Genomic DNA, 65,631 nt, shown 5'->3' on the forward strand with positions numbered 1-65,631 from the left:
CTTGATATTAAAAGTATTCAACTGTCGGGACTCCCATCTTGAGACTATAAAAATAAAAATAATTCTCTAAAACATTCAGGAGAAAACAAAGGTACCTAAAATCATACATTGATACTAGACAAAATGAGCCAAAATCCAGGTAAGGCATGGGTGAACACAGCACTCTGACGCATCCTGAGACAGTGGCTCCCTACATTACCCAGGGTCAAGGGCTTAAGCGATGCTCCTGTCTCAGCTTCCTACAGGGACATAGCACCAGACATACCTGGATGGATATGCAGACTACAGTAACTCCTATGTGTGCATAAACTAGAACACTGCTGGTGTAATAAGTCAAACTGTAACCCACAGGTCCTTCACCACCAAAAGCCAACAGATGGCATGGGACCCACTCCATTTCAGACTCTTCCAGGTCGGAGTTTGGTTTTGTTACCTTCCAGGCAGTGGTCTAAGTGTTCATTAATCTGTGAATCTGTGACTCCAAAACTACACTCTGACAGACTGGACAGCTGACCAGCCCTCGCTGAGTGCATGAGCTGCTTGAATTCCCAACTGTGCTGGCGGCTGTGGGCCGCGGGCTATTCTGAGGATCACCACCACCACTCTGTGTCTGCTCCTTGATGATCTTATTCAAAGCAGTCCTGTCCTCCAACCGGGATCGCTTGTTTGGGAACTGGTCTTCAGACCCACTCTCCTCTTGGGGTATGGTTGCGGACTTCACAGCTGCACACACCACAGTTGCTGATGCTGAGGTCAAGGCTTTGGAGGCCTTTCTCAGGGATGCCCTGGAAGGTGGAACCTTTCTCTGAGAATGGGATGAGGCTGAATGCTTGGTGCAGCCCCCAGTGGTCCCACTCTTAACTGGGGATCCATTCACATTTCTGAAAGCCTTTTGGTTGGCAACAGAGACTCTGGGGGAGTAGCTGCTCAGGACACTCTTGTGACTGGCAGTGGGGACAGGGGAGACCAGATGAGGGTTTTTACTTGGGAAACCATTCTGCTCTCATTTCAGCTCAGCGTTGGAACTGAATCTCAGGCCACTTGCTGAATGGTCTTAACTTGAGAGACCTTTGGCTTCATTAACCACATATGAAGTGCTCAACTTCCCAGGTGAAGGGCAAGTGCTTGTCTCTCCAAGAACATACCCTATGCCACTGAGTGGGATGAGCCCTGGGCCTCCCCTCTGCACAGCTCGTCTTTGTTCTCCACTGCTAATGCTGGCTGCTTGCCTGCTTTGGTCTTTCCTCTGCCTTTCTTTGAACTGTTCTCTGGCTACTTGATTTTTCTATAAGTGCCTCCACAAGTTTTCTGGTGGTCAGCCCCCCAGTAGTCATGGGCAGAGGGTGCCCTGTTGGTGGCACGCTTCACATAGCCATAGTAGGGCTGTTTGTGCAGCAGGGTCCATGGCAGCGCCACCAGTGACCACGATACTCACCCACCTCGTCATGGAAAGTGTGGTAGACCGTTATGTTGGCGCCTGTCAGGTGGTTGATTCGATGCATATATTTACAGAACTCCTGGCCATGTCCTTCCCCCGTCTATATCATTATTAGTGACAAATAAGTTGGCGTGTATCATTTTGTGCAAAAGAGTCTCCACAAGGTCCTTTCTGAGTCTCAGTTTTAGAAGGGGTTCACTGAGTCGGATGGAGCCCATTTCTCCTCTTCCTTCATAGGTGCAAATCCCAGCACACAGTGTCATGCGCACACTTCACTTCCACGGCCTCCAGATGCCTCCAGAAAAAGCGATCCTTAAACTGCAAGAAGAGCGCCTGCAGGTCCGGGGTGGGGTTCACCAGCTCCCAGGACGCATCTACCAACAACACAGGTTCCCACGCCGCCACGCGCCACGTGTCCCACGCCTGCTGCAGCCGCACAACAGGTCCTTGTCCATCGCGCACGACTCCCGCAAAGGCCACTCCGGAGCCGGAGCCGCCGGTCGTGCTCGCGTGGCGCACGGGTCTCGCGAGAGCTCCGGGGCCAGCAGTTGGGCGCACGCGGGCTCGCCTGGAATGCCTTGGTGAAAGTGGCTACGCATCTCGTCCCGAGAGCACAGGACTAAGAACGCAGGGCTCCGGCTAGGGACAGCAGCCAGCGGGAAGCCAGCCGGCTGCCTCCAGAAGGCCCCCGAACTCCAGCGCCTCACGTCAGGTCAGCTGTGTGCCCGAGCCGCCTCTGACTTCCGCACTTTCGGAACCTGGATCCTATTCTCTTTGGAAGGATACCTTGCTCAGCCTAGACGTAGTAGGGAAGGCCTTGGACCTCCACAAAGCAAAGTGCCTTACCCTCTCTTAGGATTAGAGGTAGGTGGGGTGGGAGGGTATGTGGAGGGAATGGGAGGAAGGGAGGGAATGAGAATTTGGATTGGTATTTTTTTTAAAAAAAAATCTAATAAATTAAAAAAAGAAATATAGGACAAAATGACAACTATTAATCTCAGATATTTTGCATTGACAAGAAACTTGGCATATTGATATACATGTAAATTTATTTTGTTATACTGTATTTGTGTTTCTACTCTTATTTGGGCTATGGTGCTTATGCTGCTCATTTCAAAATGCAATGTATAATTAAGAAATGAGGTTAGTAGTTAATCTATAATAATCAAACTTGTAGTCACATTAGGTAGGTATGTGTTCAAGGTTAGACGGGTATATTTTAGTGAGGTGGATAGTTTCAGACACTTCAAAGACCCTTAGAAGATGGCACTTAAAATGTTTTCTTAATATAGGGCTTTCCATGACAGTAAGACATGTCTTCTCCTGGCAGCACCAATCTACTTCATAAAATGATAATGGTCATCAAAGAAACTCCGTAAGGAGTTTGATGTCAATGTGGCAACGCTAACCATTTGGACAAGAACAGCTCTTGCCTTGACTGTTGACAGTGTGCGGTACAGACTAGACAAGTGGGACATGGGAAAAAAACTGCTCAACTTTCAAGACAAGGCAGGACAGTCCCCCAACATCCCGGCTTCACAGAAGACTCTGCCAGATGTTCTTCTGGACACAAGGGAAAGCAACTGACAGAGTTTGCCAATACAAGGCAGGACAGTCCTTCAACTTTCCAACTTCACCAGGAGGCAGGAGAGAAGCAGAAAGCAGAACTGAAAGAGGAACAGGAACAGGAAGAGAGGGAGAACATGGGAGGACAGATGGGAGGAAAGGTAAAGAGAGGCAGACAAAGAGAGTGAGCATAGACAGAACAGCAGGGTCATAAGGACAATGAGTAGCTGTGGGGAAGGAAGTCTCTGGGCTGGGGGAGTTCAGGGTAGGGGAGGAGGTGAGAAGGGCTAGGATGCTAGCATTGACTTTGAAATGTGTAACAGGTACTCGTGATACTGAGGGAGTCTGGAGGCCAGCAAGGGTTTTAATATGCTACTAGGCAACACAGGTAGCCATTTGTCCATTCTTACTTTTGGAAATTTGGGAAAATGGAATTTTCTTTGAACCTGACACCAAGATTCCCAAACTATATGGTTTTGGAAAGCCCTGACATATTCTTGGAGTCTAGAAGACTATGCACCATTTAAAGTTGTGTGCCAGAGAGGACTAGAAACACACCGAGAAGAGTATGAACTTGCCCTAAGGTACTGCATCTGGAGGATATTGGAGGCTCTTCCCAAGGAGGAGAGGCCTGAGACAAAGTTCTCAGCTGTTTGGCTCAGTGTTGCAGGCATAGCCCACGGGTACCCAGAGTTCCTCAGCAAAGACTGGAAGATTTTGTTGTTGTTCTTGTTCCCAGAAATTTAAAGAAATCTTTGCCTAATTATTAACTGTATCTGGGTAAATCAGTGTCTATACACAAAAAAGGACACAAATGTTAGAGAATCAGTTGGGGAAAGTCACACAAGTTACGAGACTGTGACAAGCAGCAACAGCAGTCTTGGGAGACAGGAGACTAGCTTTCAAAAACACCATTTAAAGTATCTAATTTTGTCTTGTATCTGCCTATTCCCTCGGAGGTCCCAGGTTCACTCATGCCCAGACTGGCAGAGGTCCTGGCTCAGGCCTAGTTTCTGGGAGGTCTTAGACTCATGCCCAGAACCACCAGGGTCCTGGCTGAGGTCTACTCCCTCAAAGGTCACATTGAGACCCTCAGCAGTCTCTGGTCCTGGCTCACTTGCTCAGTGGTTACTCTCCTGTACCTGTTCTTGTGGAGATAGCTGACTCTGCGTCAGGTCGCTGGCTCAATCCTGTGTCCAGGGACTCAAAAGAGCATTCTTGTTGGACACGTTTCAGTGCTTTGATCCTCAGGTCCCAGCCTCCAGAACTGTGAGAAAGAAAAGTTTCATGTAAGAAAAGTGTTGTCTTCTGGCTACCAACATTATAAAGATGTATTTTCACAATCATTTCTGAGAAGGTACCAGTAGACATATTCTTTGGGTCCAGGTGAATATTATTTTCCCCAACAAGTTTTGCTGAATGGTGTTAACATCCTTAAAATTTTCCTAGGCATTCTTAGTTCAGTTAATATTTGTTGAATGTTTGTGTTACCTCTCTGTTTAGAAGCACAGTACAAAGACTCTGCTATTAAGCTAAATTAAGTGTATTGATTAGTCCTGTAGAAGACCTGATTCCGTTCCCAATGCCCCCATGTCAGCTCAGAAACATATGTAGCTTAAGTTTCAGGTGATTTGGCACCCTCTCGTGACATTTATGGGCACTAGACACTCATGTGGTGCACAAACATACATCCATGTAAAATATGCATGCAACATAAAAACTTATTTAAAAAGAAATTTGTAGTAAAATATGGAATGTCGAGAATGAGAATAAAATGAAGATCATATTGTATAAGCCATTAAGGTCTATTTGAGTCCACACTAAAGATTACTTATTCTTATTTTCTGCCTAAAAGCATTTGTAGAAGACAGTTTTTCTTTGAGACATGTCCCCCAACCCTTGCCTCCTGCCAATCATGTGACTCATCTTGCTTCAGAAAAGGAAGGAAGGAGGGCGACCACCTAGAAATCAAAGTTGGTGCTTTCATCGTTGCTTTCATCGTTGCATCATTGCATAGCTCAGTCGTCACTGTTAGCATCAGAATTTCCAAACCTCTTATGAACAAGGAAAAATCTTTACCGACTCTGCAGAAACTAAAAGGACTTAAGGTCACGTAGTGAGCACAGTTGTGCAAGCAGTTTATACAAATAAATGAGAATAGTAGTAAGATAAAAAATAATGAAAGCAACCCAAGAATAATTACCATAAAAGAATTTAAAATATGAATGCTTATATAAGAAGTGAAGGATGAGAGCAATAGTCACAAGAGAAACTCAGGCCCAGAGTGCTTCACAGGTGAATTAATTTTGATATTTAAGAATAAATAAACCAATCATTTGCAAATTGAATTTTTAAAAGAGAGTATATGGCATTTCCATATTATTCTATGGCTTTAGTATTCTGATATCAAAGGCAGAAACATTAGGTGAAATGATAGATATGGAAGAATTCACTTCTAGTACTTACATCCATTCTGTCGGTCCCATTCTTTTCACATTGTCAATCACAACTTAGGCACAGATCACACCATGCGGGACCTCCTCTCTGCCTTCCCACAGCCAGCTCACACTAGCATGGGCCGCATTCCCGTGGCATCTGTAGGCTTTGGGCGTCACAGTCTATTTTTTTTTTTTTTTTTTTTTTTGGTTTTTTGAGACAGGGTTTCTCTGTAGCTTTTGGAGCCTTTCCTGGAACTAGCTCTTGTAGACCAGGCTGGCCTCGAACTCACAAAGATTCACCTGCCTCTGCCTCCCAAGTGCTGGGATTAAAGGCGTGCGCCACCACCGCCCAGCTCAGTCTACGTTTTTAAAGAAGTACTTCTTTTATAGCGCTGCCAATAATTTCTTAAGTTAGTGTTGGGTTTAACTAACTTTTCTCATTTATAAATAGTCTCAGATTTAAGCCAAGCTGTAAAAATTTTTATATAAATTAAAATTTAAACATTTTCCTTCAAGTATTGGGCTATGCCTTTTCTGTAAAATTAAATTTTACTCTGCTGTCATATTGTCTATACTTGTGTTCTAATTTATGTATTTAAAGAGTTACACATTAGTAAATACCTGTATATCTAGCTATATATATCCATGAAATATCTACTTGTTATCTGGGGTTTTCTTTCAAAACTATGTGACTTCAACTCAAGTATACAAATGAATGCAATACTAGAAATCTGAGAAAAATAACATATAAAAATCCCTCCAGTACAAGAAAAAAACAGTAGCTTCTGAGAAACCGCCACACTGATTTCCAAAGTGGTTGCACAAGTTTGCATTCCCACCAGCAGTGGATGAGTGTTTCCCTTACTCCACATCCTCTCCAGCAAAGGTTATCATTGGTGTTTTGGATTTTAGCCAATCTGACAGGTGTAAGATGATATCTCAAAGTTGTTTTGATTTGCATTTCCCTGATCGCTAAAGAGGTTGAGCATGACCTTAAGTGTCTTTTGGCCATTTGAACTTCTTCTGTTGAGAATTCTCTGTTCAGTTCAGTGCCCCATTTTTTAATTGGGTTAAATAGCATTTTAAAGTCTAGTTTCTTGAGTTCTTTGTATATTTTGGAGGTCAGACCTTTGTTTGTTGCAGGGTTGGTGAAGATTGTCTCCCAGTCAGTAGGTAGCCCTTTTGTCTTAGTGACAGTGTCCTTTGCTTTACAGAAGCTGCTCAGCTTCAGGAGGTCCCATTTATTCAATGTTGCCCAAATGCCTGTGCTGCTGGGGCTATACATAGGAAGCGGTCTCTGTGCCCATGTGTTGTAGAGTACTTCCCACTTTCTCCTCTAACAGGTTCAGTGTGTTCAGATTGATATTGAGGTCTTTAATCCATTTGGACTTGAGTTTTGTGCATGGTGATAGATATGGCTCTATTTTCATTCTTCTACAGGTTGACATCCAGTTATGCCAGCACCATTTGTTGAAGATGCTTTCTTTCTTCCATTGTATACTTTTAGCTCCTTTGTCAAAAATCAGATGTTCATAGGTTTGTGGGTTAATATCCAGGTCTTCTATTTGATTCCATAGGTCGACTTCTCTGTTTTTATGCCAATACCAAGCTGTTCTCAATACTGTAGCTCTGTAATAGAGTTTGAAGTCAGGGATGGTAATGCCTCCAGAAGTTCCTTTATTGTATAAGATTGTTTTGGCTATCCTGGATTTTTTGTTTTTCCATATAAAGATGATTATTGTTCTCTCAAGGTCTGTGAAGAATTTTGATGGAATTTTAATGGGGATTGCATTGAATCTATAGATTGCTTTTAGCAGCATTATTTGTAATAGCCAGAACCTGGAAACAACCTAGATGCCGTTCAATGGAAGAATGGTTAAAGAGTGTGGAATATATACACATGAGAGTACTACTCAGCGGTAAAAAACAATGACATCTTGAACTTTGCATGCAAATGGATGGAAATAGAAAACACTATTCTGAGTGAGGTAACCCAGACCCAAAGAGATGAATTTGGTATGTACTCACTCATAAATGGATTCTAGACATAAATAAAGGTCAGTGAGCCTATAATTCCTGATCTTAGAGAAGCTAAATAAGAAGGTGAACCCAAAGAAAAACATATAGTTATCCTCCTGGATATTGGAAGTAGACTAGATTGCCAAGCAAAATTGGGATCTTGGGGGTGGGGGTGGGGTGGCGGTAAGAGGTGATGGGGAGATGTGGAGAGAAAAGTTAAGAGGAGAGGATGGGGAGACCCTGGGAGAATGGGATGGTTGGGATGGAGGAAGGGTGGCTAGGGATGCAGGGAAGAAGATATCTTAATTAAGGGAGCCATTTTAGGGTTAGCAAGATACTTCACTCTAGAGGGGTTCCCAGGTATCCATGGAGATGTCCCCAGCTAGTTCCTTGGGCAGCTGAGGAGAGGGAGCCTGAAATGGGCCTTTCCTATAGCCATACTGATGAATATCTTGCATATCACCATTGAAGTATCATCTGGCCATGGATGGAGATAGAGACAGAGACCCACATTGGAGCACAGGACTGAGCTCCCAAGGCCCAAATGAGGAGCTGAAGGAGAAAGAACATGAGCAAGGAAGTCAGGACGGCGAGGAGTGCGCCCACCCATTGAGACAGTGGGGCCAGTCTAATGGGAGCTCACCAAGGCCAGCTCGACTGGGACTGAAAAAGCATGGGATCAAACTGGACTCTCTGAACGTGGCAGACAATGAGGGCTGACTGAGAAGCCAGGAACAATGGCACTGGGTTTTGATCCTACCACATGTACTGGCTTTGGGGGAGCCTAGTCTGTTTAGATGCGCACCTTCCTGGACCTGGATGGAGGGGGGAGGATCTTGGACTTCCCGCAGGGCAGGGAACCCAGACTGCTTGCTCCTTAGATTGGAAAGGGAAGGAGAGGGGAATGGAGGGAGGGGGAGGGAAATGGGAGGTGGGGAAGAGGCGGAAATTTTTAATAATAATAATAATAATAAATAAAAGAAAGAATATGGGTTTGAATTAGCACAGAGACAGTGGAGCTGAAATTAAAAGAAATATTGTGAATTTGAAAAAAATAGTAGCTTCTTTTTTCTTTTTCTTTTTTAAAATGTCTCTTAGAAATGTGTAGAATATTTTTCTATTTTTGGAGGAGAGAACATATATAACTAAAGTGTTTGACTACATTTTGTAGGTGTGTGTGTGTCTCTGTGTGTGTGTGTGTTTGCACACGTGCATGTGTGTGTGTGTGTTTACACAGACCTGTATATGTTCTAAGATGTACTCCACCACAGGACAGGGTGTGTCCACGGGATACTATGGATGTTAAATGAGTTCTTAGGATAGATGTGATGCGATGTGGTGTGGTGTGCTTTTTGTGTGTGTGTGTGTGTGTGTGTGTGTGTGTGTGTGTGTGTGTGTGTGCGTGTGTGCATGCACACATGGACCCCATTTGAAATTGTACCAAGGTCCTAGAAAATGACTGAACAAATCAAGCTTGACAAGTACTTGAATGTATGAGGGGTGCATTCACTGGAAGTCTCCAACACCTCACTTACTAAGCTGTTATTTCAGATGACACTAAGAATGCAGTAAAATTAATGCAAACCTTAATATAGAGTGACACCTAGTGTCAAAAGGGCAGAAGCAGCCATATCTAAGAAAACACAAAGTGCAAAGAGAAATAGGTTCTGGGACAGTTAATATGCTTTAGAGACTGAACAGTGAAGTTATACTGCTGGGTTTGCCATCTGAAAACAAATTGGTTCTGATGGACCTCACAGATAGGTATGGAGAAAAAAAACACTTACCTCATCAGTTGCTACATGCACTACCGGGAGATAAATAATCTGAAAAAAATACAAAAGAAATCACATTGTACTGCAGCAGCAGCAGCAGCAGCAGCAATTTTACCCACCTCCCCCATGGAATGAGACGTAACTGTCATCTCTAAGGTCTGTCTGTCCTCTGCACAGATCAAACAGGAAAGACAAACAGATGTGGCTGAAACCATCACCCCACATCTTTCACATTATTGGTGTGCTCTCTCCGTAACTATTCCAAGGATATGATTACTGACATCAACTCATGATTTTCCCAAGGAGACACACATATAATAGCTTCTACAGGACTTCTAACTACAGTATACCTCACTCCATAGGTCAAGGAATCAATGTGGAGATTCTATGGACTCCTCAGTCTATTTATTCCAATTTTGCATAGCAACCGAGAAAATAACCACCTGGTCCATTCACAGACACACTCACGAGTCTGTTTATAAACCTACGAACAAAGCCAGGTGGTAAGGGTGGACCTGTGGATAATCAGCATTGTCTTGCTTGGATCTCCTTCAGGAACATTTACTGTTGTTACTTCTGCAAACAATGGTTGTTTAATTCTTTAGCACAGGGGTAGAGGGCACAGTAGGACTCCAGTCAGGCTGGGAATGCATCTGCCACTAACAGTGAAAAGGCCGTTCCTCAGGCAGAGTAGATCCATCATAATCTGGGAGCTCAGGGTCCTAAGTGAGTCTCATCAGGACCCTCTCACGAATTTCTGCACCTATTTACAGGATAGCACACTTTCTCAGTCAGCTCCTTCACTATGATTGCAGACACCCTTCAAGACTGAGACACAGCCAACCATATAATAAGGGCTTGTTAGGTCACTATAGGGCAAATCAATGATGTGGAGAACCAAAATTACCTGCAACCAGGATTCAGTCAGGAAGTGCTGTGGGATAATGCTTTTGGGTGCTATAAGGATTTGTCACTCATTTTGCTTTAGTAGAATGCTGATTGACCAGAAGCCAGGCAGGAAGTATGGGCAGGGCAATCAGACTAAGAGAATTCTGGGAAGAAAAAGGTAGAGAAACAGTCACCAGTCAGATACAGAGGAAGCAAGATGAGAATGCCTCACTGAAAAATCGAATCCAAGAACACATCAGAACCATCAACGACCATGATCAAGTCGGCTTCATCCCAGAGATGCAGGGATGGTTCAACATAAAAAATCTGTCAACGTAACCCATCATATAAACAAGCTGAAAAATAAAACCACATGATCATCTCATTAGATGCCAAAAAAGCTTTTGACAAAATACAATATCCCTTCATGATAAAGGTCTTGGAGAGATCAGGGATACAAGGAACATACCTAAACATAATAAAGGCAATCTATAGCAAGCCAACAGCCAACATTAAACTAAATGGAGAGAAACTCCCAGCAATTCCACTGAAATCAGGAACAAGACAAGGTTGTCCTCTCTCTCCATATCTATTCAGTATAGTTCTTGAGGTCTTAGCTAGATCAATAAGACACCAAAAGGAGATCAAGGGGATACAAATTGGAAAAGAAGTCAAACTCTCACTGTTTGCTGATGATACGGTATTTTACATAAGTGATCCCAAAAATTCTACCAAGGATCTTCTACAACTCATAAACATTTTCAGTAATGTAGCAGGAAACAATATTAACTCAAAAAATCAGAAGCCCTCCTGTACACGGATGATACAAGGGCTGGGGAAGAAATCAGAGAATCAGCACCCTTCACACTAGCCACAAATAGCATAAAATATCTCAGAGTAACTCTAACCAAACAAATGGAAGGCATGCATGACAAGAAGTTTAAATCTTTGAAGAAAGAAATTGAAGAAGACACCAGAAAGTGGAAATATCTCCCATATTCTTGGGTAGGCAGAATTAACATAGTAAAAATGGCAATCTTACCAAAAGCAATCTACAGATTCAATGCAATTCCCATCAAAATCCCAGCAAAATACTTCACAGACCTGGAAAGAGCTGTACTTAACTTCATATGAAAAAGCAAAAAACCCAGGATAGCCAAAACAATCCTGTACAATAAAAGAATTTGTGGAGGCATCACAATCCCTGACTTTAAACTTTACTACAGAGCTATAGTACTGAAACAGCCTGGCATTGGCATAAGAACAGACAGGAAGACCAATGGAATGGAATAGAAGACCCGGATATCAATCCACCCATCTTCGAACACCTGATTTTCATATGTTGAACCAGCCCTGCATCTCTGGCATGAAGCCTACTTGATCATAATGAATATTTTTGGATGTGTTCTTGGATTCAGTTTGCCAGTATTTTATTGAGAATTTTTGTGTCAATGTTCATGAGTGAGATTGGTCTGTAATTCTCTTTCTTGGTTGAGTTTTTGTGTGGTTTTGGTATCAGGGTAACTACATAAAAGGAGTTTCGACAATGACTCTTCTGTTTCTATTTTGTGAAACACATTAGGGAGTATAGGTATTAGCTCTTCTTGGAAGTTCTGGTAGAATTCTGCATTGAAACCATCTGTTCCTGGGCTTTGCTTTTTTTTTTTTTTTTTTTTTTGGCAGGGAGGTTTTTGATGACAGCTTCTAATTCCTTGCGACTTACAGGTTTATTTAAATTGTTCACCTGGTCTTGATTTAATTTTGGTATATGGTACTTATCTAAAAAAATGTCCATTTCTTTCACATTTTCCAATTTTGTGGCATACAGGCTTTTGTAGTAAGATCTAATGATTCTCTGAATTTCCTCTGTGTCTGTGGTTATGTCCCCCTTTTCATTTCTGATCTTCTTAATTTGCGTATTCTCTCTCTGCTGTTTGATTAGTTTGGATAGGGGTTTGTCAATCTTGTATATTTTCTCCAAGAACCAACTTTTTGCTTCATTGATTCTTTGGATTGTTTTCTGTGTTTCTATTTTATTTATTTCAGCCCTCAGTTTGATTATTTTCAGTCTTCTACTCCTCCTGGGTGAGTCTCCTTTTTTTTCTAGAGCTTTCAGATATGCTTCTGTAATGCAAAGGACATTGTCCTTAAGACAAAAAGGCAACCTGCTGACTGGGAGAAGATCTTCACCAACCCCACATCAGACAAAGGTCTGATATCCAAAATATATTTAAAAAACTCAAGAAACTAGACATTAAAAGTCTAATTAACCCAATTAAAAATGGGGTATTGAACTGAACAGCGAATTCTCAACAGAAAAAGTTCAAATGGCCAAAAGACACTTAAAGTCATGTTCAACCTCCTTAGTGATCAGGGAAATGCAAATCAAAACAACTTTGAGATACCATCTTACACCTGTTAGAATGGCTAAATAAAAAACACCAATGATAGCCTATGCTGGAGAGGACATGGAGTAAGGGGAACACTCATCCATTGTTGGTGGGAATGCAAACTTGTGCAACCACTTTGGAAATCAGTATGGCGGTTGCTGGGAGTCAACCTACCTCAGGATCCAGCAATACCACTCTTGGGAATATACCCAAGCGATGCCCAATCATACTACAAAAGCATTTGTTCAACTATGTTCATAGCAGCACTATTTGTAATAGCTAGAACCTGGAAACAACCTAGGTGCCCTTCAATAGAAGAATGGATAAAGAAGGTGTGGCACATATACACTTTAGAATTCTACTCAGCGGTAAAAAAACAATGACATCTTGAACTTTGCATGCAAATGGATGGAAATAGAAAACCCTTTACTGAGTGAGATAACCTAGACCCAAAAAGATGAATATGGTATGTACTCACTCATAAGTGGATTTTAGCCATAAACAAAGGACATTGAGCCTGTAATTCATGATCCTAGAGAAGCTAAATAAGATGAACCCAAAGAAAAACATATATTTATCCTCCTGGATATTGGTAGTAGACAAGATCTCCAGGCAAAAGTTGAGAGCACGGGGGTGGGGGAGATGGGGAGAGAGAAGGGAGAAGGGGGGATTGGGGAGGGCTTTGGGGAATGGGATGGTTGAGTTGGAGGAAGGGTGGATATGGGAGCAGGGAAGAAGATATCTTAATTAAGGGAGCCATTTTAGGGTTGGCAAGAAACTTGGCTCTAGAGGGGTTCTCAGGTGTCCAAGGAGATGTCCCCAGCTAGGTCCTTGAGCAGCAGAGGAGAGGGTGCCTGAACTGGCCTTATCCCATAGCCACACTGATGAATATCTTGCATATCACCATAGAACCTTCATCCGGCGATGGATGGAGATAGAGACAGAGACCCACGTTGGAGCACTAGACTGAGCTCCCAAGGTCCATATGAAGAACAGGAGAGAGAACATGAGCAAGGAAGTCAGGACCATGAGGGGTGTGTCCACCCACAGAGACGGTGGGACTGATCTAATGAGAGTTTACCAAGGCCAGCCAGACTGGGACTGAACAAGCATGTGATCAAACTGGACTCTCTGAATGTGGCTGACAATGAGGGCTGACTGAGAAGCTAAGGACAATGGCACTGTGTTTTGATTCTACTGCATGTACTGGCTTTTTGGGAGCCTCGTCTGTTTGGATGCACACCTTCCAAGACCTGGATGGAGGGGGGAGGGCCTTGGACTTCCCACAGGGCAAGGCACCCTAACTTCTCTTAGGACTGGAGAGGGAGGGGGAGAGGGAGTGGGAGGAGTGGGAGGGAAATGGGAGGAGGTGGAAATTTTTAATAAATAAATAAATTTAAAAAAGAAATTAAGGAAGGAAAACACAAATACTTGTACAACCACATTCTTAACAATATTACAGAAACACTCATGTCAATTATAATCCAGCTTATAGAGAGATCCTGTCTCAAAACCAAACAAACCAAAACAAAAATGTGTTAGTTAGGTAGTTGGTTTTTACTTCACTGGGATAGATGTACAATGGCAGATTTTAAAATATAATACCAAATTTGTGCGTAAAGTACGTCCATTGAGTGTGGGATATATTCGTGCATGTGTGTTTGCAATGGGACTGTATAACAGAAGCACAGACAGCTACTTGCTATAGTTCAGAAATTACACATGTCATGTTACATGCTGTGTAATATTTATTATGGTGGATAAGCACCAGTGTGAGTTCCATATGTATTGATTGTTCACACTCTGGGAGGGCTCTGTCTAGGACTGGGCTTAGAGTGCTGAAAGGAACAGATAAGCCCTCTGCCGCTATGATTTTACATCCAAATGGAAAGACAAACACTTCTGAAAGAAACCATGAACTCAGTGGAAATTTTCAGGTAGTGCTAAGTTGGCATGTGCTGTGAAGTCAGAGCAATCAACACCTGTAAGACTAGATCAAGGCTGAAGAAGACCGCAGGCGGGATGCTGGGCACAGTTCTCTCGTCACCCAGGTTAATGAAAATGTGGGCAGTTTGGGACATTGGTGAGATGAGTCCTCCTACTAGGCGCCTGTAGAATGTCATTATCTCCCCTATCAGGGTCTTCCTGAGCATTTTCCTCTGTGAGTCTCTGATGGAAACTGAATACCACCCAAAGCAGGGCTTGAGTTTAAGGGTCAGGGACATCAAAGAAATATTCAAGGTAAAGGGAAAGGAGGTCAGAGAGGCTGGAGGAGAGGCTTCCAAATGAAGGCCACCAAAATAGACAATGAGACCAGAATCTGATAGACCAGGATAGTCAAGGGGATTGGGGGTTGGAGGGGTAGATTCAAGGGACTCTTAAAGGAGATGAGAGGAGGTTGGAGGGAGGAGCTGGCAGAACTGACTGATTGGGGAGACTAACACTGCCTTTGTCCCCTCAGGCTAGAAGACATTTATGGGTGTCCTTATGACTTTGTCGAAGTGTTTGATGGAAAGCAAGTTGCCTCACTGTCCATGGGCAAAGTCTGTGCTGGGGCAGAACTCACTTTCCTTTCCTCTTCCAATTCCATGACAGTGGTGTTTAAAAGTGACGCCATGATCACCAACACAGGGTTCTATGCTCTGTACACCACTGTTCACCAAGACGAAGGGCAGAACGGTGGGTATCCTGACTAGCACCTTGCAAGATGCCCATCTGGCTGTGTCTTTTCCCATTTGGAGAGAAGACACTTTTAAAATGTGGCCTGAATTCTATCACACCTGATGTGTCCACCTCAGCTACTGAGTGGCACGCACACTGCCAGTCATAGCCCTTAGCCCTGCTCTGCCCCCCCATAGTCCCTGCCTTCTACCTAAAGCATCTAGAAACATAAGGCTGAGAACACCTGTCTTGTACTGTCTGTGGTCCTGATAGGGAATCCCACTGAGATCTTCCCTTCCCAAAGTTAGGAAAACAATAATATGAAAGATTACTCTGGAACTGTCACAAAGTCAGCCGACTTTCTTCTGACTGGATTCAGCACACACCCTCCAGAACTCTCGTGGGCCTCTCAGGTCCCACAGCAGGAAGCAGGAACATTGTAGAGCTCTCTATGCTTAATGTAAGTTTTCCTCCAACTGGGATCTTTGGGAGCTTATGAGACTCTAAAATAGTGGACTGGGAGATGGCTCGGTGGGTAGAGAACCTGAGTTCGGATCCTCAGAACCCACAAAGCTGGGTGCAATAGCACATATCTGTAATCCGTGTGAAATGAGAGGGAGAGGCAGTTGGATTCTCAGAACCTCGCAAACCTGCTACACTGGTGTAAATTGGATTCAGTCAGAGATGAAGAAGAAGCCTGTCTCAAGCTAGGCAAAGGTCAACAACCAAAGGTGTCCTCTGACCTCCACCTATGTGCCTACACTCACACATGGTGGGGGGAGAAAGGGATTTAAAAAATTAACAGACATCAATAGCTTTTCAGTACTCATAAAGGTCACAGGGCCACTCCTAGGGTCTAACAGAGAGAACATGTTTTTCAACCTACAGGTGACCCTATCATATGAGGACAATAAGTACAATATCACATCTCAGAAACACCTATTTTTCCATTGTGGTGTGGCCATGACAGCCCCAGCTGAGAGATACTTTGAAAGAGGCATGGGCCATATCATGCTGGATGATATGCAGTGCTTGGGGGAAAGAAGCCAAGGTGTAACAATGCACACATCACAGATGGTTCTCCCACAAACTGTGGGCACCATGAGGATGCCAGCGTGGTTTGCTCAGGTGAGTTTCATGGCTTGCATCACATCTCAGAGACAGAGCTTTACCAACCCCAGCCATTGGGAAGGGAGGTGTCAATATCAGCAGGCAAGCTGTCAGCACTGAGCTCTGGGATTTGAGCCCATTTTAAAGTCAATTTGCTTAAGAATTAGTTTATGATCATAGATTCCAGCATCTGTAAATTGTTCAAAATCTCACCTGGAAAATAGCAATTATATGAATGGTCAGTATTAGCAGACATCTATACCTGGCCTGGCAGGCCTGCGTGCTGGTAGCAATCTAGTGTCCACCAAGGGTTCTGTGAATACCAAACTGTCCTACAACCAGTGCATCTGAATTTTCAGTTCACATCCACGGCCAATGGAGAGACGAGCGCATCCGTACTTAGCTGATCAGGCCCTCAAAGGCATATCCAACCCCACATGCAGGACCACATTCTCTAAGTATTGCCTGGCTGGGGTCCTTGGTTAAAGACAGAGCTCATCTCTGTGACAGAGGCTCTGTTAGCCCAGTAACTGGTCAAAATCAAACACCACGCTGTACCTGAACCACAGGGGCATTGTGTGCTCCCTCACTTCAGCTCTTGATTCCCTCACCAGCCTGGATGAGTCTTAATTCTAGTTTTCCAGAGGCCCAGAGCAGAACATGTCTGACCCTAAAGAAAATGCCTGATTTGGGGGGGAGTTATGTGACCACCTTATTTAGTCTGTCTCTCACTGTGACATTTGTCTTTGAGTAGGTATTGATGCCACACCAAGCAGAGGACCAGCAGGTACTGTCTGTCAATATATATATACTCAGTTGCCAGGGCCCTCATGGGTGAAAATCTCAGCCACCATTCAAGTTCTGAAGCTAGAGGGGAGGGCCCAATTAGATACTCTGTTTCTAATCAACAAAGGCACTAACAACTATGACAGTTGACAATATGGTGGGGCTGAACTGCTGCAGATGGTGGGAAGATGAGAGGGGGGGAGAAGGGGAAGGGGGAGGGGGGGGGGGGGGAGGGGGAGGGAGAGGGAGAGGGAGAGAGAGAGAGAGAGAGAGAGAGAGAGAGAGAGAGAGAGAGAGAGAGAGAGAGAGAGAGAGAGAGAGAGAGAGAGAGAAGGGCTCAGATCCACCAGAGATGAAATACCTTGGGTACTGGTTCAGTAGAGAGAGGATCAACCAGCTGCTGGTATTGGTGATCATGTCATGAGATTCTAGATGGAGCAAGGAACCAGCAGTTCCTAATTGTCTGCAATGACCCCTGTCCATATATTTGAGGTTCAAATTGCAAGCTCCTAAGAGTCAGGACCAGCTCTGCTCACTGGGCACATAGTCTTCTGTGTTTTAAGAAAAATAATTAAATATGAATACAAATTCTTGATCACGACATTTTTTTCTATACGTTTTTATAGACTCCTCCGGTGATATCATGACAGGTACTGCAGCTCTTCTTGTATGGGCTTTTCTTCCACTGGAACTCATCCTGTCTCTGGTTGCTGCCCTTTCATATTCTAATACATAAGAAGCTGCTACATAGGAGTCTACAGCTAATCACACCAAATCCGAGAGTATGACACTAGCTGCAGAATTCACCTTGGTCTCGATTTCTGCTCCAATTTGTATATAATTATCAAAAGATAAGCTTTGGTGCGTTGGAACTTGAAAGAGTTTGTGCTGAGCAAATAACTATTTTAATATGAGAAGTTGCAAGCTGGGATTATTTGGGGCTTCACCAAGAGGCCAGGCTTTGATAGGGCAAGGTTGGAGGCAAGGCCGTTGTTTGCATGGTGAATGTGTGCCAATGTCTTCCTTTGGATCACTAGAGTGGGAAGTTCCTAGTTAGAGGTGAGTTGGCAATTTCTAATTAGTTACAACAACCTATAGTGAGTGCCTTTGGTTTGCTTATGTAGGAACTGAGATGCCAGAGCAGTTTAATAGCCTCCCAATTATTTCTTTTCATCAAATCAATTCGTGATCCTCAACCTTCCTAATCCTGTGACCCTTTAATATAGCTCCTCATGTTGTGGCAATTCACAGCCCTAAAACTATTTTGTTTCTACCTCAAAACTGGAATTTTGCTGCTGTTATGAATTATAATGTGAATATAGGGGTCACAATCCACAGGATGAGAATCACGGAACTAATGTGAGTTGTGTGTTCTACAGGATAGCACAGTGGGTTTGCACATATAAACCTGTCTGGGGACCTGGGTGCATAAGGCCTGTTCAATTCTAGATGCTTTCATTTTCCCGGCACAAAGGGAATGGTCTTCATCTGTCAGAAGGTTGATGCTGAGGCTGGGGATGTAGCTCAGTTGGGAAAGAGCCTGTCTAGCACACAGGAAGCCCTGGGTTCAGTCCCTAGCATTGTACAAAACAAGCCAAGATGGTATGTGCCTATTCCAGCACTCAAGAGTGGAGGCTGGATGATCTCGGGAGTTCAGGTTCACCCTCCTAGCTATATAGTCAGCCTCAACCACTTTAGGCCTGTCTCAAAAAAAAAAAAAAAAGAGTATTTTCTGGCTGGAGGCACGGCTCATCATTTAAGAGTACTTGCTGCTCTTGCCAAGGTCCTCAGTTCTGTTCTCAACACCTACATCAGGCAGCTTAGAAATTCTTGTAACCCCAGTTCCAAGGGATCCAGTGCCTTCTGTTCTCCACAGACATGTACACACACACCCGCGTATGTGTGCATGCACACGCATGCGCACATGCACCCCCCCACACACACCTCAAAAAAAAAAAAAAGACACCAACACAACAAGGGAAGTCAGTCCTAGCCTCAGGCTCCCTTGCGTCTCTTCGTTGGTACAGCTGGTTTTCTTCAGACTCCACTGCTCACACCCACTTTACATTGAGATCCAGTCTCAGTGCTGGGCTATAGGTGTGCACCCCCTACACTCGGCTTGTTTTCTTTACTTCTGCTTTCTTGTGTCTCCTCTTCACCTCACTGAAAACAAAACAAAAAGCACCATGTTTCTTCGTGGGATTTTCTCACTTTTTTACAGATGAAAATTTCCAATGTGGTGGTTTGCTCACCAATAGTTCAGGCTCCTTCTCCAGTCCTTGGTATCCTAAAAAATATCCCACCAATGTGCTATGTTCCTGGGACATACAAGTGGATAGCAGCGCTCACATCAGACTCACCTTTGAAGTGGTCAAGTGAGTGAATATTTTTCTGCCTATACAGTTATCATTACCTGGCTTTGTAGACATCAGTTTTACTGCCTCTTTGCCAGACACAACAATGCAGTTGCACACATGAACTCCTAACAGATGAAACTTCATGTGCAAGACCAATAATGTCAAGTCAGCCACAGTCCCAACATGCATGAGTGAGGGACTCACAATGTCCTGCCTCTTTCTGAGAAGCTGTTGGCAATTAGTGGTTACTGGGAGAGTAAGAGCCATTTTATTTGGTGATACAGGCACTGAGAGATTACCCAAGCTCCTGTAGAAGATCCTATACCCATGCACACACAGAAAGCACAAAATGGATTATTCAGTGGGTAGCAAATTTAAAATAAAAATGGATGTGGTGGCATATGCCTTTTATCCTGGCATTTAAGAGGCAAAAGCAGGCAGATCTCTGTGAGTTTAAGACCAGCCATGGCTACATTGGGAGACCTGTCTCAAAACAAAAAAAGAGGTAAAAATAAATAAAATGTAAAGGAAGAGAGCCTGTGATAGAGCCTGTGATGTTGGGAGAACAGTGGGGAGGGAGCTAGTGGAGGAACTGAAGGGAAGGAACTAGACCAGTCTGGATGCACACTGTACATGCATGTATAAATATTATATAAAACATAAAAAAGCTCCGGGTGGTGGTGGTGCACGCCTTTAATCCCAGCACTTGGGAGGCAGAGGTGGGCAGATCTCTGTGAGTTCGAGGCCAGCCTGGTCTACAAGAGCTAGTTCTAGGACAGGCTCCAAAGCTACAGAGAAACCCTGTCTCGAAAAACAAACAAACAAAAAAAAATACATAAAAAAGCCATAATTCTCCCAAATGAGCTGTACCGTGAAGTGCCTAGAAATGTTGGTCAAAAGTCTGAGTACAGAAACCCCAGGAATTTAAGTCCTGTGAGTACAAGAGAGTGTGCAGCTTTCACACAGAGGCAGTAGATTGGGATTAATCTACTTGCCCATCAGCAGATCTGCTAAACAGATTTTTGGTACAGCCACATGTCACTGTCACAGACTAAGTGACTATTGCTACCAAATGAGATGCAAAAAAACAGTGGACAATTGTCAAATCTGCCACACTTCTTGTGTAAGCTTCCCGTGGAAGGAAAAAGAACCACTTCTGGGAAGCGGGATAGAGTGGAGGGATCAGTGGGGATGGGAGATTTTCCTTCTTCCCGTCATTATCACTTAAGTTTGATTCCATGAGTTTATAGCACACATGGAAAAGATATTATTGAATTAAAATGTGAACAAATCAAAAGAAAATGAATTTTTATAAAATGGTAAAAATGGTATTTTTATAAATTTTTGTCTCAAATTGCTTTATTTAGACTTTTTTGGCTTATTGGTCTTTTGCTTGTATATATTGAGTTACATTTGTGTGTGTGTGTGTGTGTGTGTGTGTGTGGTGTGTGTTTTGTTTTGTTCACTGGATTGTTTTTCTTTGAAAAGAGAGAAGGAAAAAGCGTGGGAGCTTGATGAGTGGAGAAGAACTCGGGGTGAGAGTGGGGAATGTGAGCAGAACAACTTGTGTGAATACATTTTTTCTTCAATACGAAATTAAAAGTATATATTTAGAAGTATACAGATACATTTACCCACATCAGTAGAGCCAGGCACTCTTCCAAACTGTGGGAGGAGGTATGGGTTTGCAGTAGCTTTGCCTGACCCTTGCTACAGCCTTCTGGGAAGTCAGTTCTGGAGAAAAAGGCCAGAGAAGGAGCTTGAATGATGCCATTTCATCAGCAGGATAGAAAACTTCTGAGGATGCCCTTATGACTTCATTGAGTTTCTTGATGGCCCACAAAGCGAATCACTTTCCTGGGGAGATTCTGCTCAGAAACCATCCCAGTATTTACCTCTTCTTCGAGCCACATGAGTGTGGTGTTCCACAGTGATGACATTGTCACCAACATGGGATTCTATGCATCTTATGAGTCTCTGTTGCAAGATGAGAAAGACCCAGGTAGGTCTTTTCATCTCTAACAGCAGGTGCCTCAGCTTTGAGTGGATCATCTTCTTCAGGTCCATGGTCTCTTTGTGCCTTGTCTTCAAATTTAACTTCCCATGGTGGGAGTGAAGATGGAAGTGGTATCCTCGACCATGTGGCAAGGACCGAGAGGAGTTGGCTGGCGGTCCAGTCTGGAACAGCAGAAGGCATGCAGCTGTCCCTCTGCTGATGAGCGTGGCCCCTGGGACTTCTTCTGTCCCATGGGTTCTTAGGCTTGATTTCTTGAAAGTTGAGTCATACTTGTTAATTTTTCTTCTTTATGTATTTCAGGCTGTGTTATTGTCTCAGCTTATTGTAGAACCCATTCATTCTTCTGCTTGGTCTTGTCCATTGGGGATGCTTTCTGCTGGCCTTTCACTTGAGAGACTCTTTTACTTCAAGAGTTTCCATTGGCTTTTCCAGTGCCAGTCCTGTGAATGGTTTACAAGCTAATACTGGCCAGGTCAGCACTGGTTGCAGTGTCCCAGCCGGGGCCAGCAGCAGGCTGACCAGCTCCTTTTCCTGCTTCAGTCCACACTGCGTTCACATGTGACCTAGTCCCCCATAGTGCCCGTTGTGGGATATGCTCTCTGAAAACTACAGCTCACAATGGATACTGGGTCAGAGAGCTGTACGGAGCGCTGTAGGGACACACTAAGTCCTCCTCGATTATGTTCATGCACACACAACACAGCTTCTAATTCCCCATCTTACCCAGAAGCTTACATTTCTTTTGTTCTTTTTTTATTAAAGTAGATAATTTTACAAATTTTCACCTCCTCCCCTCCCCCTGTCTCCCCTTCCCTTCCTTCTCCAGTCCAAGGAGCAGTCAGGGTTCCCTGCCCTGTGGGAAGTCCAAATTCCTCCCCCATCCATCCAGGTCTAGGAAGGTGAGGATCCAAACAGACTAGGTTCCCACAAAGCCAGTACACACAGTAGAATCAACACCCAGTGCCATTGTCCTTGGCTTCTCAGTCAGCCTTCATCAGCCACGTTCAGAGAGTCCGTTTGATCACATGCTCCATCAGTCCCAATCCAGTTGGCCTTGGTGAGCTCCCATTAGATCAGTCCCATTGTCTTGGTGAATGGACGCATCCCTCATGGTCCTGACTTCCTTGCTCATGTTCTCCCTCCTTTGGCTCCTCATTTGGACCTTGGGAGCTCAGTCTAGTGCTCCAATGTGGGTCTCTGTCTCTATCTCCATCCCACGTCAGATGAAGATTCTATGGTGATATGCAAGATAATCATCAGTGTGGCTATAGTAAAGGGCCAGTTCGGGCCACCTCTCCTCAGCTTCTCAAGGAGCAAGCTGAGGACATCTCCTTGGACACCTGGGAACCCCTCTAGAGTACAATCTCTTGACTACTGTCAAATGGCTCCCTTAATTAAGATATATACTTCCCTGATTCCATATCCACTCTTCCACCATCCCAACTGTCGCATTCCCCCAAGCTCTCCCATCCTCCCATTCTCACTTCTCTCCCCCCCATTTCCCCTTACCCCCATCCTGCCCCCACCCCCAAGCTCTCAATTTTTTGCCTGGCAATCTTGTCTACTTCCAATATCCAGGAGGATAACTACATGTTTTTCTTTGGGTTCATAGAAGCTTACATTTCTTTCTTTTTTTTTTTTTTTTTTTTTTGGTTTTAGGAGAGCCTTTCCCTTTCTATTTAGCCAATGTCATTGTTATGTCTCGTCTTTTTGTCTGTAGACACTTCTTCAACCTCAGCAGAAGCAAGCTCTCCAAATGGTAAATCCCCATTGTGCTATTTAAACTAAAGAGATAGTGCCTTATTTATTAGGTTTATTTGAAAACTGAATCTTCTTACTGATCCTATTGACCACAAAGTTAAGATAGTGGAAACTTCCCCCAGTGTCGTTTCAGTAGGATTCCAAACATCCTCTCTTCGGGTTTACACACAGATGTGACTCAGTCACATGGAGACGCCTGGGAATCATTTCAACTTGTCACATCTTTCAGTTAAGCAGTCAGGGCTTTCTGCTTTCTTTTGGCAAATGAACCTAGCTCTGTCTCTTCCACCCTTGTCTGTAGATACATCTTCAACCTCAGCAGAAGTGACCTCTCCCGGGGGTAAGTCCTCAGTGTTGTCCTCAAACTTCTGTAGTGAGGGGCTGCGGGCCAGCTTCCTGCCGCCCTGCTCCTGATCGCCGGCTAGCTTATGCCCCGAAATCACAACTCACAAATTGTATTCTTTTAAACACTGCCTGGCCCTTAGTTTCAGCCTCTTACTCACATCTTGACTAACCCATATCTAATAATCTGTGTAGCACCACAAAGTGGTGCCTTACCAGGTAGATTCTAGCGTACGTCCATCTTAGGCTGGAGCTTCATCGCATCTGGCATCTCTCTCAGGAGAGGCACGGTAGTCTGCCTAACTTAGGAGAGGTGTGGCATCTGACTGATCCTTCTACCTCACTTCCTCTTCCTGTTCTGTCTACTCCACCCACCTAAGGGGCGGTCTATCAAATGGGCCAGGCAGTTTCTTTATTAGCCAATGAAATCAACTCAAACAGAATACTCTCCCACATCATTTCCCCTTTTTCTGTTTAAACATTAAAAGAAAGGCTTTAACTTTAACATAGTAAAATTACATATAACAAAATAGTTATCAAGTAAGAATTAGTTACAATACTTATATCCATTTTATCTTTATCATAACAAAGGAAAACTAACTATCTATCCATTCTTCAACTCCATCAAAGACTCCAGAAGGATATAATATTACCTAAGTAAATAAGAAGTAAGCAACTCACAAAAACTCTAGAAATGACAGAGACATCTCGCTGCCTGGACAGTCACCCAATGTTCCTCTGTACCGTTGGGGCATCCATCTTTGGCCTTCAGGCCCATAGTTTCCAGCAGACATTTCCATAAAGCAAGGAAATTTCAAAGACAGTTCAGTCACTTTCTGCTGTGCCTGCAGAATGTCTTGCAGACTCTTTCATGAATCAGGGAATCCCGAAGATCATCTCACTTTTAGGCAAGTTCAGCAGTCCTCTCTCTGAGGGTTTCTCTATGTCTAGTTTATGCAATAGTCCAGGCAAGAGCAGTTTCTTGCCCAAATGGCTATCAAACTCAATAAGGATACTCTTCGATGCCCATCATCTTCTTGAAGTAGATAGGTGCTGCCAGGAGCAGACATGTCTCATTGTCATGAACAGTCCTAAGTTATTAAAACATTTAAGTGGAATATTCTGTAGTCTTTGAAAGATATTAAGAATGCCTATCTAACTAAAATATATCTCTATATATCTAGAAAATCTAACTAACATGACTATAAGCTTTACTATTATTGACAATTATCCATTAACAACCTATATTTCCTAATTATACATTACATTTTTAAAAGAACTACACAATCACAATACCTTAATCAAGATCAGAAATACATATAACAAGATTGACCTTCATATCATTAACCAAGATTCACAACAATCCAACTTATTTATATCTATATCATCTCCCCCTTTAAATGTAAAAGAACATTTATAAACAATATTTGGGAATATGGGCGCAGTTATTTCTCTCCAAACTGCTTCCTGCTGAATGTGGGCACTGTTAATCTGATCTTCTATGGTGTAAACTGTGTGTCAGGTTCATCTCAGTCATCAGTTGGGTGAAGTAATTTTCTGAAGGTGTTCACAGCAACCTTTCGGGAGGGCGTGGTCTATCATACCATATTGGGATAGAAGCAATCCATAGGGTCTCATTTTCTGTAAAAAACAAAAGAAACTCCTTTCCAAAGCATCATGTCCTTAGATCCAAATTGTAAAGTCAAGGTATTTTCAAAATATCTATTCTGGAATAGTTTAGCAGCATATGTAAACAAATATCTTTTAGCAGCTGTTGCTCCTTCCTCAGCATTCAAACAATTCAAAGAGAGCATAATAGTATACAGTATCAAGATTCTCTGTGTATTTTCCATCTTTGTGAAGCTTTATTTTAACCTCTATTTTGTTTATTTTTTACTTTTACTTTTTGAGACAGGTTCTCTCTATATCTTTGTCCTGGAATAACTCTGTAGACCAGGTTGTCCTTGAACTCTTAGAGATCCATCTGCCTCTGCCTCCCCAGTGCAGGGATTAAAGGTGTGTTCTACAACACCTTGAACTCACATAGATCTGTCTGTCTCTGCCTCCCAGGCACTGGGATTAAAGGTGTGTCCTGCCACACCTTGAAGTCACAGAGGTCAATCTACCTCTACCTCACAAGTGTTGGGATTAAAGGTGTGTACTACCACACCCAACTACTCTATCTTTTTTTTACTTTTAAGGACTTTCACCTTTAGCCTACATATATTTTCAACACATTGTAAACCATTTTGACGTTTTCTTCGACTTTGAATCTATCTTTTACTGTATCTCTCTCTTTTTGTGACCACATGAGCCTTTAAATTACTGAGCAATAAGGGTAGGATTCAAGCCGCAGCTTTGCCAGCTAGATCCATCCCATTCCTTAGCTTTCCAGCCTCATGGCAGAGGTACTTGCTAGAGCCATTTTTATTACCACAACTCTGTGGCATTTCAAGGTCCCTTCCAGCAAGCAAGCTGCAACAGTGTTAAGCAACAATCAAAAGTTCCATAGTCAGGACTGCCTGCTTGAAAGAGTCAGAGTTTGTCCTGGCAGTACAAAAACGCCAGCATTTTAAAATAGCACAACTTTTTTCCTGCTACGGCTGAAAACAAACAAGCATGCAGTCAGCTTTTATCAATGCCATTTAAGTGTTTCGTAGCAGGACCTCTTAAAAGAGCGGCAATGTTTTGCAGCTGAAGCTGAGTCAGGAAGCCTCTCTTAGATGAGAGCCCTTGCTTGCCAGACCCGAAAAATAGAGCTTTACTCTATTCTTTCCCAAGCTTTCTCAAGCTTTCTGTGGATTCAGTTATCCACTTTGGGCGCCATTCTGTAGTAAGGAGCAGACGGGCTGTGTCCAGCCACTCGGCTCCTGGTCACCCGGCTAGCTTTACCCCGAAATAATTACATGGAAACTGTATTCTTTAACTTTGTTGGGGACCCCCAATCATAAGATTATGTTTGCTACTTCATAAGCTGTAATTGGTTGCTACTGTTATGAGCTGTGTAATGTATATCTGACATGCAGCCCCCCGTAAGAAAGAACCACTGGAGTAAAGGGATGCTGAGGCAGGCCCAGACCCACCCCAGGGTGCGCCTGTATGTGCACACAGACAGCCCCCTGGCTAATACACAGCATGTACCAGCTTCCCTCTCTTCTCCTGCAGCTCAGCTGTCCTGTTTGCCTCACCTCTTCCAAGCCGTCTATGACCAAGGTTATTTCCAGAGATTAGGCTACTCCTCCTAGGACATCCATTTAAATGAATAGGATGGGTTGCCCCCAAGTCACTGGGCGTTACCTCATCTTCAGTATCCCTTATGGCACACTGTGGCACCATCAAGGCAGGTAAGAGACCTGACAGCGAAGCGATGACCTCATGGATGGAGTCCAAGAAGGGAGGCTTAGAAAAATTAAATTTCCTTTAAAACCTGTGGAAGATAGGGAAGAAGCTGCTTTATTTCTGAAGTGGCTCACTGATTTGTCTAATGTTCCCCCATTTGGAGAATTTCAGACACACATTCATCCTGAGAGAATGCAGAACGAGTCTTGAGTCCAGTGGCGTGGACAGCGTGGTTGATGTGCTGAGGATGAGGGAGGAACAGGTGTCTGCTATGTCTCTAACTAAGCAGCTAGTTATATTCCACCACCTATAGACAGCAAACATCTAGGATATTCTGGAGCCATTAAATACATGTGTCTATTTAATTCTCCTGCAACCACCTTCTTAGTACTCATGAAACAATGGCATTGATATTAAGTACTCCTATTTATATATGAAGGAACTGTTCCACCATGACAACCCTGGTCAGTATATTTGGCCGTGATGTGACCCAAAACAGGATCCTGACACTGTTACCTGCTTCCCGTTTGTCCGTATGTAAAAGCCTCACCTGACACTATTGTACGGTAGCATTCATTCAAACTGACCACATGATGCTCCAACATGAGCTCACTTCCATTTTGTCTGCTGTTTGGTTGTACAGATTGTGGTCATTTGTTATCCTTTTTTGTTCTGAAAATTTGTACTTCATAACTGAGAGATTTCTGCTTCTGAAGCCAAAGCCAGAAGGTCCCCCTGGTCTAGGAGGAAGGTGGCCCCTGGCAGAGAGTCTCTGGATTCGAGTCACACATGCTTCGAAATGTCCCCAACCTGGTCTGTGCTTCAGGGCATGCACATCAGGGCATTGAAGAAGTACAGTGGTGGCTCCTGCCCATCATATTATCCAATTCCATGTTCTGCCTTTATGTTCTGCTGGAGGTGATATGTGGAGGATACAAGCAGGAAGCAAGGTTAGAATCCTAGGCTGACAGGTCAGACCTAGGGCTCACCTGTGGCCAAAACTAGCTTGGAGTCAGGGCAGAGAAGATCACGTTCCAAGTTAGATATGGTCAGAGGGGTGGGGTTCCAGTGGGGCATTGAATGTGTGGAGGAATTCAAAAGAGAGAGAGCACCATACAACCATAGTTGGATCTGCACCCAGCTCAAAGTTCTAACAGATTGGCAATTAGAGGAGGGAAGGGGCAGTCCTCACTCAAGGGACACCCCCTACCACACACACATGCACGCACACACACACACACACACACTCCTTCCTGGTGTTACCACAGTGGTCCAGTCAGGGACTCCAGCCCTCAAGAAGGTCATGAAGCTGGTACCTGGAGCTTATGGGAAGGAAAGGACTCCACCGTGGATAAAGAGTAGCATCAAGGCTCCAGGTAGACTACCTATGATTCTCTCATCCTCACAGGATCCTCAAGGCTCTCTCAGCTACTCCCAACTCCTCAGAGGCAGAACTCAAGGGCACCCTGGCCGAGTCATTGTGAGGCACAAGGTGCCCCAGGTGAAGTCACCTGCAAAGTGATGGCCAGTCTGCAGTGGAAATTGTGCATGGGAGTGGCACTCAGAAGGACCATGTCAGCTACGATGTGTCGATTTCATTCCTCCAGTCGCCTGCATCCCAGAATATGAGGGTTGGAGCTCCTCCTCCTACCCATCAGAGGGAAAGGTCTTCCTGAAGGCCACCCTCCACAGCCACAGTCCCAATCTGAGGCTCGTGGTGGATACCTGTGTGGCTTCTCCTGACCCCAGTGATTTCACAACGTTCAAGGTATGAACTGATTCAGGAAGGGTAAGGAACATGGAAACTCTCCCTAGTGGTGTTAAATGTGCATGGTGTTTCTGTGGGGAACCTGTAGTGTCTGACCTGAAGTACTAAGTCAGAAGGGTGTAGGATAGCTCTTACAGACCCACCCTACAGTCTCTACCAGACACTGATGAAAATGGAGAGTACAAGCAGCCTAGACCTCTCTTGACTCCTCAAAGACCTCATTCACTATTTTGCTAGGCCATCCCATCTTTCTAGCCTAATTCTCCCTTCCTTCTAGTTTCCCTTCTCCAGGACAAATCTTCAGGACTTTTGGCTCGTATATTGATGACGTCTAACGTGTTTTTCTGAAGACATAAGCTCTTAGTTAAACCAGCCAGATGTCTTCAAGCTTCATTTGGTTCACCAAGTGACTTGCCAACTGATGAACCTTGGCACTTGTTGTTTGTTCTCTGTGGGCTCCTTCATATCTTATCAGGTGTTATTGCATATCTTTACTGGGGACAATTACACAATGTCATTTCTCCAGATAACACTAAGGACAGCCCCTCTACCCCTGTTTAATTAATGCCAACAAGATCTAGTAGATTAACAGTGTTCCTCAGGTCACTTATACCCTTACTGAATTCCTCCCCACTGGAACTATGGTTGAGAGAGGGATAGTGAAGCATCCAGTTACTACAGTGGGTTTGTCAGTATCTCACTTTGGTTCCCTTTGCTTCCCATAGTTAACGCTCTGCTTGTGGGTGCATTATATTAATGATTATTATATTGGGATAAAGATTGTTCCTTACCTTGATTATCTTGGGTAAGGATCTGCTTCTAGAGGACCGACCCTTTCTTTTGTTGTTACAAAGCACCCATCTTGCCCCTACAGTTCTGCGCACTCTGAAGTTTGTGCTGAGCAAAGGAGCAGCTGCCGTGCTGCTCTCCCTCCATCTCAATGTCGGTGTCTGGGTATTTACACGGCTGTCTTGTAAAGAGCACGTAGCTGGAGGTTTTGTGGATTCTCTTGTAATCTATTCTCTGTCTTCACATTGGTGTAAATATGAACCATTCATATTTAACGTTCTTATCCAAGCAGTTGGATTAGAATCCACCACCATTCATTACATTTGTCTTTTGTTCTTTCCCTGCCCTGTGCTTTCTAACTTCTCTGATTCTTTTGAACTATACATTTACATAACAACAATTTATTTCCTCTTAATATCCCACTAATGTCACCCTACAGTTTACAGTCTACTTTGCTGGGAATTGAACTCAGAGAATTAGGGGTCATAGGTAACCAAGCCCTCATCCACTGACCTGCATTACCAAGCCTATGATAAACCTTTTAAATAATCTTAAGTACATTACTAAATGTAACATCTACCTTATAATCTTCCCTTTAGGCAAAATAGTGTAGACCTAGAAGGCAAAGGTCACAGCTAAAACCTTGACTTGTTTTTCCTGTATTTAACGGTTCCCTTCTGTTTATGACCAGGTATACGGTTTCCATTAACAATGGTGTTGGAACCGTAGGTGGAGGTAGTACAGTAGCAGCATAGTAGTATAGTAGTAGTTGTCACATCACAAAAGGGAGGGTAGTGGGAAGATCTCCTTTTGGGATTCAGAACCTTAGATGCCAGCCTGGTTATGAAGGTTGAAGGAAATTTATGTCATGTGTTAGTTAACCTTTTAGGTCTGGGTTTTCCTCCCCATCAGGTGCATCAAAGACAAATCCTACTCTGACCTCCATACCCCTGGGAAGAACATGGCCCAGTTTAAGTTCAACGCCTTCAGCTTCCTCCAAAGCTACGATGTGGTCTACCTGCAGTGTAAGGTTTCTGTCTGCCGAATCGGGGACCACTCTTCCCGATGCTCACAAGGCTGTACGAGGAGGGAGAGGAGAGGCACAGGCTCTGTAGAGGCCAGTGAAGAACCAACTGAGTACTTCCAAACAGTGGGGCCACTGAAGATCCACAGAGCAGGTCATCAGAGCAAGGCCCTGGTGTGATCTCTCTCGCTGTCACACAAGTGTGTCGGGAAACTGGAAGCAAAGTCTGTTTCTAACCAGGAAGCAATGTTTGGTCACCCAGAAGCCAGACATTGGCCACACTTTATCCATTCAGATGGGCAGGAGAAGCCAAGGGATTTCTTCTCTGGGGTTTGTCACTAACCAATCCTGAGCACTAACTTCTAAGGCCGTTTGTCTGTTTGTAGATGAAAAAGAAAATAAAGAATGCTGATTCTGTTATTCTTCACTCTCAGGACCTTGACCATTAGAAAAAGCAGGTTTGTCCCTCTTTCTCCTGTGGGTAATTAAAGATTGTTTTTTAAATATCTGTTACTATTTGGGTGCCGATAGGTGGGTGGGCCTCTTTCTTTTCTTCTGGAAATGTGAGAATTCATTCCAGATCCTGCCAGCAATTTCATATAAAAATGAAATAAAGCGTTTTCTGGGAGCCACTGTTCATTTTCTTCAAACTCTTTTAGCAGAGCCACTGAACCACACAAGTCATTGAGAGCAACCTTCAAAAGGGTTCGTTCGGTTGTTTTGTTTTGAAGGGAAGAGATCAGGGCCTCGCTTCTGGAGGTCCCGCTTGCAAATGGAAGGGCTGAACCAGAACCATAAGAAATCAGGGGCTTCTCTGTGATCCTAACATGTGTACACAGTCACGTTCTCAAAACATCTGAGAAATCAGAAAACTACCCAAGAAAGCTGAAGAGCAAACAAGAACCGTCAGCAACGTTCTGTTCCTGAAGCAGAGGTCTGCCCCCACTTTAATCTCCCTGCTTCCTGGAAGGAGAAGCAGACTGTGCTGTACCCAGAACCTTCAAAGTTGTCACTTTGTTTGTTTTACCTTTTGAGACAAGGTCTCAGTGCCTAGCCCAGGTCGGCCTTGAACATGTGACCCTGTTCGGCTCACTCTCTTTAAGAACACAGACTTGAACAGAGTCAATGGTTTTGTTTTTTCCACTATCCAGAAATATTCAGTTGAAATATTTAAACATTTTTGTTGTGGTGGTGGTTGTTTTGGGGACAGGTTTTCCCTGTAGCTTTGGAGCCTGTTCTAGAACTCACCCTGTAGACCAGGCTGGCCTTGAACTCACAGAGATCTACATGTCTCTGCCTTCCAATTGCTGGGATTAAAGGCATGTGCCACTACCGCCCACTCAGTAGGAACACTTAAAATGGGTCTTCATTTTTGTCCAAGGAATTGTTTCAGGCTCTGCTGATAAAGAACATTTAAGAAAGAAGATTAAAGAAGTCTTGCTTTCTGAAGAGAGGACGGTGGCATCTAGTGGGACCAGAGGGCTAACTCTGAGGTACCTAGGTGGAAATCTGACAAACAACTTATATGACCTTAGGGACCATTTCAGTTTGATTACAAGAGTGTCAGTCACCAATTATCACCTTGGTGAGACTTGCCTCCACCCTCTACCAGGGCAGGATGATTTCAGAGAAGGCACAATGGAGTTTGAGGTGTTCATCACCTGTAGGAATCAGTGAGGCCTCATCCGCACCTATCAGAGCTGGCCAGGTGGGAAGCCTGGCCTTCCATGCCCACTCCTATACAGAACAGAACTGGAATCCTTTCATTCTGAGCATGCCCAGTGGAGAGCCAGGAGTGAGGTGACCACCTAAAGGGAGACGAAAGCACCAGGCGGGGTGGACCACCCTTGCCCTTCTAACTGGCACATGCCTGGTATTCCATGCCTATCCCTTTGCTTTTAGCCTTTCTGTAATGTTTGGTTAAGTAAGTCTCCTGAGTAAGGCATAGAAGTAGTTGTTGCTTTGGAAGATATCCTGAAAGCCATGTTTTAGGAAAGAACGTTAGAGATAGGTGCCCAAAGGTGACATCAAATGTCCTTCGCTAGGCTTCTGGGAATACTGCTGGCTAGGGGCTCAGCACTGCCGTTCCCTGGGAGCTTCCATAGGACAGCGGCCCTACCCAAGTTCACAGCTCCATTTGAACAGCCCTTATCCAAAGAGGACTCTTTGCCCGTAGGGAGTTGAGCACAGATGCCCCTTGTTGCTAGGAAATGCTCTCCTTCATTTATCATATCCCCAGATGATGCTAACTCCTATCAAGCCCTCTGGTAAGTTGTAGAGACAGAGGGGCGGGTAACCTGGGGCAGTACATCCAAACAGGGAAAAAGGTAAGGACGTTCCTAGCTCTGCAGCTCCAGGCCCCAGGCCTTTGATCAACTTTACTATGGTAACCCTGACTATACGCTCTACTGAGTCTCGATGCATCATAGTTTTCTTAGAATGGCATATTCATGCCCGGAGTGTGTCTGAATATCTACCGTGATGGCCAGCACAAAACACATAATTGATTTCTGATAGCAAGATGGGCTGACAGGCAGTGACCGAGACCAGACAGTTGTGCCATCTTAAGAAGCTTCATGTGAGGCTGGAGAGGTGGCTCCCCAGTTTAAAAAAGCACTTGCTGCTCTGCAGAGGACCCGAAGGTCAGCTCCCGCGCCCCACATGGCAGGCCCACAACATGTCTCGCACCAGTTCCAGGAGATCCAGTACCCTCTTCTCAGCCTTCCCAGGCGGCCAGCACACACGTGGTACACATACATATACGCATGCAAAACACACATACATGTGAAATAAACTAAATAAATCTTTTGAAAAATTCATCGTGATCAGCCTGTGACTAGAGAAGCTTTTAGGTGCTTTTATGTTTTATTAAAAGGGAGTTGTGGTACTTGAGATTTAATTGTTGGATGGACCTAAAGGAATCATTCCATAATATTTGGGAAGTCTTTGAAAAATCTGCACTAGATGTTAGAAAGTAAATGGAGAATATCTGCTTTGATTTAGGGCAGGAAAATCAGCAGGCCTGTAAGGAGCTGGGGTGATGTCTTTTATGTCCATTGTATACCAGTGGATTCCCTATAATACATGGTGTCTATGATATATATTTATAGAAGAAAACATAACAAAAAATAAATGAAGCTAATGCCTTTGGCATTCTGGGAGTGCAGCTACCTATTGAGATCTATCTGGAGCATGAAAATATGTTGTTTGCTGGCAAGATGGAGTTGTATATTTTGGTGTTGGCGGGTATAAATAAGTTCAGTTTAGGGCCTTCAATAACATCTGCTCAGACCCACAGGAAATAGAAGATAATGAATGTTTCATCTCATAACTCAGAAGGAGCTGTGAAATCTCATTTAAACCATCAGGGTTCTTCCCAGCAAAGCCCCTCTGTGTGCTGCAGAGGGCGAGGCTCTCAGAATACACATCAGCAGTGGACTGAAGAGCCCTGTCCTTCACTTCAGTTTCAAATTAGAAACTTCTAAGCATTCATATTTGCGTTTCTTCTTTAAACTTTTATAGATGACATGTTTTATTTAGCATCTGAGAAAGAAGCTGAGTTGGATGTAATGACTCACACCTTTAGTTCCAACACTGAAGTGCAGAGGCAAGGGTCCTCTGTGAATTCAAGGCTAGCCTGGTGTACATAGATAATAGAGCAAGTTCCAGGCCAGAGCTCCATAGTGAGACCTCATCCAAAAAATGATGACCAGACATAATATTTATTCATTTCAGCCATCCCATAATGAAACACACCCGTCACCGTGATATGAACATAAAGGTACATGCGTTTCCTTTTCATGCCTTCCTGGTTTATCCCTTGTGGGCACGGGGATCTGTTTCATCCAGCACCCATGAAAAGACAAGGGGCCTTCTTAGGGTCAGCAGCTAGTAGACCTGCAGCCTCTGGTATCTGTGATCCATCCGCTGATTTACAAAATGTCTCACTGTGACTGCAACCACAATAATCACGTTGAGAGCAAGAACCATGAAGGAAAAGAGGTGCAGGTGGCTGAGAGGCTGGCCTGAAGTTTCTCCTGCGTGTGTTTGAGGCAGAAGTCCTGGAATTAGAAATAGGTTTACTATTAGTATTACAAAATCTTGGCAGTATTCATAATTTCATGTTATTTCCTATGAATCTTTTTTATTACTTTAAAAAAAACCAGTCCAAATTCCCACTCCCTCCCTTCCTGCTCCCACTCCCGTCCACAGACCCACCCATCCCACCCCTTCAATCCTAGAGAGGGCAATGTAGTCCTGCCCTGTGGAAACTCTAAAGCCCTCTCTACTACATCTAAGGTTGAGCAAGGGTATACATCCAAAGAGAATAGGATCCCAAGAAGCCAGTACATGCAGTAGAGACAAATCCCAGTATCACTATCAGTGGCCACTCAGACTGCCCCAACTGTCAACCACCATTTAGAGGGACTAATTGTTCCCATGCTCATTCATTGCTGGTCCAGTTGAAGTTGGTGAGCTACCAGTAGCTCAGAGAAACTGTTTTCAGTGGATGAACCCCTCATGGTCTTGACTTCCCCAGACCCAAAAAAATGAAATTGATAGGTACTCACTCATAAGTGGGATACTAGCTATAAACAAAGGACATTGAGCCTATAGTTCATGATCCTAGAGAAGCTAAGTAATAAGGTGAACCCAAAGAAAAACATATATAGACCTACCTAGAAATTGGAAACAGACAAGATCGTCGGGCAAAATTTGGGAGCATGGGGGCAGGGAGTAGAAGGAAGGGGAGAAGGGGAGGGTTGAGGAGAACTTGAGGGAATGGGATAGTCAAGATGGAGGAAGGACAGATATGAGAGCAAGGAAACAGATATCTTGATTGAGGGGCCATTATGGGTTTAGCAAGAAACATGGCTCTAGAAAAATGCCCAGGAATCCACAGGGATGACCCCAGCTAAGACCCTAAGCAATAGAGGAGAGGGTGTCTGAACTGCCTTTGTCCTATAGTCAGACTGATGATTATCTTAAATATCACCATAGAACCTTCATCCCACAACGGATGGGAACAACGGCAAAGACCCACATTGGAGCACTGGACTGAGTTCCCAAGGTCCAGTAGAAGAGAGGAAAGTGTGAAAGTATGAGCCCTATGAATTTTATGCATGAATTAATAACATGTAATTTCAACTTAATAGAGGAGGGCAATTCTCAAACAATCTGAATTCATCATATTTATGTTTTATCTTAGGCTACTCTAGACAGTCTTTGGGTCTTTCCTATATAACCTATCAGGTGTTCAGTATGCCAGAAGTAAGAGTAGGTTGTCTTAGTTCATATAAAATGGTCTATTGGTGAAAAGATAATTTTTTTCCCAAGTAAGCTCTGATGTAGCACTGGTTGCCTTTGTTCCTCATTTAGAAGTTAAAATGGATTATTTCTAATTTGATTATCTGCTTAGACATCTATAACAAGGAACTGGGGAAGCCTCCAGGAAAGTTGTTTTGTAGAAATGGGGAGAGTACACATCCGTGCTTAAAGGCTGCACGAATGGCCACAGTACTGGCTGTGCTATGGATTTATATGTGCACATACGGAAGGTATGACGGAAATAGTCATCGTGTAGCACTTAGCCAGTTGTTATGCTAGAATTTCTACTTCAAACCTCTAAACTGTACATCTCAGGAACAACAAAGCTTGAGCCACATTTCACGAGTCCTCGAGGCGTCCTTGGATCATGAACAGCGTGTTCCTACCTGAGTTTTCCACTTGCACGTCGGTCCCTTCTCAGGCGTATGGGTCCTATGACAGAATCAGTCGTTCCACTTGTATGACGAAATATCTCGCTTCCTTCTTGAGATGCAGCTTGACTGCAGCGAGACGATTCGTACGTTGGCAATCACAGATCAAGATTTTACACTTCAGGTACACAGAGCTCAGATGTCTCAAGAATTTAAAGGCATTAAAACTGGAATCGTCCATCGTGTCCAGGATAAGGGATACACCTGGCAAGTCTCATCCTGACTACATCTGGAATAAAATGTAGGGACAGTCAGAAGGTGCATGGCAGCTGTTCCGCACGAAAGTGAGACGATACAAGCTTTGTTCAATGCGTGAATCTAGGAAGCTCTCTAGAAAGACGTTCTACAACCTGTTCATGTTGGATACCCACGTGTACCAATACACAAGGAACATGCATTCATACACATACCACCAACATACACGTAAATAAGAAAGTTAATTAGAATCAGGAAAGTCTTTGAGGAAGACAGCTGAACGCCATCTCTAGCCCTCCACGTGCACAATTGTGCACATTCACATCATTCACCCACAAACACATAACACACATCAAAAAAAAAAAAGAGAAATGATACTTCTGCTGGCAAACACAGAGAGGAGCCACTACATGAGTGCATACCCGCTGTTGATTAAGTCATAGGTTGGAGACGCAAGTCAGTAAGTGGGAGAGGCTCTGCACGTAATCCAGAACAACCACCAGACTTGGAGTCTGAGGTGTGCAGAGTGACTTGGACATAGAGATGTTGGTTCAAATCCACATAATAGGTGAGTCCTGTATACGGTCTTCAAAGGAGCTGGACTCATACAGAGCCATGCTCGTGTTGTATTTGCCCAGGACCACTTTGGTTTTGTATGATGTCATCTTCCGTTATGTACAGAATCTCCACAGTAGAGTTGTATCCATCTCACAGGTCACCACGATCTGGAGGTGCTTCTGACGGGTGATGACTGCAGACATCGGGGACTCGGTGAAGGCGATTATGTTGGTGTAAGAGATGGTGTGGTCCTCTATCTGCAGAATGGGAAGGAATTCAAATTTTATACTTAATCCATCAAGATTTCGGAGCACAGAGAAGGATAAGACGTGCAGGGAGCCAACTTAATTTCCTTAAGAAAGCTTCCCCCATCAAATACTCTCAACCTTGCATGCGTTGTACCGAGCAGTGACCTGCAGGAGAAGAAAGTGGAAGATACAGCTTGTGTCGGAAAGAGCGAAACATGGGATTCGGTAAGGACTTTCCTTCGATTACATATGACATCACTGTGGACCGCAAATTTCCCCGCTCTCTAAAGACTATAAACTCACCAGTCTGGGCCTGACGGCACAGACCTATAACCTCAGCTCCCAGGCAGGCTGAGGCAGGAGGATCACAAGTTCAAAGCCCACTTGAACTATAGAGTTCAAGTCAGGGTGAACAATTTAGTGAGATCTTGTTTTGAAACAAAAATAAAAGCAGAAGCCGGGCGGTGGTGGCGCACGCCTTTAATCCCAGCACTTGGGAGGCAGAGGCAGGCGGATCTCTGTGAGTTCGAGGCCATCCTGGTCTACAAGAGCTAGTTCCAGGACAGGCTCTAAAAAAGCTGCAGAGAAACCCTGTCTCGAAAAACCAAAAAAAAATAAAAAAAATAAAAAAAAATAAAAAGCAGACTGGGGATACAGCTCAGCAGCAGAGGGCTTGCCAAGCGGATGTGAGGTCCTGGGTTCTATAGAGGAAAGACTGAACTCTGCCATGGTTCCTCCCTAAAGAGGCCTGAGTTCATGTGGCTAATCAGGCAGTTCCCCAAAGGCGTGTAGATAAAGGCTGGGCCTGAGTGCACCCTAGACATCCAGGAAATAAAGCCTGTGTGTTCATTTTTGGAAGAAAAAAATGAACAGAAGAAAATATTTACTTCTTAACAATTGCTCTGGTCTAGCCTCCATCCTCTTCAGTCACAAAGTGGTTTAAGGTTACAGTACGTATCTTAGAAGGGCCCTGAAGTGTTTGACCAGTACTTGAGCTCTTAAATGGTAGTATGTAAAGTGTGCATACCAAATCAACAGACTTACAACATTTCGTATTTAAAATGTGTCTTTGCTTTCTGCCTTTTCAAGGAGAAATAGATATCTTAAAATCCAGCTCAATTTTACCAAATACGAGATGTAACATTCCCCGCACAACTTTTCCTGGTAGACTAGGGAACTCTGACCACAATTTCCAACTCCCTGCAGTGAGGTTTCAGAGCTCTTTGCCTCTGGGGAAAGCAACCCATCCTCCAGTTACCTTGCAAATGAATGAGAAAATCTTGCCTCTGTGTATGACTGGGGTGTGGTGCACATCTATGAACATGCTATTCCTTAGCCAACCATGGGAGTTTATGTCATCTGTGAAAGACCGCACACAGCTACTTCATGCTGTGTATGGTCTGTGTTCAGGATCCGGCAGAACCCAGCTATGGGCTTCATCAGTACCTTTTTGATTGTACCCGGCACTCGTGCAGAGGATAGAGAATTCTATGACGTTGGACACACTCGGTCTGCAAGTCGGGTCTTTAGTTGCAAGTTATTCTCATTGTAGTTAAGGTGACTGCAGGTACGATTTGCTTATGATGACTCTCATCTTCTCATAAGAACAACTTAAAGATGCTACCAAGGAACAAGGGGTAGACGGAAGAGAAAGGAACATCACATTTTGGCCAACAGGAACTTCGCATTTTCAAGACTTCATATGCAGACGAATTTACTACAAAGGTTAAATCTGCTGAGATTGGTACCGGCATGCCTTTAATCCCAGCAGTTAGGAGGTAGAGGCAGGTGGCTCTCTGTATTCTGGGTCAACCAGGGCTTATGGTGAGACATCATCTCAATAAACAAAACAACAATAGACAACCTGAACCCCACCGGGCTGGGAAGATGGCTGTAAGTAAGAGAACTTTCTGCGCAAACATGAGGCCCTGAGTTAGAATCCCCAGCACCCCCATAAAAGCCAGGTGTGGCCGTGTTCATGACTGTAACCCTAGCACGGTTGGAGATTGAAACAGCAGGACCAATAGGGTTTGCTGACTGCCAGCCTACCTCCAGATTTAGAAGTAGAAGACTGACACGGCAAGTAGTCAGTGAGTTTTTACAATGCCCATTGCTATCTTGTGTAGAGTTATAATCTATATATCTATACTTTTATACATTTTAATTAAAATAGAGTTACATCGCTTTACCCCTTTTCCCATCCATTCCTAGTTCCATTCTAAATGCTCTCCCTCTAACTTTTTCATGCCCCGTGTTCCCAACTTCATAGCTTCTTCTTCCCATTATTACATTATATTTCGTTAAATTATTACAGAAGACATTAAGTCAATCCAGACCCTATATTCTACAGAAATCATGTTTAGCTTAAGGAATCATTTACTTCCTTCTGTATAAGCAAGGCACAGAGCAGCTCCTCAAGCCCTCGTTTAGCTGTATTCCCCAGACACACGGACGGGCTGGCAAACAAGGCTAGCCACATCCAAGATAAACCTACAGAAGCAATCTCTACGTATGTAAGAATCAAAGCGCTCAAAACAGGTTAAATGTCATGAAAAGTGACTTACTGGTGTTGACATCTCCGTATAAATTGAAGTATAGGAAGCAGAAAAGCCCCTGTAGGAATTGGCATAATCTGTAGATAGCACAACAGTCATGGATTTGAAGAAGACTCGAAGGTAGGCTGCCCATGACCACACAACTGTTGGAGGCAGGCCAGATGTGGTGGAGGGGCCATCGTACAGTGCGATGAAATCAAAATCGGCAGTGATCATCCGATTCTAGGCTAAGAAGGAGACCTCCAGTGTAAAAATCTTTCAAACCACTTCAGTTCTATTGTCCACCCATTCTTCTGAGCCATGGGGGATTCTTCCTTACAATGACATCTCAGATTGACATGATGACACATCTAGAACCTTGTCAGTCCTGCATGGGACACAAAAACACAAAACCTCCAGAAAAAAAACATCAACAGCACTGATAAGTGTTCTCCTTCTACACTGGTTCCATGAAAACAACCCACATATGGGGGCCTGAGATTTTTTTCCTCCCCTGGCTGACCCCCCCCCCCCCAGGGGCTGGTGGTCACTACAGTAGGCCCCAATACTTACAAGACCTCTTTAAAGTTGAGTTTTATCTTATAGCCTTTCTCCACCTGTATGTGCCACACGCAGTATGCCAGCTCAGGGTGTGGCTTTGGATAATAGGGGCTGGTGAAGGATCCTTCCAAAGTGTCCAGGTAACCACCACAGTCTGGAATAGCTGAAAAGATACAAAGATGCTTGTCATTCTTCTGTGGCGTACGGGGTTTATTATGTCCTCCCTGAGTGTCACATTGTCTTCTGTGTGGGTCACATTTGGGCCTCTCATCTTCTTTTGTCCTTGGGGTGTCTGAGAGCACAGCTCTGCCCTGCTGTCGAGTGGATCATACTAAGCAATCTGATTGGCTAGAGAGACCCCGCCCCACCTGTGTGGACGTGCAGAACAGCCACATTCGCAGGGCTAGTGCTGGAGGCTGCTCACCCCCATCACCCTCCCGTCTCACTGGTTCCAGCAAAGCAACTGCTCTTCTAGACTGTTCTTTCCTAACATGCCTGCTTGGACTTCAGCACAGAGTCCTCTGCTACTCTCTCCTCTTTCCCCACCCCTGTCATGCTAGTACTCAAAGCTCAGCTCAGACACAACCTTCCTTAGTGTTTCCCTGCCATGGTAAGTACAATAGGGGTCAGCATGACAAAGAGAACACAGAGAAGCGACCTGGAAAACCCTATGGAGCTATAAAATAGTCTAGGTGGCTGACTCGTAGAACCCATGACAGGTAGGGGTCTCCACGTCAGTTGTGAGGAGGTGGCCTGGGTCCAGCTCCAGAAGAGCTTGGTGTCTCCACCTTGGTGGTTCGGGAGTACAAGATCAGTGTCAAGATGAGCTCTTCTAGGGCACTGAGAGTGAAGCTGTCCTCATGAAGCTGCTGGCTCGAATCCATGGCGTTCTAGCCTGAGGTCAAAACTGGAACTTGGGGCCTAGTAGGTAGAATCATGTAGCATCTGCCTAAGAGAGGCTCAGCCTCCTCCACAGGGGCTCCCCATTCTTGTTGTCAGAATCACCCCAGGAACGTGAGAGAATACAAAGGTGCAAGAGCCTCAACCCACTCTGATGAATCGGACCAGGGGAGGCCTGGTCCTGTAAGCAGATGTCACGGAGGACTCAGGTAACTAAACAGTCTCTGTGCTTTGGGCTCAGGCACAGGCGCTTGGCAGCCTGTAGCTGTGTGCAGAGGAACATCTAACCCTCCAGGGCACTCCAGTTAGAGGGAAAGTACCCTCGAGTCTCCCCACAGCAAAGAATCAGATGTTCAAAGGTGGCGACCGAATCTGTGGTTCCTGTACACAGAACTGGAGAGCTGCCTTTCCTCCAGGGAGGACTCAAGAGGCACAATGTCCCCCAGCAGGAACTGCTGGGACCTGTGCTTGCAAGGGGCTGTGGAAGGATTTGCCAAGGACAACTTACAGGTCTCTCAGGGGAGAGAAGTAGTAGAAAACAAAGACGCTTCTTTGGGACACTTGTAGGGTCTGTGACTATCTGAAACGTCAGCGAATTGAAGATGATTCGAATACAGGCACGAAGTCGTTTTCACTGCAGACCTTCCCTAGCAGAGGCCCGGCGGTGAGAGTGTCCATACAAACACCTTGATGCTCTCATTTTCACACCGGCCGGCCGGATCCAGCCTAGGAACAGAACCACGCCTGTGGTTGGCGGAGAGCCACTGGCAAAGTGGTTTCAATATATTGTCCCTGTTTCAGAGCAGCACAACACGTTATAAAAGTTGGGGCAAAATGGTCATTTCAACCTCTCCAAGACCAGGTCATGAGCCCCACCCTTCTTCAAACATTACACCACAGAAAGTGAACTCACCCCTTCCAGCAGAGTGAATGCTCAGAAGCAGGCCTAGAATCCAGGGCTGTGGGCTTCCCCCCTTCCATGGCCCTGTTCCCTGTGCCTGCATGGTGACTAGGCTGGTATAGAATCTTTCTAAGTCAGAATCCAGCCTCACTAATATTTGATATCCAAGCTTATTGAAAATCAACTTATCTTCCATGGCTACCTTCCGTGCAGCATCCTCCAGCTTCCCCTTCTTCCCCACCATATGTATGATCAATCTGAAGGACGGTCCAGTGGCCTGCACTGAACACGGCAGCCCAGGGTTTCTATTTCTTCTGCCTGTACTGTCAGATTATTTCCAATGCCCACAGAGGAGCTATGTCCAAGATGGCTTTGAGCCAATATCACAGCCCAGAGAAGCTGAGCTCCTCCAACCTTCAGCAACTCCCTGCCTATAGCTTTGGACCAGAAATTTGACCTTGCTTCTCTTCTGTAAAAGAACTATTACAGTGTATATTTTAAATTTTATGTGAGTTTTTCTTTTGTTTTTTGTATTCGTAGCATGAAAACAAAGCTATCACAGGCTTTGTTTACAAGAATTTGCCCCTTAACACAGTTCTCTGCTCTCTTCCTCTTTATAGATCAAAGTATGGGGAGGGATGAAGGCTTCTCATAGCTCTACTGATTCAGGAAGGCAATGAGTTTGCCTTCTTCGCATTGGACTGAAGGTCAGTCAATTCCTGCTTCTGCCATGTAGAGCCCTGGTTCTCCAGGATGGTGGGCTGGAACAGCACCATCAGAGTCACTTGAGAATTTATTTCTTGTGCAGATTTTCAGGCTCCACCCATATTATTTAAAATTAGGGAGTAAGGACCCCCAACATGGTTGAGCATGTGACTTTGATGAGCCCTCTTGGTGATTCTGGCAGCTACAGAGTGAGAACCATTAATGTGGGTATAAGAACAGGGGCTCCAAGCCAGGAGGCTGAGATTCTGTCCCTTTCCTTCTATCTATTATGTGGTGGCCCTGGTCCCGAGAGTGGTTTCTCTGAACTTTCTTATCTACTGAATTGGGTTGCACCTGCTACAGAGAGGTGCTGAGAAATCAACTAGGGCAGATCTTATGATTTCCAAGACTTTGTAGTACACAGAGTCTAGGATCTTAGCATGGCATAGTGAGGGCATCACAAAATGGAGAAATATATGCTGTTTTTTAAAAATAAAATTTCAAAATTGGTCAGGGCTAGGTCCTTAGAGACTGTGATCTCACTGTATAGGATGCAGTCTAGGACTGGGTTTGGAAGCTTTTGTGATAGCTCTAATGTAGATGAGAGTTTGGGACTAAAGCTTAAGATTTTAAGGTCTAGAACTGGACTAGCTGAGTACCAACCTTCATGAGTCTGTGCTCTAGTTGACTGACGTGGGCAAGCTCCTTGTGTCTGGACCTTTAGCACTGGCCTCACAGAACCTGTGTGACTCATATTTTGGCATGCCAGTCTTCATTGATGACCAGCAGCCATAGCTATCATCATCATCATCATCATCATCATCATGAACATGGGGACCCCTTCCTTTTCTGGAGGCATCTGAGTTCTCTCCACACGGAACTCATCTCCCATGCCAGCACCCCCTTGAGAAACTGAAGCCTCCACTTACTGGATGTGGGGGAAGATGATTCGGATGCTCTGGTTTTCAGGTCTCTCTATGGTCCAGATGCAGGTCTCGTCAGCATTGAGCTGTAGGATGAAGGCCTTGTGGGTCTCTCCAAAATTGGCCCCTGCCAGGCTTGCTGTGCATGTTGATCTGCCTGGTAGATACCATAGTTAGCACTGAGGAAAGGAGCAGTCCCTGTCCCCTCAGCAGGCACAAGGACACAGCCTCCCACAAGGAACACAATAGACCTAGAAACAGGCAGGTGATTGGTGAAATACTACAGTTGCTGCAAACCAAGACACAATCAGTGGCTTTGCCCTTCGTGTCCTGCGGGAGAAACTGCAATTCCTCTACATGTGGTCCATAAAAAATATATATTAGGGCCTGAAGGAAGACCTGTCTAGAGTAGATAAACAATTCTTACAGTCCAGCAGTTAAAAGACAAGGCCACTCATCCAGTTTCTTGTTTGATGAGATTCTTGAGTGTGTGAAAGAGTGGGTCTCTTAGGCTCTTTTCCTTCTGTTGGCTTGTCTTGTCCAACTTCACTGTGAGAGGTTTTGTTGTAGCACCTTATATTTTATTTTGTTATTTTTAAATGAATGAATGAGTGAGGGAATGAATGAAAATCTAGCTCCAAGTGTAAGGGTTAACAACAGAACTGTCCTTTATACCTGCTGGAACAGGAAAAATCAGTTTTCTCCAATGGAGTGACATTGTATCAGCCATTCAAGGGCAGACCTTATGTTCAGTAGCTGACCAACATATAATGGATGGACTCGACACTTTTTATGAGCGTGTGCATTTATTTGGTTACAGGTTTTTGTTGTTGTTTCCTCTTTGGGTCTTGATGTGCTTTGTTTTCTAGGTTTTGATTTTGTGTTGGGTCTTTGGTTTGTTTTTGCGAAAGAACTTAAAGTTGGGTGGGTAGAGAGAAGAAGATCTGAAAGGACTTGGGGAAGGAGAATAATATGATCAAACTGTTTAAAGCTGTTTTATATAATAAAATTATTGGAAAAAGAAAGATGAGGCCAGTGAGATGTCTCAGCGGGTAGAGGCTCTGTTGACAAGACCGTCAACCGAAATCCAATCCCTAGACACACGTGGAGAAGGAGAAAACCAACAGCCAGAAGTGGGACATTATGACATGTGAGGATGCATGTGCTTGAGCACACACAATAAAAAAATGTAAAAACAAAAAATTAAAGACAAAGAACCCAGTGTAAAATGGGTAAAGCAAGGTATAGAAGCATATATTTGGCCGGGCAGTGGTGGCGCACGCCTTTAATCCCAGCACTCGGGAGGCAGAGGCAGGCGGATCTCTGTGAGTTCGAGACCAGCCTGGTCTATAAGAGCTAGCTCCAGGACAGGCTCTAAAGCTGCAGAGAAACCCTGTCTCGAAAAACCAAAAAAAAAAAAAAAAAAAAAAAAAAAAAAAAAAAAAAAAAAAAAAAAACAAAAAAAAAAAAAAAAGAAGCTATATTTTAACTGCCAGCCTTAGGAAGTCTGAGGAAGGAGTTCCCATGCAAGAGGCTGCCTGGGATTTGTAGTAAGACCCAGCCTTATAAACTACATACACATTCACACACACACACACAACAACATCCAGTAAAGACAAAAAATAGATACATTTTTTAACAAATAAGACTGATGATCCAAACCCCTATGTATTAATAAACAAATCTTCGTATGTTCTATTTCACCTGTGACTGATGATGAAACTTTGGGTGTTCCCTAACAATAATTTAGCGTTTGCATTTGTCAGGGAAGAGAAAGCAAAGATAATTGAAAAGGGTAGCTCAGCTCCGATCGCCACCCAGGATCAAGCATCTTCATTAAAAACCTGATGGGAACTTTCAGTGCTTCCCTTTCCGCCTCTATTTTTGATTTTAGAAATGTTCCGTGTGTAAGTTCTAGACACAAGCACTATCATATTGGAAAAACTTTAAGAGAGAGACCCTTTCTTGTATATGTAATCTGTTAGAACTTGCCAAAGTGTGGCTCTGTATTAATTTACCCTGCAAAAGTTTAGCAACTGAAATTCAGACTCTCCTTAAAATGATGATGTCAATATCTCTTCCCCTTTGGTGTACAGCTTTAAGACCTGATGCCTAAAAGGTGAAGGTTACGACAGAGAAATTGTGGGTGCCTTGTCTATTTCAGGGAACACAGCCACATGGGCGCAATAAGGACATAGGACCACTAAAACACACGTCTTCCAGAGAGCACCAAGGTGAGTTATTCTCTGTACAGAGGGCAGCAGATGAATAGCTTTCCTAAATTTTGGAAGAGGCACCCTGGTAAATAGCAGGTGTTCCATGTTTGGCTGAAGAATCTGGTTCCATTTCTTTACCTTCAGCCACTGTGGACATCAGCTGTGCCCCACAGGAGGCAACTAAAGCGGCCCAAATTGAAACAGCCTCCCAGTGACCTCCATCTTTGCAGGATACCTCAGGGCTCGCAGGCTTTTTATATTTCTCCGAGTTTCCTAAGCTTCCTGGCACTAGGGAAACGTGTCAGTCTGGCCATGCCAGCAGTGATGCTGGTGAGAACGCCACAGCTGTGGGGCTGCATCCTGGCACGCAGTCTCCCATATTGCACTTGTTCTTCCAAGTCACTCCTCAAAGGGCTGTGCGCCAGCAGCCCAATTAATTCTACACAGGGCTCGCAGCTCCATTGCATTTCCTTCGGCCTGTGATCTGTACTTGGGTCTTGGCCACATCTGTGCAGATCATGAGTGAGGTGGTACCACTGGCTTGAGGGATGGAGAAGAGCAGAGGGATGGTGAGGGTAGCACAATGCAGGTCAGGCCTCCCTGCAATAATTTCTGACGCCTGTCCCTCTGAAGCAGATAAAGTGGGTGGATGAGAGTCCCTCAGGTACTGCGCTTGTAACTCAGAGACAGAAGTCCTGGTGTATAACAGGAGACTAGAAGAAGGGTGTGTATGTGAAAGGGGTTTCCCATTCTTTCACCCATTTGCTTTACACCCAGTCACTGGAGAACACGTTCATGGCTCACTGATTCTAAGAGTGGGGAATGCAGAACTGAGTCACAGGACAATAGATTTTATTCTCGGGGGAACCTGCATTCTAAGTGGGGGAAATAAATAGCAAATGAAAAATCCATATAGAGGCAAGTGTGTTGCAGGTGCTTAAAACAGGGACTTGGATAGAATGTGGGAAACTTTGGAGGGAAAAGATGCAAATTAGGACAAAGACAAGGCATCTTTGGAAGAAAAAAACAGAAGAAAACACAAAATGATAGAGACGATCATTTACCATCTACCTTGAGAGATTTAAGCTACAGTGTCATGTGTAAAGGCCCTGGGGCAGGAACTTCTCTAGTCTATGTGTGAAGGAGAGGGGAAAGGGAGATGGAGGAAAGTCCTGGCAATAGTTGATAGAGACAGACATGTAGGGCAGGGGAGAACCTCAATCATGTTTACCTTCACGTGGAACTTTTTTCAGTGAATGGCTAGTTGTAGGTATGGTCGTTTAAATGAGAACGTCCATACAAGGCTAATGTCTTTGAATTCTTGGTCCCCAATTGGGTAGAATTGTTTAGGAAGGATTAGAAAGTATGGCCTTATTGAAGGAGGTATGCCAATGGAATGGGATTTGAGGTGTGAAAATTTCACCCACACCATTGCCATTAGCTTGTTCTGCCTGATGCTTGTGGATCAGATGCAAGCTCTCAGCTACTGCTTCATTGCCATACTGCCTGCCTGCCTACAGCAATGCTACCCACCATAATAGTTATGACTCACCCTCTGGAACCATAAGCCCAAATAAATCATTCTTCTATAAGATGCCTTAATCATGTTATCATATCAAGCAATAGAAAAGTAACTAAGACACTAGGAATCATCCAGAAGCCCCTTGAGGGTCAAATGAGGCACGGGTCACCTAGAATAAAACCTTCCTGTACCCCTTCACTCTTCTGTGTTGCTCCAGATTCTCTGATGTCCAGTCCTCATTTTGTCCTGAACTGTGATTAGGGAGGAGATAGTCCTCAACTGTGCCCCAGCAAGGTGAACCTCGCTGAGGAGAAACCCTGCAATGAGGAGTGGTTTTTACAAGGAGTTTGGGAAACCCCAGATCCCACACAGCTCTGTGGATTCCTATGTACACAAGCAGTCACCTAAGAAACAGGGACATAGTGTTTGTGTGGGGTAGTGAGTGGGATACCAGCACTTGGATCCTTCTAATTACTAAGAACTGTCCACAGTAGCTATATTTGTACACAGTCACCACCATATGGGGTTTGGCTCAATCACTCATCCTTCCCATACTGGAATTTATCCATTCCCTGTCCCTAGGTATCAGAGTGTGAGAAGTCTTTGTAGCCACCCTGGGATGGGAGGAACACCTTGGGTCCAGGTAGGTAGAAACCTGCTTTGTGTCATTGCCCTGAGTCAGGGTTCCTGTGGGCCAGGAAGACCTCCTCTCTCTGATGGTCCCTACACAAGTCCCACTCTAAAGTAAGGGGTGGCTAGAGGAGGTCATAGAGCTCCCCGAATGAAGGCCAAGTTGAGATGCAAGCTAAATCACTTAGTTTTAAAAATTACTGTGTGTGTGTTGTGACCACTGCCTATGAATGAAAGTCCCCCAATTGCCTTGTCCCACCTGCCTCATGTCCCTTCTAATACCCAAATTAGACGTCATGTAAGGAGAAGCTGCCACAGGTCTCCCCATATCAGGTACTCAGCTGCCCATTGGCTGAGGTTAGAAGGTCTCCCGTGTTCACCTATCCATGAGGACCCCTTGCTATTAGACCAAAGAATCAAAGCCAAGAAAGGATGAAGGCAATGTTCTGGAAACTCATGAGAGACAGACTGGTTCACCTAGAGAACGCGGGGCAGTGCCCTGGGGCACACTAGTTCAGAGGTGGGGCTGGAGCGGGGCAGGCATGCAAGGCATGGTTTCTGAAGAGCAGCAGCGTCCCTTGCTGCAATCCCGCCACACCTTGTCCTCCATAGGAGGCAGCTGCTCTTGCCATTTCCTGTTCTGTTCTTCTTAATTCTCCTTGGTAGGTGGCAGCCCATCACTAGTTAATAGCTCTTCCATGAACTCTGTCTGTGGTGCCCACAGGCCTAGCTAAAGAGAGGAAATTTATGGTGATTGCAGGTGAGGCATCTGTGCTAGGAAGGGCATGCAGGGGTCTCATAGACAGAACAGAAGTGCTGGAGGTGCACCTCTTGCCTGTGCCCATGATGAAGGGCACCTGGGCTTCTGGCTTGGGTTACAGGTTTTTATAGTGTAGTTGATTTTATCAGCAGAATCAGCACTGGCCAGTGAAAAGGAAATCTAAAGGGGACACCAGATGTGAATAGGGGTGGTCAGCAGTGGGGACAGTCACAGGTTTGCCTGCTCCTATTAGCACACATGCTCCTCTCTCTCTTTTCTGAAGAAGGTGCTAGTGTAACTAAGATCAGCTCAAACTCAGGGTAGCTGATGGTAACCTTGAACACCCAATTGATGTGGGATTCCCTCTGTATGCTGTGAATACCATTGCTTACTAAAGAAGCTCTTTTGGGCCTGTGATAGGATCGAGCAAGAGATAGGTAGGGAATTCTAAATTGAATGTGGGAGAAAGGAGGCAGATTCAAGAGAAGCCACAGAGCTGCTGTCAGAGACAGACACATTGAAACTCTTGCTGGTAGGCCACGAGCCTCGTGGGAAAATATAAATAATGGAGCTGGGTTATTCTTTTTTTTTTTTTCCGAGACCAGTGGTTTCTCTGCAGTTTTGAGCCTGTCCTGGAACTAGCTCTTGTAGACCAGGCTTGTCTCGAACCCACAGAGATCTGCCTGCTCTGCCTCCCGAGTGCTGGGATAAAGGCGTGCACACCACCGCCCGGCTGAGATGGGTTATTTCTGCATGTAAGAGTTTAGCTAGCAATACACTTAAGTAACTAGCCAAGCAGTGATTTTATTAGGATTCCCCTGCCTCCACCTCCAGGTGGGATTATAGGGCAAGCTAGGCTACACATTCCTTTTTTTTAGAAGCCACAAAGATCAACTCATTAAATTCCAGTCTGTGTAAACGGAGCTAGTTCCACCAGGAGTACCCACTATCTCCCAGTGAGTGACACCATGTTGTGAAATTGACAAGCTGGATTGAGGAGGAACAATCTCCCATACTTAATTGCGACTAAAATTAGACATGCCCTGAAGTCGACCTACATGTTCCTGTGGCTGAAAAAGCACAGGCACTTATGTTTTCTATTCCTTTTCCTGTTTTTTCAAATGTATTATATGCCCACCTGCCCGAATCTCATAGTGGGTATTGATATTAGAACTATAACTAGAACATAATTGAGACCGACATTGTTTCAATATTTGTACATTTATACAAAAGTACACAAATATCATGGTAGGTGATACACGACAACATAAACACTATAGAAAGTGGATTGATTAAGAAAATATTCCACTAGGGAATTGAAATATTGATCATGAAGATTTCTTTTCATCCACCACTGCAAAGTCGAGTCCTTCACTTACGCTACAAATGCAAGGTGGGAGGGCACCAACATCTGCGTAGAACACTACAGGCATACAGCAATGAGGGGTCCAGACAAGACTCCATAGGGATTGGGTTTGGCCCCGTGATGGTCTCATGGCTGACCTTGCACGGATCAATACAGCTCACAGCAACATCTGCTTCTTTTACAATTCTTAAAAGAAACAGACAAAATGAGGTTGGAATTTTCCTTTTCAGTGAGCTTTTACAATCATGAGGGCGTATGGGAAGTCCAGGGCTGAAGCCATCACCACATGTGACACCAGCCTTTGGGTGAAGCTCTCTGCTTCCTTCACTATCTTTTCCTCTCCTACAGTTGCTATGCAGGTGAAACCCAGGCTGCCACTTCAAGCAAGGGAGAATGGCTTGCACCCCAGTGGCTGCTACAGGCCCCTGAGATGTGGGAATGGTGAAGAAGGTGCTAGAGTTGGCTGGGCTCAGCTCTGGTCTCCACGATCTAAGTCCCGAGAAAGGGACACCATTACTGCTGACAGCTGCCTCTCCTACTTAAGGCATCCTCTCCCAATCTTCAAACATCTGTCATCTGAATTCCATCCCTGTCAGTTGTCCTCCATGGAGTCTTCTATTCTCTAGACCCACTCACTTTTCCCAACAGCCACTGACAATGAATGAGGGGACACGTGAGCTCCCCGATGAGTGGGAAGAGGCCGTTATGGCCCTACTCTGTGTGAGTAAGAGACAGCTCATGACCATGCATCCCTGTGGATTCCCCCGTCTACAGCGCCAGAGAGGGAAGGGGGCTCAGCCAAGGTCCTGTTAAATAGTGAAGGCTCAGCCGTTGAGGCCAAGTGACAAAAATCAATGCTGGTGCACACACACACACACACACACACACACACACACACACACAGAGTCCAGGTGAGAGCAGTGGATTTTGTAAGTTCTCAGCTCCAAGCTAGAAGGAAAACATCCAAGCTTCTGTACCCATCTGCCACCATCCTCTCAAAATCTGACAGTGGTCCTTGAATTTCCACTACTAGTAGCCACTATAGTAAGAAAGACCCTGCTCCAGCTGAGGGCCCAGTGTGCCATTAGATGGGGTATTGCACAATTCTTACCTAGCTGCCATCCAGTGCCTTGACTACTTTGGGAGTATAAAGACAGAGGACAACTCCTATCAATACACAACCAAGGCTGCCAGGATCACAGCACAAATGACAATCAGGATTATTGTTTGGTAGTCAAAACGTTTCCACATACCTGGGCAGAGAAAAGAGCAGACACGCAGTGAGGTGCGGGCCTCCCCGGTCCCACGGGCCATTAGCAGGCCCCACATACTTCCTTCAGTGAAGGGGAAATGGGTCTCAAACCACAGATTAATGGAAACCAGGGGACTCTTTCCAGAGAGGCCTTACCTGGCCCAAGGTGGATAGGAGGGAAATTGTCCATGTAAAGGGGATTCAAATGTTAAACCTGCCTGAAGCTAAGAATGGAAAAGAACAGGACCAAGCATAGAAAGACGGGACAGAGGAAAGGCGACAAGCAGAAATAAATAGACTCTCCATAAATAGAAGGCCCCACCCCGGTAACTGGCAGTTGCCTCCTTCCCTCGGAGCCCGGGTGCCTCCTGAATTCTGCTTGTATCAGAGTCACAGCCAACCCTAGCCTGAGTGTGAGCTTTGGAGCTCTTGTACAGGAAAGACAACTTCTAAGCCAGAACTCCAACACTCAGAGAGCCTGAAATCCATTTTGTAAATAGTGGGTATTATGGGAAGCAGGGATGGGGTGGGATGAGTGAGTCAAGTACGAAAGTTGTCTGCTGTCCCTTCTAAGACCTGAGTCTTCAACATTTCTCATTTGGAATGATGAAGTTACTTTACACTTAACTCTGACACTCTCAGGTGAAAAGTGAGCTAGGGAAACAGGACCTTCCAGCCACCCAGAGCCTACCGGCTGCTTTCTGATTCTTCCCATTGCTCAAAGCCGACATTTGTAAAAATACCATTAGACAACCAAAATAAATCTTTGGAAAAAAGGCTGAACCATAGGTTAATCTTCCTAACGTTACTGGTTAGGAAGGATCCAGAAACACCCACGAAAACACAAGGGTATTGTCAATGTTCTTTGTTGCCCCCCCCCCCCATAACTAGATGGTTAGACCTATTGCTGAAGACTCCACACACTTTGGTTCCAGGACAGAGAAATGAATCTCAAACTGACCAGGAAACTCTCCCTAATGGACTCATTTTCAAAGAGGCCAGAAGGTGTTGTGCAGGCTGCTAGGGGAAAAATGACCGGAGGTCTTACTCAATGCTCGGACCCTGTTCCTACTAGCGACACTAACCTGGGCCAGGGCAAGTGCGTACTCTGGTATATATGTAAGACGGCAACAGTAGCATGACTGTGTGTGCATGGATGAGGGTGGGGGGATGAGTAACAAATTTCTTTCTGATTGCTTTGAGGCCTGCTCCACAGGAGAACTTCATTGTCTAGTAATGTAATCCTAGTCAAAAACCTTGGCTGAGGAGGTCATGGGATTTAGAAGGCAACCCACTACTCATATTTTACTACATGGTCACGTCATCAAACTGCCTTTTAATATCTATGTTTAAACCCATAGGTCAATGCTGGTCTCAGCTTTGGTCAGAGAAGCTTCATTTATGCAGTGGGCAATAGTTGATGCTCACATCATAACTGGTGAAAACACTAAGAATATGTGACTTTGGGTACTGAGGCATAGATCACGCATGTGTTATCAATCAACCTCTGACACTAGGGCCCAGGAATCACTGCACAAGAGGGGAAGCCGAAGAGTGTGTGGTGAGGAGTGCTATGTCCTCCTGTCTTGTGGCCATGGCTTTCTTTATAGCAGCTGTGATTGCCTACAAAAGGTCAAGTCAATTAAAATGTCAGCATATATAGGAAATGGCCTTTTGAGGTCCCAGCTCTAGGCAGCCTAAATGGGGCTGTTGGGAGAGGTAGACTCCATTTGCTTTGGGATACGGCCACTAAGAACTTGTCATCCATGGTGGACGGCACCTCACTCATGAGCACATTGGCAGAACCTATCGGATTTGGTAGGTTATAGGAATTAAAAAATTTCAAAAGAAGTTAAGAGTAGGAAAGAGATGTCAGGAAGCTTTCTGAACAGTTAGAGGGAGGTGTGTAAGATCGAGATACGCTGTATACATATGTGATGTGAAATTTTCAAAAGACTAAAAATGTTACTTAAAACAGAAAACTGTGATTACTGAGGTCTAAGTTGGAAGAACTTACTTTCAGAAGTGTGGCCTGCTTGAATGGACTGCTACTGTTAGCTCTTACATCTCTCCAGTCTGGAACATCTGTGTGACATCAGCTCTCTGGATACCAGCTTTCTTTCAGAGTTCTGAATTCCATTCCCTGTTCAAATAAACCTCAGCACCAACTTCCCAAATACATCTGAGCATATGTAATTCTTAATTTTCCTTTTCAGATTTGATTTCCCCAGAGAACGTTAGAATTTGACTACTAATCAAAAGTAAATTTTGGATTTCAAAACAGAAACAAAACAAACCAAAAAACAAATAACAAAACATAGGGTGAGAAAGTTAATATCTTAAAATGCTCATCTATCTAAAAATCCAATTATAAAAGGGTGGTTAGTGTTGTGATGGGAGCGGCGGGCTGCTTCCCACCACCCAGCTAGCTTTACCAGAAATAATTACATGGAAATTGTATTCTTTTAAACACTGCCTGGCCCATTAGTTTCAGCCTGTTATTGGCTAATTCTCATATCTTGCTTTAACCCATATTTAGTAATCTGTGTAGCACCACGAGGTCGTGGCTTACCAGGAAGGATCTTATTCTGCATACATTTCAGAGAGGAGAGCTATGGTGCCTGCCTGAGGCGTCTGCCTGACTCTGCTTTCTTTCTCCCACAATTCTGTTCTGTCTACTCCACCTACCTAATTTTCTGTCCTATTAAAGGTCCAAGGCAGTTTCTTTATTAACCAATGAAAGTAACACACAGACAAATGACCCTCCTCCATCAGGTTAGATTCTGTATTTTAGCTTTAGAAATATGTAGCCATGTAAGAGAATTCAACCATAGACCTATTGGCGTCATACCATACTTTCTGGTTAAGATGAAAAGATCTAAAAAACCTTGACTTATATAAGATACCTGCTTTAATGTTATTTCTCTGTCTTCAAGGTCTTTCAAGCTAGAAAGGCCAATGCAAATGATACATCTTGATGCTCTTGGAACCAACTAAGTGAAGTCAAGAATAACAGGGACAATGTCAACATTTTCAGTAATAAGAAACTCCAAATTCACAGGAGCTATCAAATGGAATGAGCTTAGATGTTTGTCAAATGCTGAATGAACAATGAAAATGCAGTACATATACAGTGGAATTTTATTCAGCTCTAAAGAAAAATGAAGTAATAAAATGTGCAGGAAAATAGATGGAACTAGAAAATTTTATCCTGGGAGATAACACCTAGGCCCAGAAAGATAAACTCTGCATGTTCTTTCTCATATCTGGATCCTAGCTTTGAATATTTATATTTGTGTGTTAAATTGCAAGTATACGTTGAGGTCAGGAAGTCACAAAGGGCCCATGAGAGAAGATAGGGAAGCAGCCCAATGGAGGCAGGCAATGGTAGAACACATGGTAGATATTAAAGTGGGGGGAGGGTTGTTGAGTTGAAGGCAGGCATGGGGCAGGTGAATAAGGGAAAGGAGGGATGAGGGCGAAATTAATGAAAACTAAAGTTCCCTTCTCCTCCCCCATACTCCCAATATTTTCAGGAGATCATATCTATTTCCCCTTACCAGGGGCATCCATGTGTGTCTCTCTTAGGGTTCTACTTGTTACCTAGCTTCTCTGGAATCATGGACTTGAGGCTGATTATCCTTGGCTTTATGTCTAATATCAACTTATGAGTAAGTACATACTGTGTTTGTTTTTCTGGTCTGGGTTACCATACTCAGGACAATTTTTTTCTAATTCCATCCATTTGCATGTAGCTTTCAAGATGTCATTGATTTTTACTGCTGAGTAGTACTCCACTGTGCAAATGTTACATATTTTCTTTATCCATTCTTCGGTTGAGGGGCACCTAGGTTATTCCCAAGTTCTGGCTATTACAAATAGTGCTGCTATGAACACAGTTCAGCAAATGTCTTTGTGGTATGAGTGTACATCCTTTGGTTACATGCCCCAAAGTGGTATTGATGGGTCTTGAGATACATTGATTCCCAATGTTCTGAAAAACCACCACACTGATTTCCAAAGTGGCTGTAGAAGTTTTCACTCCCGCCAGCAATGGAGGAGTGTTCCCCTTACTCCACATCTGTTCCAGCATAAGCTATCATTGGTGTTTTTGTTCTTAGCCTTTCTGACTGGTGTAAGATGATATCTCAGAATCATTTTGATTTGCATTTCCCTGACAACTAAGGATGTTGAGCAATTCCTTAACTGTCCTTCATCCATTTGCAATTCTTCTGTTGAGAACTCTCTGTTTAGATCTGTAACCCATTTTTAATTGGATTATTTGGTAATTTGAGGTTATATATTTTGGAGATCAGTCCTCTGTCTGATATGGGGTTAATGAAGATCTTTTCCCATACAGTTGGTTGCCATTTTGTCTTAGTGACTGTATCCTTTGCCTTACAGAAGCTTCTCAGTTTTAGGAGGTCCCATTTATTAATTGTTTCTCTCTGTGCTCTGGGGTTTATTAATTAAGTGGTCTCCTGTGTCCATGCATTCAAGGATACTTCCCACTTTCTATTCAATGAGGTTCAATGTGGCTGGATTTATTTTGAGGTCTTTGATCCATTTATGGTGTGGGAAGTCCTTTGTATGTGTGTTGCTTTTATTGATTAATATAGAAGCTACTTTTAGGCAATGGCTTAATAAAATATAGCCAGGCTGGAAGATATATATAGAGAGCGTAGGTAGAGTTAGAGAGAAGCTATGTAGCTCAGCCAGTTTCAGAACTTTACCCGGTAAACCACAGCCATGTGGTGATACACATATTAATAGAAATGGGTTATTTTAGGCTATAAGAGCTAGCTAAAAATACACTTAAGTGATTGTCCATGCAGTGATTTAAATAATATGGCTTCTATTTGATTATTTCATGTCTGAGGGGCCTCCGCCAACACATTTGGACTTAAATTTTGTGCATGGGAATAGATATGGATCTATTTCTGTTCTTCTACATGTTGACATCCAGTTATGCCAGCACCATTTGTTGAAGATGCTTTCTTTTTTCCACTATATAATTTTAACTTCTTTATAAAAAATCAGGTGTTCATAGGTGTGTAGATTAATATCAGGGTCTTTGATTTGATTCTATTGGTCCACCTGTTTGTTTTTATGCCAATATCAACCTGTTTTCATTACTGTAGCTCTATAATAGAGCTTGATGTCAGGGATGGTGATGTTTCTAGAAGTTCATTTAGTGTAAAGGATTGTTTTTCTTATTCCAAATTTTTTGTTTTTCCATATAAAACTGAATATATTCTTTTGAAGTCTGTGAAGGGATTTGTGTTGAGAATTTGCAGGGGATTACATCGAATCTGTAGATTGCTTTTGGTAATATAGCGTTTTTTTTTTTTACTATGTCGATCCTACCTATCCAAGAGCATAGAACATATTTTATTTTCTGATATCTTCTTCAATTTCTTTCTTCAAAGACTCTAAGTTCTTGTCATACAGGTCTTTCGCTTCTTTGCTTAGTGTTTCCCCCAAGATATTTTATGTTATTTGTGGCTATTGTAAATGCTGAGGTTTTTCTGTGGGGAGAAGAGGAAGGAGGAGGAGAACATGAGGAAAGGGGGTGCTTAAAAGGGGGAGGGACAGACAGGGAGAGAAAGAGTATAGATAACTTGGTTGAGGGGGCCATTAAAGGCTAGTGAGAGGCATGGCACTAGGAAAATTCCAAAGAATCCAGCTAAGACTCTAACAAATAGTGGAGAGGATGCCTAAACTGACCTTCCCCTGAAATCAGATTGATAACTACCTTAATTTATCATAGACCCATCATACAGCAACTGATTGAAGCAGGTACAGAGATCTACAGCAAAGCACTGGACCGAGCTACAAGAGATCAGTTCAAGAGAGGGAGGAGTGATACTATGAACTAAGGGGTCAAGACCATGATAGTGATACCCATAGAAACAGCTGACCTGAGCTAGTGAGAGCTCACTCATTCTAGATTGGTAGCGAGGGAACCAGTATAGGAACAAACTAGGCCCACTGAATGTCAGGAACATTTGTGAGGCTTGGGTAGTTTGTGGGGCCACTGGCAGTGGAACCAAGATTATCACTAGTGCTTGAACTGACATATTTGAGTACATTCTATTTGAAGGGATACCTTGCTCAGTCTAGATATAGGGGGGAGGGCCTTGGTCTTGCATCCAATGAAGTGTCAGACTTTGTTGACTCCCCCTGGGTGGTCTTACCATTTCTGAGGAATGGACAGGGCAGGGAGAAAAACAGGAGTACAGGAGGGAATGGGAATTGGGATAGCTATGTAAAATGAGAAAAGAATGTATTAAGAAATATTAACAAAAATAATAATAATAATAAAGAAGAAGAAGAAGAAGAAAAAGAAGAAGAAGAAGAAGAAGAAGAAGAAGAAGAAGAAGAAGAAGAAGAAGAAGAAGAAGAAGAAGAAGAAGAACTAAGTTATATAGAGGTTGAGGCCAAGAAAGTGTTTGAATGACTTCCTTTAATTAGCTACGTGATGTTTTCATTTCATTTAAAAAGAAAAACAAAGAAAACTGAAGCTGATGGAAAGGCCTTATGGAAACCCACTGCATAGTTAATTTAAATATATAATTTTAAAGGGGATAACTGGTTCAGCAGTTAGGATCACTTGTTGCTTTTGCTTTTGCAGAGGATCTAAGTTCTACTCCCAGAACCTACAAGGCAGCTCACAAGCATCTACAACTCCAGTCCCATGGGATCCTAAGTCCTCATCTAACCTCCGTGGGAATCAAGAAGGTACATGGTGCCCATAAACACATGCAGACAAAACATTAATATATAAATAAATCTAAAATATTAAATATATAAAGCTTATGGAAAACAGGAGTCTAAAAGTATTGAGCATAGGTAGATAATCCTGCTCCCAGAAAACATAACTTACTAAATGAAAAATCTCAGTGCCATGCATGGAACATTTAGTCAGACACATTCTTGGTTGGCCCTTTAGCAGGGAGACACAGTCTGCTAGAAGACAGAATGAGGCACAAGAAACTCCTGATAAAGCTGGCTCATGGTCTGAGCAAGCCTGTTTCAGCCCCAGCAAGGGGTTGGCTCTACACCTTCAGAATCTTTTTAACCCTGAGATAGCATAACATACTTTGTTTCTTTGTGGGGGTCTCCCACCCCTCAAAAAACCACTGCTTTCAAAATAGTTTTTTTTTTCTATCAGCAGATTTGGGCAATAACACTTTGAAGTGTCATTCCCTCAGTCCTTAAAACAGGTCTCACCAATGTATTGGTGGACTAATTTCCGATTCAGTAAGCACAGTTTAGAAGGTGTGGGAAGCTCCATTTCAGGCTTCTCATTCGCTAAGGGTCCCTCACTCCCTGTGCAAAGTAATTACTTTCTACTGTCATCCTCATTTCCTGATATCTGGATTTTACAATCAAGTCTTATTGTTGTTGGTTTTTTTTGTTTGTTTGTTTTTGTTTTTCAAGACAGGGTTTCTCTGTGTCGCTTCAAGCCTGTCCTGGACTTTGCTCTGTAGACAAGGCTGGCCTTAATCTCAGAGATCCACTTGCTTCCACCTCCCGGATGCTGGGATTAAAGTCATGTGCCACTACTGCCTGGCTCAAATCCCTTTTCAACCACAAATAAACTCTCTTACCCACCTGAGGTCAGCGTGGAGCTCCCTGGACAGAGTTCCTTCTACTTACACACATGAAGATCCATGTTTGGTTTCTTTCTTCTTCACTGGGGATGGGACATGGGGTAGCAGTGGCCAAGTGGCTGCTGAATTTGGGAGTGAAGTCACCTCCGCTGCCCGATCTTCTCTTCCAGGTGTGGAAGATGTTAGACGTGAACACGAAGATTATCATCGCCGTTTTTAGCGGTATGGTGACTGGTACAATTATGCTGTTAATTACTGCCTATTTTCTTGTCTTGACGGCAGTCAAGGATGTCAGGTAAGTCATGTTAGTAGGAGTGACGAACACTTCTGCAATGGGACACTGGGCCCTCTACAGTGGCTTCTTGTAGAGGAAAGTAAAGGACCACTGTCAGGTCTGAGAGGATGGGGACAGATGGGTACAGAAGCTTGAGGGTTTTCCTTCTAGCTTGGAGCTGAGAGCTTCCAAGTCCACTGTTCTCAGCTGGACTGTGTGTGTGTGTGTGTGTGAGCGTGCAGGCACATGTGTGCCAGCATTCATTTCTGTCACCAGGGAGTGTGCCTTCAGTATTTAACAGGACCCTGGCTGAGCCCCCTTTCCCTCTCTGGCGCTGTAGACAGGGGAATCCACAGTGGATGCCTTGGGCACAAGCTGTCTCCTACTCACACAGAGCGTGGTCATCACGACCTCTTCCCACTCACCGGGGAGCTCACGTGTCTCCTCATTCATTGTCAGTGGCTGTGGGAAAAGTGAAGTGGGTCTAGAGAATAGAGACTCCATGGAGGACAGCTGACAGGCATGGAAGTCAGATGACAGATATTTGAAGATTGGGAGAGGAGCCTTAAGTAGGAGAGGCAGGCTGTCAGCAGTAATGGTGTCCCTTTCTCGGGACTTAGATCGTGGAGACCAGAGCTGAGCCCAGCCAACTCTAGCACCTTCTTCATCATTCCCACATCTCAGGGGCCTGTAGCAGCCACTGGGGTGCAAGCCATTCTCCCTTGCTTGAAGTGGCAGCCTGGGTTCACTTGCATAGCAACTGTAGGAGAGGGAAAGATAAGGAAGGAGCAGAGAGCTTCACCCCAAGGCTGGTGTCACATGTGTGATGGGCTTCAGCCCTGGACTTCCCATACAGCCCTCATGATTGTAGAAGCTCACTGAAAAGGACAATTCTAAGCTCATTTTCTTAAGATTCGCAAATTGGGGAGATGTTGAAAGCTTTATTAATTCATGCAAGTTCGCTCAAGAAAAGATCATCTGGGTCAAACCCATTACTGCAGAGTCTTGTATTCTTCAGGGCTGTGAGGAGTATAGCATCTATACAGATTCTGGCACCCTGCCACCTTGTTTTTGTGGCACCAACAAAGAACTCTGACATGGCTGGGGTGGAACCCAAAATCTTCACAATCAGTATTTCTTTTTTAGTAGAATATTTTATTTTTCAAATTAATTTCTGTTATGTTTATACTCTTATTTACTCTAATATGGTTTTCATGTTCTTTGCATAAATGCACAATAATAAAATAATCTTATACCTTCACATGATGGTGCTGATAGTTACGCATGTTCTTTATTCTAATGTTTTTTACTCATTTTGAGACTTCAGCCAATATGACTATGTTGTAATATAAGCAGGAGAATTGGAGTAGAACATAAAAAAGGGGCATGTATTCAGTTTTGAAGATGGGATATCATTTTGCTAAATGCCTGAAGTTTTAGAAGTACTTTAAAATTATGTTTAAGACTGAAACTTCCTAAACCCCAAGAGAAAAATGATTTCTCTGAGATGACTTTTTCAGAGCTAAATTCCGATTGAATTTTCTTACATGGGATTCCTTTTTCTTTTTTCCTCCATTCTTTTTTTTTTAATCTGTATTGTATTTAAAACTTTACTTTTTAAATTGAAAATAGATTTTTCTATACAATCTATTCATTTGTTTTGTCCTATTAGATTTTTATTTGTTCTTATTTCATTTTTTTCTTAAGATTCATGTTTGTGGGCTGGGGGGATGACTCAGAGGTTGGGAGCGCTGGCTGATCTTCCGGAGGTCCTGAGTTCAGTTCCCAACACCCACATGGTGGCTCAAGACCATCTATGGTGAGGTCTGGTGCTCTCTTCTGGCCTGCAGGCATACAAGGAGACTGAACAGATGAACATTTTGTACACAATAAATAAATAAATATTTAAAAAAGATTCCTGTTTGTTTTCTAATGAAGGAGAACAAGAAGGAGTGTGGACTTTAGGGGGTGGAAAGGTGGAGAGAATCTGGGAGGAGTTGAGCTATTTGGAAGCATAGTCAGAATAGATTTTTTTCTGCATTTGACTGAGAAAATTAATCCTTCATTGGCTTTCTCTGAAGGTGATGCCAGGCAAGACAGTACCGATGTCCCTCAACGCCCCCCAATAGTTTCCCTCTAGACCTCTAACTAAAGGCAAAGCAGGCTCCTCGAGGGGTGGTAAAAAGTGTAGTCCATAAGGAGGTGTGCTGCACTGCTGAAGAGCTTAATGAGTTTGCTAATTCATCCAAACAGAAAAAGGTAACATTTCAGGGGGTGGGTGTGAGCACATCTTCTACTGAGGGTGGAGAGACTTCTACCTCAGGTGAGATAAACCCTTAAGAATCTTAGGCCTCAAAGTTCTCAGCTTCAACAGTCCCCCATCCCATCTCCATGGCAAGTTACAGAATCCCACTCTTCACTAATAAATGTCCTGCTTTAACTGCCAAAAGAGACTGGGACTTGAATTTTCCCTGCAATTCCGTCCAATATCTTACAATGAAGGCTTTCAATTGATCTCTGCAACTTGAGTTCTCTGGCCTTGGAGAGAAGATTCTCTTCCAGGGCACACTTAGAACCTGTAGGCTGTTTTTGCACAACTGGCACTGGCCAATTTTATCACTGAGTTCATCTGTTGTCATGCATCATATTCTCAGATGCCAGAAGTTAGTTAATTTTATCATGAGCTCATTCTTCATCAATTTACCCCGATCTCTAGGAGCAAACCCAACCGGCAGCATCTTTTAGCAAGTTTTATACACAGAATCACCAAATCACAATTGGTAATTTATGTTAATCAAATTTAATTTTTTGATTACTTTTACTTTTGTAAAAATAGTTCACACCATGGGCTTTCGGTGCTCTCCAAGCTTCGAAGAGAAGTTTCAGTAACTGAAGAAGCTTCGGTAATTGTAGGACGGCAAACTGAAAAGCCTATTCTAGATACTTTAACAATTCATCCTTATACTTCGTTGTTCTAGAACCTCTTCTGATACCAAAATCTGTATTAGTCAGGGTTCTCTAGAGGAACAGAACTTACACACACACACACACACACACACACACATGCACGCACATGAATTATAGGAGTAGCTTATAGGCCATGGTCTAGCTAGTCCAACAATGGCTGTCTACTAATAGAAAACCCAAGAATCCAGCAGCTGTTTAATACACAAGGCTGGATGTCTCAAACCAGAATCCTAAAGAAGTAGGCTCTAATACCAGTGAAGGAATGGACTTGCCAGTGAGAGCCAGAGCAGGCTTCCTTTTTCAATGTCCTTTATAATAGGCTGCCTTCAGAAGGTGTGGCCCAAAGTAAAGGTGGACCTCCCCACCTCAAAAGATCCAGATAAAAGGTGTATTTTTCCACCCCAAAGGTCCAGACTAAAAGTGGGTCTTCCCTCTTCAAAGAATTAACCCTCACAGGTGTGCTCAGCTGCTTGGGTTTTACCTAATTCCAGATGAAGCTGACAACCAAGAACAGCCATCACAAACTCTGTACCACTAAGCCTGAACTTAGAAACCAGTCAGTGTTTCAAAACACAGGACATACACTGTACCCAGTCCACATACGCACCATTTATGTGAGCTACAAGAATAAGTGAGTTTTGTTTTAGCTCCCTATGAACTAGCTTTGAGATGTCCAATCTAGTTTCACTCCTTGGTTTTGCTTTTATTGGCCCTCTGATGAAAAGCTCTGCTTTCATCTCCTCTGCGCAGCTCACCAGTGACTCCCAGTCACAAACTGTTAAGAAAAACCGATCCCATCTTGCAATTGAATTTGCTATGACTTTGCTTTGTAACTAGAGATCATTGCTCAGGATACCTAAGAGGTTCTAGCCCTTCTGTTATCATTCACTCCAGAGCTAAGTCACAGTTACTGTCCCCAAGAGTCAACAAAAGAATAAAGCTTTGGCCAGGCACTGTGGTACATGTCTGTAATCCCGAGAATCATCAGAAAGTTCAAGGTCAGCCTTGGCTATGGAAGCAGTATATAATCTAAACCCTCAAAGAACAACTTCCTGTCAGAGTCAGTGCTGCAGACATGGTTCTGGCACCTGCAGCAACTTGAGGAGCTCCCTCCCATTTAGGGACCTCTACTCGGAGAAAGCCAAAACGTCAGCATGGTGAAGAAAAGAATTTCAGGACAAGCTGATATGAAGCAGAGCTGCGGTTTATTTAAAAAGTTTAAGAACAGAGGTTAATAGAGAGGTGCTCAAGGAAAAGTAAATCACATCCAAAATATGAGTGTGGGACTAAGGGAGAAGCATCCTTCACTTCTGCCTAACAGTCATACACAGGATTTTGTTGATTTCCAGTTATATCTGGAGAGGGTTGTTAAATGTAAATGTGGTCACAGGAAGACTTCTGAGGTATGCTGGACAGGATTACAACTGTAACACTCTAGACCACAGGGGTGGGGGCAGGAATTTGGGGTATCTTCACTGTGAACAAAAGCTGTTTTGTTAGTGGGATTCCCAGAAAACATCCAGGAGAACATTAAGGGCATACTCAAAACCAAGTACACTCAGGTCTTAAACCTGGTTTATTGCCACCTTAACATTCTTTTAGGGTTTTTTCAATAAGGGTCTCACTATGTAGGTAGGTTTGGCTAGCCTAGAACTTGCTATGTAGACCAAGCTGGCCTCCAACTCAGAGATCAGCCTGTCTTGGCTTCTGAGTGCTGGGATTAAAGGTGTGCACCATCATGCCCAGCTTTTTAACTTTCTTTTTTGAAGATGTTTCTATATAAGAGAAATATTGCCTATATGTTGGCAGCCTTTAGAGCAAATATTAGTGGTGACTGTCCTGGAACTCTTGATTTTCAGGTAGTAAGAGGCTACAACCACACTTTAGAGGGGACGCTCCCTTCTCTCTGCATAGTCTTATCTGTGTATCCCATCTCGTCCCCTATCACCCAGAGCAGTGAAGTAGCTCCAGGTATGACGGGACAGGGATGTGAGCTCTGCATCCCAGGCCTAATCTAGCAGGGACAGGACCTGAGAAACACCCATAAACTCAGGCAGGGAAGCACAACACAGAACAACACATACAGTGAAGGGCAGAAAGTCCAGGTCAACTCAGAGCACTCCCTTGAGCACCTCCTGCTCTCCAATACTGGGCTCTGCAAGAGAAGATTTGGGTGCACAGGCCAGAGAATCAGTTCAGGAAGGAAAGTCATGGCTGGTAAACACCAAGCTAAAGAAGATTCAGGCTTCAAAGAGGTACACGCAAGACATAGAGATGGAGAAGGATCCTTACTATGAGAAGAGGGCAGCTGGGGACAAGGTCTCCCAAGGTCATCAGAGATAGACAGGGAGACCACAGGCAGTTAAGAGCTGCTGGGGGCCAATCCCAGGAAGGTCTCAGAAGACCTCCTAGCTCTACTGAGTGCTGGCAGATTCTAATCACTGTCAGAGAAAGAAGTCAGAGAGGAGAAAAGAAAAGAGGACGGTTTTATTACAAAGCAAAAGTACACACAGCAGGCAGTGAGGACTCCTGGAGCCCTTATGCACAGGCCCTTCTTGGTGGTCTTATTTTAAACTATTTTTGACTAGGGCCATTTGACAAGGAATTGTCATGGCAGGGTGCACAGCACAATATCAAGCGTGATATTCATTTGCCATAAACATCATATCAAGCTGTTACCTGAATCTGGAGGTTCTGTTACCAGCCACTTCTACCAAATATATATGTATGTATATATATTCAAGAGACAGAAAAAGAAAATGGGTTTTGCTTACAGTTTCCGTCAGAACTGGGGGAACATGGAGGTCAGGGAGATGGTCCTTTCTCCCCACTTTTCTTATAGCAGTGTTACAATCCACAGAAAAGAAGAAACAAAAGTCAGACAAGTATATATATGAATATGTAGACTGAGCTGTGAAATAACTCATGAGGGCCGGGCAGTGGTGGTGCACACCTTCAATCCCAGCACTCGGGAGGCAGAGGCAGGCGGATCTCTGTGAGTTCAAAACCAGCCTGGTCTACAAGAGCTAGTTCTAGGACAGGTTCCAAAGCTACAGAGAAACCGTGTCTCGAAAATCCAAAGAAAAAGAAATAACTTATCAGAACTATGAGCCATCTTTCTGATGGGAAGGTGTGGGGGCATTCTAGTAGGCTCCAGGCTATTCTCACCCCCAACACAGGACTTCCCGGAGAGGTTGCAGTTCTTCAGGGTTCATGTCACCCTATGACACACACTGGATCCTTTATGAGATGTGTTTCCATCTTTCAGCCTTCTTG

The 65,631-nt window shown here is 44.0% G+C and overlaps 1 protein-coding gene and 1 pseudogene across 1 annotated transcript; both read right to left on the reverse strand.

Annotated features, from left to right (window-relative positions):
- Positions 1-398: 398 nt before the first annotated feature.
- LOC121676996 lies at positions 399-26,884 on the reverse strand (annotated as a pseudogene).
- A 7,472-nt stretch (positions 26,885-34,356) lies between these two features.
- Positions 34,357-46,190, reverse strand: Cuzd1 (CUB and zona pellucida like domains 1). The gene is given in 28 exon segments (XM_038311167.1): positions 34,357-34,534; positions 36,189-36,244; positions 36,246-36,323; positions 36,325-36,393; positions 36,395-36,415; positions 36,417-36,456; positions 36,845-36,906; positions 36,908-36,931; positions 36,933-36,991; positions 36,994-37,063; positions 37,065-37,126; positions 37,129-37,237; positions 38,675-38,689; positions 38,692-38,708; positions 38,711-38,755; positions 38,758-38,785; positions 38,787-38,848; positions 39,793-39,807; positions 39,810-39,887; positions 39,890-39,935; positions 39,937-39,984; positions 39,986-40,010; positions 40,336-40,501; positions 41,748-41,901; positions 41,904-41,949; positions 43,759-43,909; positions 46,107-46,164; positions 46,167-46,190. Coding segments are annotated over 28 exon segments (1,806 nt in total).
- Between the last annotated feature and the right edge of the window lie 19,441 nt (positions 46,191-65,631).

This window comes from Arvicola amphibius, chromosome 1 (genome assembly GCF_903992535.2).
Source record: "Arvicola amphibius chromosome 1, mArvAmp1.2, whole genome shotgun sequence".
Classification (NCBI taxonomy): Eukaryota; Metazoa; Chordata; class Mammalia; order Rodentia; family Cricetidae; genus Arvicola; species Arvicola amphibius.